The sequence below is a fragment of the Puntigrus tetrazona genome, chromosome 16 (genome assembly GCF_018831695.1).
Source record: "Puntigrus tetrazona isolate hp1 chromosome 16, ASM1883169v1, whole genome shotgun sequence".
Classification (NCBI taxonomy): domain Eukaryota; kingdom Metazoa; phylum Chordata; class Actinopteri; order Cypriniformes; family Cyprinidae; genus Puntigrus; species Puntigrus tetrazona.
In genome coordinates this window covers 11,902,544-11,974,632 of record NC_056714.1, presented here as the reverse complement: position 1 = coordinate 11,974,632, position 72,089 = coordinate 11,902,544, and the positions used below count along the sequence as shown (strand labels likewise).

General features: G+C 37.2%; 1 protein-coding gene across 3 annotated transcripts; it reads right to left on the bottom strand.

Moving 5' to 3' along the window:
* Window positions 1-15,285: 15,285 nt before the first annotated feature.
* hdac9b (histone deacetylase 9b) lies at window positions 15,286-62,527 on the bottom strand. Of its 3 annotated transcripts, XM_043261081.1 has the most exons (12): window positions 62,386-62,527; window positions 62,075-62,200; window positions 32,388-32,629; window positions 32,138-32,288; window positions 30,806-30,926; window positions 29,567-29,688; window positions 23,864-23,995; window positions 22,728-22,843; window positions 20,943-21,065; window positions 19,543-19,738; window positions 19,192-19,403; window positions 15,286-17,489 (listed from the first exon to the last, which is right to left on the bottom strand). In XM_043261081.1, the coding sequence occupies exons 1-12, from the start codon at window positions 62,453-62,455 to the stop codon at window positions 17,163-17,165; spliced, it is 1,938 nt and encodes a 645-aa protein (XP_043117016.1). In that variant the 5' UTR covers window positions 62,456-62,527; the 3' UTR covers window positions 15,286-17,162. The 3 variants fall into 3 exon arrangements, with proteins under 3 accessions (XP_043117016.1, XP_043117014.1, XP_043117015.1); XM_043261079.1 differs by lacking the exons at window positions 62,075-62,200; window positions 62,386-62,527 and adding an exon at window positions 40,998-41,597; XM_043261080.1 differs by lacking the exons at window positions 62,075-62,200; window positions 62,386-62,527 and adding an exon at window positions 40,998-41,597 and having other exon boundaries at window positions 30,806-30,917.
* Between the last annotated feature and the right edge of the window lie 9,562 nt (window positions 62,528-72,089).

Genomic DNA, 72,089 nt, shown 5'->3' with positions numbered 1-72,089 from the left:
AGCATGATATATTGCTAGAAAATTGTCATTATGCTTGAAAACAAATAAAGTGGAAAGTGAAACCTGGTAAACTCATCTCGTTTATTTGTTAATTAATTAAAACAACATTAAAGATGCGGTGTATACATACTGTATAATGGCCTCAATGCATTGCATTTTATGATGAATTTCTGAATTTAAATTGATTTTGATGTTTTTTGTATCATAAGGGGGCCAAAAAAAACCCAAATCAAAACATAAACCCATTTCGGTGTAGTATTTTCTCATTTCTTCTTACAAATAAATAAATAAAGCTGCATATTACATTTACATTTAGACACATTTATCAATGGGACTTACAATTGATGACAGTTGAAACAATCAAAATCAACAGAAAAACGAAAATGCGCAACTACTACAACTAACAACATCATGTGGTCCAACCAACATAATCAAAAAATCTCTTAAATTATCAGATAATTATAACTTTTTGTGACAAGTCAATATTTGTTCAGCTTGTAATTATTAGTTAATAATTTATAGTATTTAAAAAGACTTTAAAATACGTGTGATTTAATATATTATATATTATACAACAATATATGTAAAAAAATACATTCAAAATGTAATTTAATAGTAATAGTAGTAATATGTAATAGTTTTTTTATATGTCTGTATATATTCTTAATGGTCACACCACAGTGCAAATCGTTCAGCTTAAACTTTTGAAAATGGTATTTAAGTATTACATTTTCCCCCCAAAGTGAATGGAACATTTAATATAGCGTTTCTTGGCACAGGTGTTTTAAACTAGGAGTTTTCATTGTCATAGATACACTTATTTATCATTTACCCACATGCTACAATGATTCTTTGTTCACACACACACACACACACACACACACAGACAGAAAGACAGAGCACTGAAACAAGCTACCTCTTGGAGAAAAAATATTACTTTGTCAGAAGGCTGGCAACACTGGATACAAAAACAGCAAGTGCCTAAGCTGTGCCAAGATATTTATCCTTAAGGTAGCAACAAACCACCTGCCCAAGCAAAATATGAATTATTTAAATCTGGATTCACGATGACTCAGAGAAATCATCTAAGAAACAACACAGACTGGTCGTGCTCTCTGGTCAGCGTCATCAAACAGCACATCAAGCAGAGGCCCGAGTCATGGACCCTGACAGGACCCCTCTCTGGCTCTGAGTGACACCTGGGTGTGGTGGGGTCCCATAGGCCAATTTAGGTAATCATACAATTAAGCAGCTCCGTCACAGAACTTAAACAATGTAAGTCTAATCAGGCAGGAGCTCTGTTGTGATTGAACAGCGCTGGGGGGGGAGGGGGGTAATGAAAGGGGTTTGGGACCTGGAGCCGAAATAGAGACCCGGCCTCATCATGGAGATCCTTGCCCCTGGAAGAGCTTCCCTTCATCACGGGCACACCAGGAAATGCTAAGGACGGCGGGGTCACCGCCGATTGGCCTGCTATGTGCCGTTGCCATGGCTACCATCCCTGGGGCCAATGAAAACAGATGACAGGAACAATAATATGAGGTGTAATCACCAAGGTCAGTCGCCTCCACTGCAGTCCACCTCACCCTCCGGTCTGAACTAACCCATCCAATATTGCCATTTTTCCAGCATGTCGCAAGAAATTTGGAGGAGTTTTCTGTTGCTCACGGATTCAGTATGAGTTCATATTCCAAGACGGCTGCCCTAACTTTTACATTCATACCTCTTTGTTGCATAACTTTGCAATTTACAGCTTGCAAGCAAAGTCTGTAAACCTCAACTTGAATGCATGCAAACTGCAAATATTTAGTCTATATTTAAGATCTAACATTCAGTTTTAGGACACCTTCATGACATTAAAAGGCCTGCTTTAAAAGAAATGCATATGAACTAGTTCAATTAAATATATATAATATAAACGAAGAAAGTTAAATGCGTAAGTTTTAAACAATACAATGTTGAAATTTGCTTTAATTTTGTACTTAGTTAAATATATTTAAAGAAATCTAATTTGAAGTTATATATTTTTTTTTACATTTTGCTTGAGTTTTCTTTGTTTGTGTCAACAAATAATGCATCAAAATGCTACGTTTTCTTTGTTGTTGTTTCCAGGCCGCTGTGAGCAATGAAAATATATATTTGTCGTTATGTCGTTATATTAAGAGCAGAACAGATTTTGTACATTTCTGTAAAATTTCCAAAATTCAAAAGTTTAAATAAAATTTTTAAAAGTATCAGGATATCAGGAATTCTGGAGTTTCCTTAATTATGTCAATGAAATGCAAATTTTATCATGATCATTACTTACACACATGACTTTTTATTCTTTGGAACATAAAATAAATATTTTTTAAAAATGCCAAAAAAAACAACAATCAATGGGTAACAAAAATACCTTGTGAAAACATTCTCATACTTTGCTATCTCTTTCACAGATCAAAATGATTTAGATTCAAAGTGCTTTACCGATGTTTCATATTCAGAATCATATATTGCAGTAAAATCGCTAATATGATGTATATTCAAACATATAGTCTTCCTCCAACACCCCAGGTCACAGCGTTTAAAGATTTCAATAATAGACCCTCTCTGAAAGCACCCGGCATTAAAATTTATCACAATCATTTTACTTTTATTTTGTCGTGCTGCCAAAGTATTTTGAATTACCGTACGGTTTTTCTGAGCATTGTTTTTGTCTTGAAAAAATTATGTCAGTGCTGCGTGGCTGAATCTTTTATCACTTGCCAAAAAGAACGAGGGCAAATAATTGCATCCAGATGTGAGGCGTTCTCATTGATAGCAGCCTTCATTTCCTGCCTCTGCTTTTTCAGACAACCTATTACACCTCAGAGGGAACTGCTGTTAAAATATACCGTCATCTTGTAAATCAACACTAACTTTGGGCAAGTGTCATTTAGGAACATCTAAACACATCCCCAGGTCTGTTATGTTTCACAGCGAGTTTTGTGAGTTTCTGAGTGCGCTGTTTACTATCAGTCACGTGTGTTATCGATCTGTCATATCATCAGGATGTGTTAATCAGAGCTCATTAATTACAGCTGAGTAATTAGTTGGGTTTGCTGAACAGAGATCTGAAAGCTCATTGTGCCCCTTTGCCATCATTAACAGCTGATGAAATGGATGTATTTTTCCTTCGCATTCGTTATAATGCAAATACATGCTGAGTTTGTTTCTAAAATAAAATTAATTCATTATTTAACGCTCCTTTTTTTGGGAGTTTGCTCATGTGTTTTTATTTGTTTGCCATCCATTTTTAGGAGACGAATCCTCTGCTAATGCTTTTGTTAATAAAGAGAGTGGATTAATGGACTTTCTTTTGTTCATCGCAAATAGAATTTTTTTCTGTATATACTCTTAAAAATAAAGCTTCCAAAAAGGTGTTTTCGCTGTGTTGCCACAGAACAATGATTTTGAGGGTCCTCAAAAAAACATTTTCCCAGTGTGAACATTTTCATAAAATAAGAACCTTTTGTGCAATGGACAGTTTAAAAATGTACCTATATATTTCTGACCCATCATATCTGCATCAATAAGAGTCTTTCCTGAATGCTTTAACACCCATTGCAATCATTTTACATTCATTGAGTCATGCTGCTAAAGTATTTTAAATGACTATAAAGTTTTAAGCATAGTTTTTGTCACTAAATAATGACATCAGAGCTGCACGTTTTGAATGTGTATATCATAAAGGTTGCATATCGGAAGCTTTTAACCCAAAATGAAGCTTTTGAGTTTGGCACAAGCAGTACAATGATTCTATATTTGTGTCTCACAGGACAAAATACAGGTTTCGAATGGCATGTAGGAAGGAAATATTATATAACATCCTCTAATATAACTCAAACCCAGAGCTAACTGTCACTAAACTTGTGCTCAAAAGTATCAGTGGCATCTTATTTCCATTTTTTTTTTTGTTTTTTTTGCCAGTTTTTATTCTCAGAAAATAAACAGCCCAGGGGCAAAATTCCATCTCAGGCTGATGTCGGGATTGTTTGGAAGCAAAAGTAAACAATACAGTGGGGTTGCCTATTGACTCAGATGTCGTGTTTAGACTGTGATTAGTCTTCACGAAATGAGAATTCCTGACAGAGGTTCTGAGACGGCATGGCATGATAAAATAAACGGAGAACTGCGCCGTTTCAAGGCGAGCTCCACAGACCATAAACTTTAAAATCCATAACCCGGCCCCCGCGCTCATTGTCTAAACGGGTGGTCGCCCACCTCTCGTTCTAGGTTCCCCCTCATTTTCGACTTTTTAGAGTGTATACACACTCTCCATCTTTTCACCTCCTCTGCTTATTTCCTCCTCTTTCCTCACTCTCTTTCTCCCTTCGCACCTCGTCTCTCCCTCATCTTTCACCATCTATCTGGCCTGTATTTGTGTTGCAGCTTCCTGCTTCTCTCCCACCCACTGTGTGAAGGGGCCCGGGAGCTTACCTTCCCTGCGTGACACAACTTTTTGGCCGCGCACGGGGAGATGGTGGAGCATGCTTCGCTTCTAACTGTGTCACCATCCACCTGAGCAAACACTTTCTGGCGTTACAAGGGAGAGAGCAAGAGGAATGAAAGCGAGAGAGTGACCTGTCAGGGGACTGTCGGTGGAGGCCTGGCATTGGTGCAGCCTATATATCAAAACATTAGTCTTGTGTCGGGCCCAGCTGAGATCTCCTTCTGGACATGGTTCTGCCTAGACTTCTCTTTTTTTTCTTCTTTTCTTTGTATTTTCTTGTGAGGGGCTCCTTCCAACAGAAACACATACTTGTCATGCCTCACTGCTGTCCCTTGTTTGTATTTCTCATTACAAACAGCATTACGTTTGCAGGGCTCGAGGCTGGCCAACGCACACTAGTCAGATTGTCAGGCCCAACGGCACATTCGGTTGGATCCCAAGAATCCCGGTTAGCGCTGAAGGGAAAGATAAAAGACTTGGCATTAAATGTCTTGCACTTAAGAGCAACGTTGGAAGGCTACTTGAAACTATAGCTTCCTGAAGTACGAACTACTTGTGATTTAAAGTAGCTGTCAAGTAGCTGTTAACTAAAAAGTAGCTAACTGAACGTGTCGTCTATACGGCAGACGTGAACTAGAACTGACCAAACTATTTGTTGGAGCCAATAGGTGGCAACACTTTAAGTTGCGCTGTTACTTTCGAGATCTACATAGATGAAAACAACGGAAAAAGAAACTGCCTTTACCAAAAAAGTTTATTCAAGTGTGCTATTAGCATACTTCTTTTAACCTTAAAAAATAGGAAAGTTTACTACTTTCTTCTCAATATACTTAAAATGACATGTAAGTATACTTGACTTTAATTAGAAAAAGTAAATATATTTGAGCTACACAGCTCCTAGAATCAGTCATTTCATTGTTGTATGGTAGGGGGCGCTAGTACACATCTTCTTTACAGGATTTCCAAAAAACACAAGTGAAGAAGAAACAATAGATGCCTCCACGTGTAATCTAACGCAATCATAAGACAAAAAACGGCATCAAAACTATGTAACGTTATGAAATGAAATGTCATCAATGAAGAGATAATAATAACTGTCAAGTTCTGAGATGTTGCTACAGATATGCTTAAGTATACTTAAAATATACTTTTATATACTACAAAGTGGGACAATTTAGTCCCAAAGAGTACTGCAATTGTACACTTATGAGTATGCTACTAGCACACTGATATATGTATACTACATAAAGTATACTTAGAAATATACTTGAGCTTTACTTAAGTATGATTAAAATAAACTTGAAGTATACAAATGTTTGGTAAGGGTTATGAAGAAGATTGAAAATACACAGATATGCAAGGAGGTTTGCTTATTTCTTAATGAGAGAAGTTGTATTTATTAGTGGGAAACGTTTTATCACATAAACAGTTGGCAAAATTAGCAGGAAAGCTAAAGCATTACAAAAACTGACACAATGAAAAATGCACTTCTACATCCAGTCAGTCATTTTTCAACTCCACCTTCAAACTTTAATCGTTGACACAATAAATATATACAATGGAGAAGTATATAAATGTGTTAATGTATTAAAACGATGTTCTCTTCGTGCAACAAGAAATCTTCCACTGATATATCACCAAATTCCTTACAAGCCAGTGTTGTTGATGTTAGATATGCCTCTTCAAGGCGTTTGACCTTAGCAGAGGGGCTATAAAAAGTCTTTTGCTGACAGCCATCAAACATGCGATATATGATTGCTCTGTCAGTCTTTCTTGGCAGATACCAGCGTTTTATTAAAACCAGTACGTTGTCTTTCTCTTGATCCTTTTTTTCATCTTTTGCCAATTCTTGCTATAGAGGCTGTCACTTTGCCATACCTCAGAAGAACAGAGCCCGTCTGTCAAAACAGCTCATCTCTAGGAGCCGTGGAACATTATGTATTATGGAAAAGAACTCATTATAACTCAAAATAATGACAGTCAAAAATGTCTGTCAGAAAAACACAGTGTCAAATTTTTTTAAATCCATTTCTTTCTTCCATGGAACATAGACAGAGATGTTTATGTTAAAGCTGCTCTTTTCTTTACTGTGAATGGTAAACAGGAGCTGTTAAAATCCAAAAGTTACAAAAAGTACCATAAAAACATTGGTTCTTGTGTGTTAAAGGGATAGTTCAATTGTAATTTTGTCATTAATTGTTCACCCCGATGTTGTTCCGAGTCTGTTTTACCTTTCGTTCTTCTTTGTAACTAAAATTAAGATATTTTTGATGAAATCTGAGAGCTTTCTGACCTTGCATGATGATAAATTCAAGGCCCAGAAAGGTAGTAAGGACATCATTAAAATAGTCCATGTGACAGTGGTTCAACCATACAGTCATAAAGCTTAGGGAATACAATTTGTGTGCAAAGAAAACACAAATAAAAACTTTTTTCAACAATATTCAATCGTCATGGTATTCTCATGAACGTGTCAAAGATTGAAATTTGACGTTTTTATTTTTTTTGCACAAAAAGTACTCTCAAAGCTATGTACAATTGCAGTTTTACCACTGATTTCATATTAACTATTTTAAAAAACTTGACTGTGGTAGTTGTGTTGTGCTGTTTACGCAGGGTCAATATCGACAATATCTTAATTTCTGTGCTGAACATGAACGAAGGTCTTACAGGTTTGGCATGATAATGAATTAAGAATTAATTGTGAATAAAGAAATAACTTAAATTTTTGATGGTTTTCAGTGTATGGCAAAAAGCAGCATGAACGTTCTGCCCAACACAGAGAAAGAAAATCGAATCAGTCTGAAACGACATGTGGGTAAAACAGAAATTGAATTTTGGGATGAATTATTCCTTTAATCATGCTGCACCGACTATTTAAATAGTGCAAAGTTACAATTCCATTTCATTCTCAGGCTTTCGAATCTTGTCCCAGGGCAGAGGTTCATTCCTCATTCAAACAAAAATTACAGTGTCTCAAGCATTTACTACCCCCCCTTAAAAAAAAGAAAGAAAACACAGTGCCTTCCCTCAGCACTGAACAGGATCCCAAGCAATCTGTTATCAATTTGAGGCAGTGTATCTAGGGAAAAGCACATGATTCCGTCCAAGATATAAACGATAACAAACGTGCTTGAGGTCTTTTGAAGTTACGATGACAACATTCTCCGAACAACAGACATAAACGAATGGAAAAACGTCCAAGATTTCCAGGCCTTGGTTTTTTCCTCAGGTGAAAGTTTAAGCATGTGGGCGGAGGTGGAAATTGGGAGACTATTTTTAGTTTGTAGGCTGCCATTTCTGTGCATTTTCCGCAGAGATTGCATACAGTAAATGGAGAAAACATCTGCCACTCGGTAAATCAGTAAATCCTCCTTAAGGACTTCAACTAATCTTAACACCTACTTTATTTTCCTTGGCAAGGCTCTGTCGGTTTTTTTTTTTTGTTAAGCTGTGGACGTCAATAAATGTTACAATTTAAATAATTAATTTGGAGGCCTGTGGATAAAAAAAATCGTTCCCCGTCTACCGAAGTACCAGAACCAGCGACACAGGCATGTGTTGGCAGTGTCATGTGTGACACTTCAGGCATTCAGTCGGCATGCCTATGAGGCCTAAGCAAAATTCCAATCAGAAGAATGTCAGTGTCTCCATTCATATGAATGAGACCCACACTAGAGCTCTGATTATGCAGAGGGCAGCTGTGGAAGAAAGCACCTGTTTCCTCGCCAATTCCCAAAGTTCTTGGCATTAGGTAAAATTTTTCATGGCAGAGTACCTTCAGGCCATATGAGTTGGCGGTGCCAGCTGAGTTTCAAAATGTAAATAAGGGCTAGTGTTAACTGCAGTACACTGAGAACTGTGGCATCCGACGACCCAAATCAGTTGATCCCCGTTAATAAAGAGTGATTTCCCAGCATGTTACGACTGGCATGCCATCGCCATCCTCACCAGAGATTGTGTTCCTGTCAGGATGGCTGTGTTAGCTTCATATCACCCCAGCTGATGAACTACTTAGCATTCGTAGTGACAAAATGCACTACTGTTCAAAAGACTGTTCATAAAAAAAATTATGCTTTTATAGCAAGCATGCATTGAATTCATTAAAAGTGGCTTACAAAAAATGGATTTTCAAAGAAATGCCGTTCTTTATATTTTTCAGAGAATTCTGAAATAAAATGTAGTTTACACAAGAATGTTGTGTAACAGCTTAACAGTTGAGTGGTTTCTGAAGGATCACTAGACACAGAGAGACTTGAGAAAATTAAGTTCAAGATTCATATTCCATCAGAGGAATACATTTAAGAGTTGAACCCAAACATTTTAATTCTGTCATTAATTACTAACCCTGACGTCATTCCAAGACCTTTGTCCTTCACCATTTGACCTTCATCTTCGGAACACAAATGAAGGTATTCTTACTGAAATCTGAGAACCCTGCGCACACAGCATTGTAACAACCACATTTCAAGGCCTACTTTAGTAAGGACACTTTCTTTGTGCACAGAAAGTATTATTGTAACTTCATAAAAATAAAGGTTAAATCACACGGACTATTTAATGTCTTTACTACCTTTCTGGGTCTGCTGCTGTTTATGCAGGTTCAGAAAGCTTCATCAGATATATCTTAATTTGTGTTCTGAAGATAAACGATCTTAAGGGTTTGGAACAACACACAAGGGTGAGTAATTAAACCTCAGATTTGCTGTATTATAGCCTTGGTAAGCATAAAAGAATTCTTTAAAAAACATTTTAAAAAGTTACAAACCCCAAATGTTTTCTAACTTCATTTTCTAGGCTTAGAAGTAATACATATCCGGAATGGCAGCTGACAGAATGTTTCTAATCTGTTGTTTGGTGTGACGTTGTTGTATTTTGCGCTTGTGGAAGAAAACACCAGGAGACAGCCTTTTAAAACAGTTTTCAGCTCATTTAACCAAGGGTGTTTGGCAGATGGTGGGGGCAGCGGTGCTTAGTCAGCTCTGTTAATTCATGTAACAGATGTGAACACTCTTTACTCACAATGTTTATTTCTAAACGGGCTTGACTTTCACTTCCACAACAGAAGATTGATTGTAATTTGCTTTGCGTGGTCTTTGAATTCTTCTTCGTGATTGGAAACCAGTGGTGCTGTGAAGTGAAAGCTTCGACATCTGTGGAGGTAGGCCTCATTGTATAATAGAGGCCTGCAAATTCTAATAATCCAACTAGGTAAGCCTCAGAAAGTCTCTCATCTAAGATCTCTCATCTGTTGATTATGTAATCATATTAGCTTGGAGGAAAAGTCAAAACCATACAGGACAGAGTGGGGCTGGTTGTCACACAAGCAAGTTCTCTAAAGGGCGAAAATCTCCATAAATTTGCAATTTACACATTAGATTATTACTGAATGATTTGGCCTTCAGAATTGTTTTGTCGTTTAAAAGTATATATAATATAAACTTGCATTCAAAAAAAGTTCTCTTAAGAAATATTTACTTCATTTAAAGCGTCGTGAAGCAGATAAAGTAAATGCATCGCCTTTGTTTTTAAGTAGACCACTTTTTTTATAGAAAACGTGGCAAGAAAAAAATTACTAAATGATTCGTAATTACATCTACTAATCTACTGAAGAAAATGGTTCACTGGTATTAACATCAAGGTCAGGAACATAAGCTCACAGCCACAGCGTAAAAAGCATTTTATGCTTGGCTTTAAGCGAAAGCAACTTGGGCACCAGAAGTGTAAGAAAAAACAGTTTTCACCGGAAATATTTATGTAGAGTTTGGCTTTAATAGATTTATAGTGCACCCTTGATTTGATGTCCAGCTATTTCAGCAGTGCACTAAAACTTCTCTCTGCCAACTTTGCCCTACTGAATGACACAAACCTGCTACATTTAATATAAGCTTCACCCTGAGGCAGGCGAACGTGAACTTTACAGTGACTTTTATGATGCCCAAGACTCGCGTAGTGTATTCTAGAACAACGTATAATACTGGCCCCACTGGTTACTCCTACCAACTGTATGATGACGTTATTTACACACCTCGAGGGAGAATTATGGTAGTAGTGACAGTAATAGTGTTTTGGACCTGTGTTTCATGTTTAAAGAGTAAGGTTGCTGCACTGCATGCCTGAGTTATCTGCCTTATCTTCCAAATGTTCTCCTCAGAGAGTAGTCACTGACATATGGTGGATAATGAACACTTTTCTCTCTGCAGAAGATGAAGGGAGTCATATAGGAACATGTCATTCTCTTCCTGCTGTACAAAATTGCTGTGAAAAGGTCTGTGCCATTGCCAAATCGTTGCGCAAACGCAACCAAACCTGACAAGTCCATTCATCATATTCCAACCAATACACTTCCAAAACATTAGGGCCAGAAATGTTTTTTATGCTATGCTGTACCGTGTGTGTGTGTGTGTGTGTGTGTGTGTGTGTCTGGCAGCACTGTGAGATTTACATGAACAAGTTTGTCTTTAGTGTTTCTATAATGTATCATACTGGAGACACTAGCTGTGACCCTGAAAGGCTCAAAACTGCGACTAACTGTAAATATATACATTTGGCACAGTAATTTAAAAAGAAATTAGGAAAATGTGCGTAAATACGCTGCTTCATCATATCCTCACCCGAGTTTGCGTTAGTCTGCTTACATTGCGAGAGTCACAAGCTATCGATTCCTCCATTCACCAACAAATACAGGGCGAGCCCTCAGTCTCCGAATCGTGAAGAAATAAAATCGGTTCATTTAAATGAATCACCCTGCGTCCCAGTGTGCATGCTATCCGCACTTTCCGCCCTAAATAGTATTTTGAATATTACTAATATCACAGAGAACTTAGGATAAATAGCATGCACGTTGAGAAGCAGGCTATGTCTTGTGTTTGAATTAGATTCACGTCGACTCCTTTGCTGCTATTTCGAATCGCTGAATTGTGAATCATTTTTGAGTTAGCTTGATTTTAAATGAACTGGAAAACGCTTGTGAGAGTCATATTAGCCTTTTTATTGACTGGTTGTTCATATAGCACTGTGTAATTAAAGATACGTCCACAACATAGTTGCATTATATATATATATAAAAAAAAAAAAAATAATAATAATAAAAAAAACACTTTCAAACCTAAAGCAATCCTTCCATCGTCGTTAAAACATGCACTGAATAAACTTAAGTACTTTTCAACAACTACATCTTTATCACACAATTATATTTTATAAAATCAAGATAATGACACCTGACAGGCTTGTGCATGAGTATCATAGCCTATTCTATTTTAACATACGCCCAAAAACACCAACAAGACAAATCCCTCAAACAGAATTATAGCAGTATGATGATAATGGAAGGATTTCCATTTTTACTAGGCCGCGACGTCTGTAGCCTCTCTGCTCCATGATCACACGGGCTGCGAATGACACATATAGGATTGAGCTGGAAGCAGGATAAAACTCACGTCGCCAGCAGCAAGCAAAAATCACAGACTTAAGAGTCCTCCGGGTGCTGTTCCGCCTGGCGGTGCATTCAAGCAACACTTACAAACATGTCCTGCCCAACTAAATCCAGAGGTCCCCAGCCAAAGGTCTGCTTTATGAGCCCTGGAGCACACACAGTTGGACTGGGAAAGCAGGCACCAAAAAAAAACGCCTGGCCATGCATATCAAAGTCTCATTTTCTTTCTCCCCATTCTTCCTTTCTTTTCTTCTTTCTCTTCTAGACTCCCTCACAATGTAATGTAAAGGTTCTCTACGAAATGTTTTTGTATATAATAGCACAGCCTTCTCAAAACCATATCATGAAATTCAACTGTTACTGAAACATTCTTTAAATGTGAGTGAGTTAAACAAATGCTTCGCCAAAAAAATTTTATTTGCAAAAAGTTTACTCCGCATTTAATGGCACTTCAAGATGTAGACGAGTTTGTTTCTTCATCAGAACAAATCTGGATAAATTTACCATTACATCACTTGCTAAAACCAATGGATCCTCTTGTGAATGGGTGCCTAGAGTCAAGACTGCTGATAAAAACATCACAATAAACCAAAAGCAATAAATATGTCCATCAGTTAACAACATCTTGTTGAGGACAGAGCTGCAAGATTTAATTTTTTTAATTGAGGTAGCGTTTTTATAGATCATGGATTCAAGTTTTAGTCAGAAGGAGGGTTAAAAAAGATCATTTTGCTTTCCAAGACTTTCATCAATGGACTGCAGTCATTCTTATTCCTTGTGGATTTTTGCGATAGCTGTTTGGATAATCAATCTCACGGCGCCCATTCACTGAAGAGTATCTATTGGTGAGCAATTACCCACAATGTTTGAATAAACAATAAAGAATGTTTTCATAACCTTTCATACAAATTATTCTTAAAACAAAATTCTTAGCCAGGATATTGGTGTTTTTCGGAGAAAACCTTCCTCAGCTCTTCCCAGGGGAGCCCTTATCCCCGGCCACTGCTCTTCCTCACCCTCACCTATCAGCCTGACCAATCTGACTGTGAGATACAGCAGGTCCCGCACGCCGTCTGCTCTTTGAACGCCCCCTTCTACATTCGCTTACCTCATTAAACATGACAAGGAAGATCAATGCTGTTGGAGTCACGATAACGGGTTGGATGATGCTGGCCAGTGAGACAGACAAGGTCTCTGTGGGTCAAAGTTATGGCAGTGTTTCCTACTTTTCAATCAATTAGGGTGGGGACTGCAGTTCTCCCTAACGGCAAAGGGCGAGACGAGAGCTGGCTGTCCCAGTGTCTCACTCTCCCATTCTGGCTGCTAGCAATACACTGACGTCTACTGGATGAGGTCTTGACCATACAACGTGAAACGTTGCAAAACCACCAAATAGCTTTACATAATGGGTAATGATAACCCAGCACGAGCCACAACGTCCCATCAAGCAGTTACCACTCTTATATTTTGCTTTGCAGATATATTATATGTCTCGTGATGAATCCAATGACAGAATTTCTCCATTGATGTAATGCCCATGATCTGTCAGTTAAGCAAAGCATAGTTTATTGCCAGTCAATCACAGTCGGCCAACTTGGAAGCAGCCGAACAATTGAACGGCACACCATGTACATTTGGTTTGACAGGCTGCAAAAATAACACCAACACCGGGCCCTAGAGATCTGGGCATGGACGTGTCTCCAAAATAAATGATTCCACACCAGAGAGGAGCCTTCACAGTTCACACTCCTTTTTTATTTGATATAAATTTGGAACCCGGGTGGGCGTTTTATAACTTTTTCTTGCTGTTTCCTTTACTGGCTGCCAGGACGGTCTCAGCAGTCTTGTATCACACCTTGAGTTTGGTCAAAGCAAATGAAAAGGACGAGAAAAAAAAAGTAAATAACCCACACACACATACACACACATCTAGTTTCACTGGCATCAGTACACCAATCCACTGAAGAAGAAAAAAAAACACTTTTGTGGGCTGTGGACTTAGATACTAGGAAAACTAGACTTGACATTTTCCATTCATAACACTGGAAAATGTCCCAAAAATTGTCTATTTCATATCTTCTTACTGTAAATCATTGCTATATTTATTAGGTTAGATGATGCATTCATACTTGCAAGATAAGGTTGACACTTACTAGAGAGCTAAATAAATTAAGCTAGTTTAGCATTACATTTTATATTGACAGAGAAAAATAAAGAGTTGAAGCTAATGATAAAATACTTTCACCTAATATGTCTTAAAGGGATAGTTTATCTCAAAATTTTAATTCTGTCATTAATTACTCACCCTCGTGTCATCCCAAACCATTCCAAAGTGAAAATATTCTTGATGCAAAAATACAAAAATAACACAAAAAGTATTCTTGTAGCTTCAAGGTTAAACTATTATATGTTCTATTGGGCCTTAAACAGATGGCGATTAATGACAAAAGTTAAATTTTTGGGTGAACTATCCCTATCCCTATATGATATTCAAAGACAGTTTAACCAAAGTCAAATAATTATGCATCACAAAGATAAATCCAAACTACTTGATGAATGCAAATCCAAAAACAAACTAAACAAACTTCTTATCTTCAAAACATGTTGAGGATGGCGATCGGTTTGTCAGCCAATGACAGATGAGGGGTGTGTCAATGAACACTGTTTGAGAAGTGCTTTGTTTGCGAATCCATTTGTTTCACGCCAATGACTCAGAACTTATTCATATTTAATTAATTAATCTATTCAGAGAGCAATTATTAAATATTATATTCAGTATTAAAACTGATTACATTTTTGCTTGATGTTCTGTAATATATTTTGACGATCACTGAATATTCAAGATAATAGGACATGCAGCATAAGTTAAAAAAAACTTTACACTAATATACTATATACTACTAATTTAAAAAAACTTCCCTCAATTGAGTTACTTAATATCAGCTCACCTCTCTAAATTCAAACCGACTGAATAAAACAATCTCGATATGAACTGGTAATCGATGATTACAGGTGGCAGACTGTGTTTGGATTGCTGGTTCAGACCAGGAATTGTCCGAGCTCCAGCTAAGCCTACCCTGCATAATTGGTTAAACTTGGCCTGGTCGCTTTAACCCAGGTTATATATCACCGTCTTGAAGTTCACTTTATCTTAACAGCTTTAATGCAGACTTAAGGAACCTCTCATGTTCACTTCAAAGCCCCATTCCGAAAGCCTTCAAAGTCAGAGTCTAAAACCTCTGTATCGCCTTCAGAATCAGAAGCCGGACTGAGTGTGGGAAAATTTGTTAGAAAACAACTGCATTTATTTTACTCCGATTCTATTTATTGAGGAAATCCACTCCTTAAACGTAGCATGTGAAAAGACTGTCCAGAGAAGTACAGGATGGAAAAGAACTTTATTTAAAAAAGGTGATCTGTGACAGAAGGGAACGCGTACGGTTACAAACTAAATGTGACGTTTTATCGCTAGCGGACAGTTCTTATTAACATCCAGAACAGTGGAACAGACAACGGGAACGAAACAGGCCAGCTCAGGTTGACTCACAGGCTTTTTGGAGACAGCGTGATGGCTCACATCAATTGAACATGTTTTCCTCTTCGAGTTGTTTTTTGTTGTTTTTCAGAGGATCTCAGTCACAAAAACGAACAGCTTTACAATGCTTGAAATACAAAAGAAAAATACAGGAAAGATGAATCGCTAACAAAAAATGACAATAGTACGTTTCTTGAAACTATCCGAGCACTTCATGAAGAACGACGGCCAACGAATGGCAGCACAGCCTCAGGAGAGAATAGAACGATTGCCTTTTTTTTTTCTACCAAAGCAACATCAAGCCTGCATGTCGTGGTAAACACATCACGTGGGAATACAGAGGAAATGATTGGTTTTAAAAGGGGCTCCCCCCTCCGTCTCCTCACTCACTTTGTAATTTGCCTCAACAGTAAATCAGAGCTCACTGCTGGGCCCTCTGACTTCAGCGTGGACTTGTCCTCTCCCAGCATTCCTGCGCTCATGAATCATTCTGATTCCTGGCTTCCACCAGGCATTTCCTCTACAACTCTCTCCCTCTCGAAATTCAGCGCTGCTCACGATCCAGGGCAGCCTTCGATTTGGGCCACAGGAGAACAGGGAACACAGAATGTCATTCGAGAGCTTTCCAGATCCTGCTCCAACTGTTAGAGGAATATTCTGGGTTTCAATACAAGCTGAGCTCCATCGACAGCACTTAGCATAATATTGATTACTACGGCAATGCAGGAAATGAATGGGGTCGAACCATTAAAACACAGCACTCGCCACTTTAATAGTATGTGAACAATATGAATGTTAACATGATTTTAGTAAAAAAAAAAAAAAAAAATGCTTACTAATCTTTTCTTTGAAAGGTTATATTGGGTGTTACAACTTTGCTGTCTAAAATGAATGTCTAAAACCCAAAAGTAACCATAAAAATGATGACAACAATTTTACAGCTCAAATAACGGAAACGTTTAAAGGAAGAATTAATAATTTTTTTTTTTTTTTTTGCTAAATTATGATATTATATTTTCATAGAAATTGGGTCTAATCAACTTACATTTTACAGACAACTTTCAATAAAAAATGAATAACTTTTTGTTTATATAAAATCATATAATGATATATTATGAAAAATTGGGGCCCTATCAACTTTTGTGTTGCTAGCTGTTTTTTAATGTGTGTATTAATCAACATTATCCTACAAGTGCTGCTAACAGAGTTTAGCTAGTGTCCTAAAATATTCCTTTTATTCTGTTGTTGTGTTGATTTTCAAGGTTACTGACTCGTTTCCAGACAATTTGGGAGTCTCTCAGCAAACAGATCTGTTTTTCCATCATACAAACCGTAACATATCTTTATAATAACATTCATAAAAAGCAAAGAAAGATCTATACGAAATTCATAGTGCCATGGGAAATCACAGAAATATCCTACAAGAGCTTCGAGTTGCTGTTTCTCAAAGGGTGGGTAGAAAGTAGAAAGGATTTCTTAAATTATTATTTCAACAAACAATCAAAAACTGCTCCTTAGCATTTAAAAGAGCAAGTTGGCTAAATTCTCGTCTTATTCAATTATGTACAAAACATACAACGTACAATACAGAGATCACTTCACAAGTTCACGAATGAGACCAGTTCTGAAGCTCCCAAAGCAATGGCCCTGTGTCGTGTAAGCATGTCGCGTGTGTGTTAGCCTGTGCCTTCGTGTGCGAGTGTGAAGACGTATCTGTCGTTTCATATCATGGCCTGGATCACCATTCTGCCTTTGACGTGGTGAATGTAGGAGCTCTGCTTGTCGGCCAGGCTCTGAGTGACCATTGTCTCATCGTCACTGGCGTTGGGCTCCTCTTTCACCCGGATGACTCCGCGGTGAGTGTCCCGTCGTGGCTCGGTGGGCGAAGCGGAGGCGTTGCTGTCTGGGCTGTGCTTCCTGATGACTCCACCAGAGGGCGAGCTGTCCTCCTGCATGGCCTGGTCCTGAAAATCCTCTCCTTCTTCCTCTTCTGACTCCTGCAGGTGAACGTTTGGCTGACGAAGCTGCTCGATCGATTTGGAAAGCATCTATGGGAGAGAGAAACGCGTCAATGAGCCGCTTATTGTCCCTGTGCCAATTCAGGCAACGCAAACGCCGCCATTTACCAGAGTTGGAACTCATTCACAAAACGGAATAACAGCCAAACAGTGAGCTTCATATAAATACATCCCACATCAAGTAAATATAGTCGCTGTGTCCTGGAATTAGTAAAAGACTTTTTATATCTCCCACTAAAGCCTGTGAGCGTATGTAAAATTACTCAGGTGCCCTATTTAGCGCAGGTAAAACATTCAGTTATTAAACCAGAAAGCTAATCCTTAATTTCACAGTATTCATGACCTCATTTCCCTCAGATATCATTTATTACTGCTAGCTACAACAGATTAGGGTTAGAGACCGTCCAAAGAGAGATTATTTACTTGTTATTAATTAGTTAGAATAATTAGGAGTCGCTTCCAGTCAATTCACATGATTTTTGTGGTGCAAACTGAATTCAGCTCTGGAACAAATCGCAGGGTCAGTTAAATAATGCTCATTTGTAGCATCTGTTCAGTTATTTATATATATATATTTATATATTCATTTATATATGTGTACACACACACATATATTATGTAAACAAAACCTTTTATTTGGATGTGATTAATCACGATTAATCATTTGACAACACAAATTAAAATAATTAGAATAATTATTATGATAAGCGTGTTTGAATTTCTAAAGAAAACTTGTGGGAGGGCATAAAGTTAGAAATGCCAGTGCGATGCAAATGGGCTATTATCATAATGAAGAAAATTCTCACAAATTTATTCTTAAATAATTTTGAATAACCTACTACTATTTCTTTGAAGAAACTATTTTAGCTTCATTGTTTTTTAATAAAAAGTTTATTTTTTGTGTACACTCATATGTGTTCCAGGTGTAGGGTAAATATACTTTAAGATTTTACTTGATGGTTTACATTATATATATTTATATGTATTTACATGTAACTTTTATTTTGGATATGGTTAATCATCCCAGCACTAATTTTAACATGATTTGTTACAGTTGCTTTACATGAAAAACAAATGAGTTAACAACTTACAAACTACAGTAATTTGTGACCCAGACTAGATTGTTTTTTTTTTTCATACATGGCCCTGGTGACTGAGGCAATAACAATAAACAGCCAAAAACAAGTGCTCTCTGGGCACTTTTGATCTTCATGTCTGAAAATTGCACTTGTAACCTTGAATTTCCCATAGCACTCTCAGCAATAATAAGGCAGATCAATCTGTGAGCTCCCGCTAACAATGGAGTCTTTCACAGCTCGAGCCTCCCGTGTCGCTAACCTTGCATGCACGGCAGAATAATTGCACTTAAACGGATGGCCAGGTCACGGCTGCTGGTGCACAGAAACACAAATATTTCCACAGGGGAACAAAAGTATGTATTCTATCCACTTTGGTGCCCATTTGAACTTGTCCCTGTGCAATTTTGTGGTGTTAGCATGCAACTGATGCCTTAAGCTATGCTAATTCAAGAGCCGCTTCTGAACCCAGAACAGGTTTTTTTTCCCTCACATAATGGAGATGGGCTGTCCAACTTTCGTTCCCATGTGAACTAAATGGTATTTCAAGGAAAATAGGCTTTAGGATGACAACATAATCACTCAGCTTCATCCTCGTCTTCCCATGATAGCACTAAAGTCATTGTTGCAATGACAGGTTGATTAAATGATTGTACCTTGTTGATGTGGACCTGTTGCTGGTACTGTTTCTGCTTCTCCAGGAAGTTCTGGTGTTGCTGCTGAATCACGAGTTGAGCTAGTGTGCTCTGGGGCAGCGGAGCCGATTGGGTTCGGTTTAAGGGCCGGTGACGAGGCAGTTTGTGTCGGGTGCTGCTTGGAGAGCTTTCCATCATGGCCAGTGGAGAAGGAGGATGTACAGGACTCTGACCTGTGCAACAAAATGTATGGATCTGGTAAATACAAATCTGACGGAATACAGTTTTCACCTTCTCATTTCATTTAAAGGAATGGTGCACCCAAAAGTTTAATTTGTCACTATTTGCATACAGATGTTCTGATGTTCTCACCAGTGGAGAGGATCTTTTGGTGGCGGAGTTGCTCTTTCTGGAGGAGGTGCTGGAGGAGAGCTTGGTGGCTGCTGCTCACTTTGGTCTCCATTGCAACAGACAGGGGCACTGGACCCAGAAGTTGGGTGGGCAAACCTTGAATGACCGCTGATACACCACCACCCTCAACATGCTTCTCCTGCAGTCCTAAAGCAGCCTGAGAGGTGATAGAGAGGACATTTTCTATTAATTTCAAGTGGTACAGTCGCACAAGTATTTAATTAACTGATTGAAACCTCAGTATGTGCTCTGATAAATAAGAGACTATGTGGAATGGTCTTGGATTGTTCAGATCAAATGATTACTTATAGCCAAATATATGAACACAAATGTAATCATGTTTATATCTTCTAGGTAGGGAGCAAAAAACAATTTAACTGCAAATTAAATATTATTTGGGGCTACTCTTGATTATTCTGATTTGGCTGGACTTTAAAGAGCAGTAATGGATGAGGTGACTGGGGAGGGCCGGAGTGCAACCGACACCAGACACTTAAACACAATATTTATCTAAGGCCTATAAAATCCCCCAAGGTCAAAGGCCAGCACCCTGAGGCTACACATATCATCCAGTCAGCCAGTGATGGTTAGTCTGTCAGCAGTCAAAGCAATATGAAGCTGTGCCAAGGCCATAAACTACATTTCCCTTCATTTATCAGTGTAAACATCCACATCGAATTCATTATAATTAAATCAGTCTTGGTGACTCTAAATTGGAATTCATAAATAAATGAAAAACATTAAAAAGACAGAAATGAAAAATGATATTTTTTTTTTACAATGACATCCTATAATGATTATACCTTATAGGTAAGTGACAGCTTAAACCAAGAGTGACAACAAAAGTGACAACAAATATTTAAGTATAAAATTGCATAAAAATGTATACAAAATCATACATTTAAAATACATATAAAATACATTTAAATATTACATATAGAATATAAATGAATATATACATATGTCTGTGTGAGTGTGTGAGTCTGTGTGTGTTTGTGTATATATATATATATATATATATATATATATATATATATATATATATATATATATACACATATGTACACATATATATGTATATATTCATTAATATATTCAGAAATCATACGTTTAGCTTAAGACCTCTTTCAAAAACATTAAAATATCTTTATAATCACACAAGCAGAAGAAATATCATAAAACACTACTATATTATTAATATATTTATTCATTCTTCTGCACTACTCATTGCAGTCTGTTTCAGTGTTACAGAATAAGGAAACATTTGTTTCATGTGGTTAATGCCAAAAATCCAGATTTGGTGTGAACAGGCTTTAACAGAGGAAGTTATGAAAGACGATGCACGTCATTATTTGACTTACACTGATGGGAGAAGAGGCAGCCGAGAGACCCAGGGAGATATTGGGCAGCGATGGAGACGTATAGAGATTTAACATAGACACTGAGCTTTCAGGCCCTAATAACCTCGGCTGTGACGGCCACCGCTGTGATGGAAAAAGAGAGGGAAGAAGTGAGGGAGGGAGAGAGAAAAAGAGATATTTTGAAATCCCACTATGGACCATTGGAAAGAGCAACAGCAACAGAACAATAAACTTTAATGAACTATAACGAATGACGGTTTTGTTCCTGCCACAGCGGAGCTCAGCTGGAGGACGTAAAACCAAGGCCACAGAGAAGCCCACAAATGCAGAATGGCATCCCATTTGCTATCGTTTCTCAAACTGAACTGTATCAGAGTAAAAATGCTGATCCGTTTTCGACTGTACTTCCTCCACCCAGTGGTGCGGCCCATCAGCATGTGGCAGAGGGGCGGTACTGTTTACCCTCCAATCCCTCCTGCCTATTCACTGACCTGTATGTGGATATCCGGCCTTATTTGACCCAGGGGACCAGTTCCCTCTGAAAGAAGATACCCAATGTAACGGATCACAAACACGGCTGGCTTTCGAAACTGGCGCGGTGTCTGCGGGTTGCACCGGTACGAACCGTGAGACGTCAAGCTTATGTCAATACAATAGCGACCGGGCGTGTTTGTGTTGTTAACGTGTCTTTGGCTACCAGCGGCTGGTGGATCAATTAAGCTCAACCACCCACCACCTCGACCCTGGATCGCAGCGCAATAAGCATTCCTTGTCGGCTATTGCATTGGAGGTCCATGGGAGTGTAAACAGTGGTGTTGAAGAATAACACAGCTGCTAAGCTGAGGCTTCACAGAGACATGTCACATTTGCCCAGAATACACCTCTTTGTGAGCTAAGTCCACAGGGACCCGGAGGAACCAAGCCGTGAAGCCACCAGGAAGTGAGTCAGAGGGAGCTAATGAACATTGGCATAAAGGGACAAGCCCTCCATGTTCCTATAGGAATATTCTGGGTTCAATACAAGTTACGCTCAGTTGACAGTAGGGATGCATCCCTTGCGAAAATTAACCATGGATTTGTAATAGCAAAATGTAGTGACCAGTTTTTTTGGCATATTCATTACCAATTGTATGACTACAGTTTTAATAAAAATAACATGGTTAAACTATGGTTATTATAGCAAAACCATGGTTAATTTGTGGGTAACTACTGTAACAATGTTTCTTTGGTTCTATAGTTTATAGTAGTAAAAGCATGGTTAACGATTTTGTGATTATATATGCATTCGATTATGACATTTTTATTAAAATTCATTTTATGTAATATAAAGTCAATTTAGCTTAAGATGTACTGAATCTGGAACCTGCACACTATTTTGAAAGTTGACAGTAAAGAATAGCCATAACGTTATTTTGAGCTATATCGGATCTACTCTTTCTTGCCCTGAGCTTTACGAGAGCTTCATCCACATAGCTATGCCAGTAAAGGTTAGCGGTACAGAGCAGACGTTTGTGGGAGGAAGTGAACTGACTCTTTATTGTCCGTGCTGGGAACCGTTTTCATTGGACTGAGACGGACAAGCAGGACACAGACTTGTGTTTTCATAGCTGCAGGAGGACAGGCTGGGCCTGTGTCGAGGAAATTTATGGGTGCGGCCTGGTGGCCATCAACTTTTCTTTAAGTCGTACAGGTTTTAATCTTTCAAGAAAAGCTTTGATGAAACTGCTGGGAGAAAGCTTAACTGTTAATAGACTCGCTGTAATAAAACTTGTTTAATGTAAGTACCTCAGTACGTGTGGTGACCGGTAGAGAGGAGGGTCCGTTTTCAGCCCCCAAGGCACTGCAGGCCCCGTTGGGTGAACTGGGCCCCGATCCTGGTGCGCTGCTGCTGGCTGTGGATTCTGGGGAAGAGTAAATTAAACAGACGTAAATTGAAGAATAGACATTATTGATAATATATTATATAAACCTTAGATCTAAAAATCATTTGGATCTGAATATGGTTTTGGAAAAAAAAGAATATAAAATTCAGAAAACATTTTAATATTATTGAACAATTTTATTAAAGCCTAGTCCTGGCTTAAGGTAAGCCCCATTTGTGAAACCGGGCCTATATATTGTTAACAACAACAACAAAAATAGCTCAGCTAATAATACCATGTTACTTCCAGCTTAACTTTTTTTAACTAAACAATATTGTTTTTTCAAATTTAATCCTTTTGTTTCAATATTTTTTTCTTTGTTGTGATAACAGCGCAGCTGTACCAGCAATATCAAAATTAATTTTAATTCAGAAATGTATTTTATATGTATTTAAAAAAATATGTTAAAAATAAGAAAGAATACATTTTTATATTATGTTATTATATATGTTAAATATGTATATGTATATATAAATATATATATATATATATATATATATATATATATATATATATATACTGTATATATATATAAAAAAAAAATATATATATATATATATATATATATATATATATATATAAACAAAAGAAAATCTACATCTTCTATATCTACATATTTTATGACATAATCAGCAAGAGGATGATGTCATATATATCATATTTAAGCCTACATAAGATTTACTGGATGACAATCTTGCACCTTGTTTCCAAAACCAGCCACCAACTGCTGCCAATGATACATTATAAATAAGCACAAGTGACTGAAACACCATGGAAAAATCATTCAACCGGCCAAGGCTCAAAACCGCACTAGATGGTCTTCTGGATGACACCTGCCAAAGCAGCTGTTACATAACAACATCAGCACACTGAGCTGCACAGACAGAGGACGGCTGCTGTGATTACTGAAGAGAAACAGCCGCCCGGTAGGAGGTCTTATTGTTTATGCCCCAGGTGTGTCATTTAATTTTAAGATGCATTATGGGATGGCTATCCTACCCAGAAGCTCCAGGGCTCTCTTTTTGAAGGGTGTCATGATGCTCCCTTCCTTCCTCCTGAGAAGAGGGCTGCTTCTCCTCTCTGCAACCTTCTGCTTTAACCTGGATCGCACCTTCAGGTTGGGCTCTGAGACTGGAGAGAAAAAACACAATAACACATGTTAATCAGATATTCCCAAGCGTTGTTACGGAAATGTTTTGATGCACTCGTAGCTATGCATGTCAGAAAGCAGGAGAGGGGAATCCACATTGTTGTGCAGTTACATTCCTGTAATGTGATGTTACAGGACTGTGATTAGATCTGTGGGCATTTACAGGTTGTTTTCAAAGATCTGAGTTTGCCAATCGTCTGGAGTAAATTAGCCTGAGCAACAAAGGCTTTAAGTAAAAAAAAAAAAAAAGAAAGAAAGATTCAGGCTGACCATACACTATATGAAAAAATGATGTTCAGAAAAATAAGAAAGAATACATTTTTATATTATGTTATATTTTATTCTAAAAAAACACATGCATGCATATATTTGAGAAAGATTTATTTGTAATAAATTATTCAAATACATGTAAATATTATATACAAAATGTCACAGATTTCAAATAAATGTCACAGATTTCAAATAAATGTTGTTCTTTTACTCAAAGAAACCTGAAAAAAGTCATCTTCCACAAAAATAATAAGCTGCAAATTCCTTTTCAACATTAATAATAATAACAAAAGTGTTACATTATGTAATAACATCAACTTATTAAAATGTAAATAATGTATAAAAATATATAAAATATATAAAAAATTGAGAACCATTTAAACTGTAATAGTATATCAAAATACTCCTGTTTTTTCTGCTCATTTTTAATAGATAAAAAATACATAACAATTAATAAAAATAAATTATAGCATTAATTTGAATGATTATTAAATCATAAACTCCTTCATACTAGAATAATATTAACTCCTCATATAATTAAATCTACAAATATCAACTAGATATTTATAGATATGTATAGGCACTTGAGACTTGGGTGTTTAGCTGTAGAGTTGTATATATATATATATATATATATATAGAGAGAGAGAGAGTTAGTCTCTGTATGGTAGTGTGTGTATATATATATATATATATATATATATATATATATATATATATATATATATATATATATATATATATATATATATATATATATAGTTAGTCTCTGTATGGTAGTAAATAAATGACAAGATAAATCTGGTGGTAACAGTTTGGTGAGTGAATGCAGCTCACCACACCCTGTCTATGCAAAAACATATTCATGCAAAATGAGCAAAACAACAAAACAAGAAAATGTCACGAGAGAGTAGAATTTAGAATAAATGTATATCAAAAAAAAAATATATATATATATATATATATATCAAATAAACCCTACAGAGTATTTTGTCATCATTTAAATACTGCTGAATTATGGAGACATGTCTGTTTATATGACTGTAATGTACAGGCAAGTGTTTCTAAACAACTCTCTGATGGGAAGTGAGTAAGCCAGCCACCCACATCCAGTGCCTCCCTTTGGGAAACACCCACATTACAACTAGCAGCCAAAAATACCAAAATTCGGTCTCGTTATTATGAGCACTGTTTTATTTTTTCCCCTCAGTTCCCCATTGTGCTATAGTAACACTACCATCTAGCGTGTGCAAGTTATAATCTAGATCAGTGGTTCTCTACTGGTTTTGCTTCACATACACTGGCAGATAGATAGATAGATAGATAGATAGATAGATAGATAGATAGATAGATAGATAGATAGATAGATAGATAGATAGATAGATAGATAGATAGATAGATAGATAGATAGATAGATGATTTTGCTTATTTCAGAAGAGTATTGCTGCTAAAACCCCTGAAATGGGCAGCCGAAGGAGGAAGAGAGATTAAAAAAACTATACTAAAAAGACGGCTGACCGAACGGACATGATCATATAAGATGAGTTAGTATGAGCAGTAGGAGTCATGGAAGACACAGCTGTAAGCAGTAATCTCAGAGGAGAGAGCTGGGCTGCTATTTCAGGCCTCTTCAGAAGCAGAGGCAGGACTGTCTGCTCCCATCCAGCAGCGCACTAATGGGATGTAAATCCCGCTAGCGGAGTGGGCTGAGAGCGAACTGCAGGGAGCCCTCTCCAATCCGCCTCGCACCCCACACCGTCCTGATTGCCTTCTATTTTTATTCGGCTCTACAGCCTGTCACCACGGGAACGCTACCCTATCGCTGTGGAGGTGGAAGAGCGATTGTTGGTGGGTTTAGTAGGAGGCTGTGATCGTGATGCCACGGGAGAACACATCACTCCGGTCCACAAAAACAGCGGAGCGACAGGCCCGACACCTGCTTGATTTTCCCTCGCGCCGACACACGGCCTGGAACCAGAGGCCAAGTCAAACAGGAATATGTATGAGGCAAGGACTTAACAGGCCCATAAATCAATCATATTATTACATTTGAAAGCAGAGCTGGAGGGCACACGCTGCTGAGGTTTATTTATTGTGTTGTCTCAACCCAAAGACAAAGTTCCCTTTAGAGCGTCTGACGAGTGCAAAGAGTTTATAAGTGACCGAAAAAGATCATTTCTTCTAGATGAAGATGTGCTAACCATGGTCGATAATTACCTCTCAGCAAATAAATAAAGCAATATAAAGCAGATTAAGCAGGCTAAATAAATAAAACACGGCTGCGAACGGAAGGAAACTGAAATGCAAGTGACACAAGGACAAATATATACTTTATCTTTTACATATGAGTGGCAAGAAATATTTATGACTAGCATATTTTTGCAGTTCACGCGAATTCCACTGTATTTACAGTATATTGTTAATAAGATTATATGCATTTCTTTAATTATCAGGATATACACTGACAAATATTTACACTCTTATTTCAATATACGTACAGTATATATTTAAAAAATATTTTAAAAAACTACAGGTCGGCCTTTATGTTTACATCATTCATATCATTTATATTTTAGCAATATATTTAAAATATAAACAAGCATGTGTGTATATATATATATGTATAGACACATATATGTGTCTATACATATATACACACACACACACATATATATATATATATATATATATATATATATATATATATATATATATACATATATATACATATTTATTTTGCAGAATAGCAAATAGTCAATTTTTCTAAAGGCAACGTGTGTTTGCACACACCTGATGCTGCCTGCCGCCTCTCTGATACTTTTTCTCTCATTAGTAAAAATACAAACACCTGTTTACCCAGGAGACGAAGACTAGGTGACGCAACAACGCTGCCCTTGCAAACCATATTACTTAAACGTTGCATCTCAGTTCATTTTTCCTGTTTTCCCTTCCCCCATCCCTCCACATCCAGTGGGGGGAAAATGGCGTGACATAATAAAGCAAGCCCGGGTCTGGCGGCCCAAAAATATCCACCATTTAAAACACACAAACTCAAATCCCTCTCATCTCGGCTGCACCTGCTCCACATGTTTGGTATGTGGGTCAAGACTAAGACGGTTTTTCCTTCTCTTCAATAAGCTGGACTATTCCTGCCCGCAGCAGTGTCACGTGCCGCCACACGGATCTTTTCTGGTCCAGAACTCGGCACACAAGAAGGTACATGGCGAGTAAACAAACACGTGACGCTCTGGAGATAAACAAGCCAAAGCCACATCGAGTTCTGCAGACGTTTCAGCTCTAAGGACCCAAGGCAAATGAAGGATCAGCTCTTTTAAAAAGTGTCAGTTCCTGTAGCACTCACTAAACTTGTCTTGTTTTGGTTAGTTCTCTCCACGGCGCTAACCTAACCTCTTGACATGTGCCAGTCAAGCATCTCAGATGAAATCCAGGTCGTGGAACAACCAGCATCTTTGTGCGGTTCCTGTTGCGTGCCTACTTTAATCGAGACGGACAGGAAGAGGGGGAGGGGACCTTGCATGGGTGTGACCCCATATAGAGTTTGGAATCCAACTAGAAGGAAATTGGTTTTAAAAGGTTTAGCCAATGGATGAGATTAACACACTTAAAGATGAGTAGTCCCAAACGCTTATTTGGCTTTCTGGTGCATACTGATGCACCAAATAAACTTAAATGGTTTATTCCAAATGTATGTGTTTGATTAAGTTCTACATTGAAAAGATCATTTCATTATTATTTCTTACAGAGAATAATACTGTTCACAGTATATATATATATATATATATATATATATATATATATATATATATATATGTGTGTGTGTGTGTGTGTGTGTCAACTAAAATTGTCCACTGAATTCATGTGGTGGAACTAAATTAAAAGACAAAAAGGGGGGAAAGGAAGAGATACCATAAAATGTATCAAAATCTCCTAAGATATTTTCAAGCATCAAGATTTACATATTATTTAGATATTTGTATCTTTTTTCACAATGCAAGTAAAATATCATATGCTGCTATTTCTCAAAAATGCTGTTATGTCTATGAATTAATATTTTTTTTAAAGTCACATGTATTCAAAAATACTCAAATTTAGTCTATTGATTATTAATTATTAGCTGCGCCACATGACATAAAATGCAAACATTTCTTTAAAAGGTTTTCAAAACCATATGAATCCAAAAAAACACAAAGACAAATTTCTAAAAATTAGAAATAAATGTTTTCAACAAGATTTCCTTCATTATGGCCACACCATATGTCATTGATCTTAATACTTTGTGATAGGGACCAAAGCAGTTCTTATTTGTAAATTTTCCTAACATCAACAGCTCATGCCCCTCTCTCTCTCTCTCTCTCTCTCTCTCTCTCTCTTTATTTATTTTTTAATTTTTTTGCTTGGGACAGCCATTGCTTTCTCAGCAGGCTGTCTGAATTCCAGAACCTTCCGCTCCTTTTACTTCTCAGGATATTGGCTGGTTTCAGTGGAGCGGAGCATAAATTGATGCTGAAACTGGGAGGTTACTGTTCAAAAGCTAAGACAATAAACACGTCTCTTTCATGTGTCCATAAAGTGCTTATTTGAACAGAACAACCTACATAATTACCTTAGATTAGTTTACATTTGGCAGACACAGTCCGCATAATTTAGGATTAAACTTCACTTGCCTGATCCCTAAATTATGTAAATACACAACATGCCAACCCATATGGTAAAGCATTTGAGCAGGTATAATTGTTTACCGTCGTAATTCAAAGGGACACAAAGGGGAAGGAATGTAATGTCATTTCCGTGACTTAACAGCACAGTTATGAACAGTTTCGGCCTTTGCAAGAACTCATGACTGGCTGGCCAAGTGGGAGTCATAACTCACATTAATACTGACTTCCTACGAGACTCCTTCCAGCACTGAGTCAACAAACCTGTGGTGTTTTCTGCGAAAAAGTCAAGGATTTTGGAAATAATTAAAGCCTCTTATATAGCTGAAAATTATATACCTTTGGCGCTTTAGGAAACCTGTGGTTCTGTAGCGCGCTCAGAGGAAAAGAAACCCTACCGTGGACATCCCTGAAATAATGCAAATCTGCGCCTATGCGTTGACTCTCAAAGGATCTCGCAATTCTGGGAAAAAGGCTTTTGACTCATAACCCCGCCTCCCATGTTTCGTAAAGCAATAAAAAGCACATTACGGTGATATTAAGGAACGATACTGTGAGTAACGTCTTTATGTGGCTGTTTTGAGAAGCCGACTTTTAGAAACCTACCTGTCTTTCTCAGAGGAAAGTCGTCCCGGGAGTCTTGTGGAGAGAGTAGGGAGATCTTGCAGGAGGAGGACGCTCCTCCCAAAGGAGGTGAACTTTGCTCCAGAGAGGTGTGATGGGAGGCCCTGAACAGAAAGGAGATGCAAACTGAACTCCTGAACTTACCTCACAGTCATAAATACAGCTGACAGCTCTTCTGTGCTCTAGTACTGTCCACCTTAGTATCACATTACCGATTATTAGTTCAAATCACCTACATTTTACTACCCTGGAAAGTCTGAAATCTTCCTCCAGGCTTGCTTTATTTATTTGTACATATTTTACAGCATTTAAGTGCACAAACACTCGCAGGTTTGGAGCAAATAAGATTTTATAAAAAAGAGAAATTAATACTTTTAGTCAGCAAGGGCGCATTATATTCAGAAAGTGGCAGTAAAGATATTGTTACAAAGATATGAAAATAAATGCTGTTCTTTTAAACATAATATTCATGAAATAATCATGAAAATAATGTATATTAAGCAACACGACTGACAATGATAAGAAATAATAAGAAATGTTTCTTGAGCATCAAATAAGCATAATAGCACAATTTTTAAGCATATTAGTAAAAAAAATTGCTTTGCCATCACATTAATAAGATATATATTTAAAAGCATATGCAAATGAAAAACTGGTATTTTTATTAGCAATAATATTAAAATAATACTGTTTTTACTGTATTTTTGATCAAATAAATGCAGCCTTAATGAGCATAAGAGTTTTTTTTAAGTATTTATTAAGATAATATATGTGCATGTAGAATGTGTGTTTGTTTATATATATATATATATATATATATATATATATATATATATATATAAATGCATGTACATATAAAACATGCATGTACATATAAAACATGCATGTACATATAAAAATCATATTATATTTAAATATATTCATATATGATATAATTGATATAAATATATATTTTAAAAATACATCTAAATATTTTCAGAATCTAATTTTTATGTGTGTGTATATATATAATGAATATAGACAGTACACACATATATTATAAGTTATAAGTTATTATAATAATATAGTTATTATTCTAAGTTTTTATTTTACATGCAATTAATAATTTGGCAGCCATTTATTTACATTTAAATTAATTTCTAATTCATGAGAAACAAAAAATCAAGCTGTTTTAAAACGGCAGACGTTTTAAAGTATTTGAGGTATGTAAAGATTACTTACGTGTACCACAGTTTGGAGCTCTGGGGGAGCCCGTTGATTATACCGTCTTTGGTGGATTTACTCAACAGAAACTCTTGGAGTTTCTGCTTGACCTCAGTGCTGGCCACCGCACCTGTCAGACCAGGAGACGCACAAACAAAAATTATGAGCATCTTGGGGTTGATTCAAATTATATTTAGATGATACAATAAAACTAAGACATTCCTGAGCGAGCCTGACTATCCTTCTGTGGTTAGCGTGATACAGTCAGAGTAAACAGAAAAACTGTTTCCAGAGTTTGGCTTCATTTCAAGGTCAGAGAAATGACTGTATCACTGCCACTCCCAGACACAGCAGGTTCGGCCTCAAACAATAGCATCTCTCCTACACATTCACCCACACGCTCCTCTCAAAAGCTCCAGTCATTGGCTAAACATTTTTGAGAGCCTTTAAACAAATGAAGGAATATCCCCCTCTTCTGGACAGCGGCAGTGGAGCACTCGTGAAGGCTGTTTAAACGACAAATTGAAGTTCTAATTTATTGATTTACGAGTAATCTGTATGACTTGTCAAAGGTGTTTAGAAAATTCATATTTCTAATTAAAAATCAAATGACATAAATAAGTAATTATGTCTGCTTACTGAAAAGGAAACTATAAAAACTACATTTATTCTAATATTTCATTTTTAATGCGGATATCATTTTACTTATCTTAACTATATGTAATAATTAAGCACAAATTCCTACATTTTTTTTAATCTGTAATAATATATTTACTTCTTCCTTCTCTCTCTCTCTCTCTATAATATACACTAATACACTAATTTGTTTATAGAAAATATTTAAGCATATTGCTGTATATATAGAAAATGATAAAATTGTTTAAAAAAATATTAATTATTACTATTTATTATATTCATTTGAATGATTTCCTTTTTATGGATTTTAATAAAATTAAAAGATAAAAATTAAGAGTATTCACTGATATTTTTCAGAGTTACCCAACAAATTTTTATTAAAATGAATATATATATATATATATATATATATATATATATATATATATATATATATATACTAACTTAATTATCTATTGTACTTTATACAGTTTGCCAGATCAGATCTAGCTGACTAGGCTACACCACACTTTTTGTTTGTGTGTTTTTTGGTGTTCTTCTAAATGTTGTTTTTTGTAACGTTCATCCTTTGTTGTTTTACACTTTTTTTAAGTGCAAAGAGGCAGACGTCATATAAATGTGTCATTTGACTGATGACATTTGGATGGTATTAGGTACAGACAGGTTGTGGGGTGTTTGAGTGTTGTGTGGGTGAGCGTGATGATGAGCTCTTACTCTCTCTGCTCTTCTCTCTGTTGCGGAGGACCAGGACTTGTTGTTCACGCCGGTGTCTCTCCAGTTCTCTCTCCTGACTCTGGAGCTCTAGTTTCCTCTCTTTCTCCAGTTGCTCCTGTTGTTGCTTCATAGCAAGTAGCTCCTGCTGCAACTGAGAGACATACGTGTATTATTCATCTGGTTGGACTGTATGACTGTGCTTCTTTCTGTGTTGCGTCAGCTCAGTATATCAACAGAGTTGTGTTGGTACCTTCAAATGCTCCTGTATCTGAGCCTGATGTTGGCGAACCAGGTTCTCGTGCTGCTTCTGGAACTCACTAATGAGTAACTGTTTCTGAATCTGCTGCTGTTTCTGAATGAGGAGCAGCTCTTGTTGAAGCTGTCTTTCCCACACAGTGGGATCTGAAGCAGAGCTCTGCATCCTAATGTCTGTACGGAGGTCCAATGGGGAACCTGGATCAAGAGCCAGTGGAACCTCTGGCTTAATGTCCACTAAGAAAAAACAAGTGAGAACAAAAGGATTTAGTACAAAGGTCTATGTATATCAATATCAATATATATATATATATATATATATATATATATATATATATATATATATATATATATATATATATATATATATATATATATATATATATATAATTCAGCAATATTTGAATTATCAGGTACATGCATAACAACTTCATTTGTCATATTACCGAATATCTCTTGTCATGAAGTTGAAATTGTTCGTTTTTGAAAACTTGTGTCTATCAAATCAAAGTCAAGTGGTGCAACCAACAAAGTCATGTGGTAAAAGCAACTTGCATAAAAAACAGGATATTATGTCACATACACAGGACCCTGGAGACCCTCATGATAAGGTCAATATCAGAAAATTGGGCAAATGTTTATTGACAAGCTAAGATCATGTTTAAAACTCCACGTTTTCACTACTTCAAAATATAATGGCATTCATTAATTCATGAATAATTCTAAATTAAAAAAAAGGAAAAAACCTTTAACCTAAGTTATTCACTCACTTGTAATATGCAAAATAATTGTTATTTTATTTAATTGTTTTACTTTACAGTTACACCACATGACATCTGATTGCTCATAATTGTTCATCAGACATAAAAAATGCAATGCAAGAGTTTCTAACAATGTTGTTTTTGTGTCATTATCACTAGAGTTTTGTGTTGTTTTTATTGATTTGAAATACTTCATGGTTACTGCTGTAGTTATAGCTTGCTGTGAGCAGGTCTTAAGCTGGATCTTCCAACAAGCTAGAAAAAATTGCCCTCAATTCCCTCCACAGCTGAACACCTCCTCCATCAAATGTTTTTAAATATGGCCCCGTATGAGCTCCTCTGATATAGTAGGCAGAGCTACAGTAAAAACAACTCAGTTGTATGTCTACACGAGAATCCCAGCCAGCATTCTGAAGGTTATTACTAGCCATGGTTTGGTCCGGTGTGTTCTACTGACCTCTCTGGTCAGTATAAAGACTGCAGTGCTGCAGTTTGTCTTTTAAAAAGTTTTGATGTTTGTGTTCCTGCCTCTTATTCCCCAACCATCCTCCCTCCTTAGAGCCATCATCACACCTTCACCATTATGGAAAATTGCTGCTGTAGTCTTCAAGCTGTGCCTCATTACAAGTAATACACCGGGTACAAAAAGCAGAGGGCATCCCCAAGGCCCCAAGGACTATATATATCCGTGAGACAGTGAAGATCAATAGCAAGCCTGGAGGACAGTCCCTCGGAAAGCAGATAAGAGGAGACACTCATCATAAGAGACTGTGACTCTTCTGCATGACGAAAAGCAATTACGAAGACACAGGGTTTAGAAAGTGTATATGTACAGAAAGATCTACGAGTGTGGAGAAGAAAGACAAAGACCTTTACAGAACAGCTGGTCAGGAAATACTTATGGTCCAGTGAATTTCGGATTGAGGGAAAGCACACAGTGGTTGTTACACAATTGGGGATGATGTAACGTCAGGAAGTCCCAAACCGAAATCAAGTCACTTTAAAGTTAACTGAGTAAGTAAGTGTCTGGAAACATGATTAAGTCAAATGGTTTTTCATCTTAAGATGATGGATTAGTAGGCACATTTTTAATGAGTGCTTTAGTACATAGCTTTAATGGCTGGTAAACAGAATCAATAATTGAGAATATTGATTACTTCATGGTTTCAGGTACAGTAATGTAATTTCTTAGAAAGGTTTTTGTTGCTCCATTATCGCTCTATTTCTTATGTTGAGTATGAATTTTTTTTTTTTTACATTTTTCTTCCAAGCTGAAAGTCAATGGGGTCTGAAGTTGCTGTTTCGGATCCTACTATTTATTTAGATAGATAGATAGATAGATAGATAGATAGATAGATAGATAGATAGATAGATAGATAGATAGATAGATAGATAGATAGATAGATAGTCTTGCACAGGATGCAAGAGACTAGATTCATTAGCTATGTAACTTTAATCCTCAGAAAGCTTGTTATTGGCATAATGCACCACCACCTGTTCCATGCGCTCACACACACACACACTCACAGAGAGACACGCACACAGAGGCAAAGCCTTTAAACCATGAATTCTATCCATGAACCAGTGTCTCTTAAGCCTACAATACTCCACAATGAGTTGCCATAGCAAGGCACTTACTGTGACACACGCAGCAATTCACACATTAATGGTAAAGCATTTGTGCGCTTGTTTGGCTGAACATAATGTTCTCCGCCATCATCAAAAATGTCTGCATGCGCAACCGCTGATTATAAATAGCAACATAAAAGCAAGTGGTGCAATCTTAGACTATGACAAAACCCACACCCAATCCACCACCCAAACTGGCTGCCATGGCAACGCTGGCGACATCATAATGACTCCTCTTCCTGCAGATATTGAGCTGCGCTGTGTGGTGTCTCCTCCCCGAGAGCACCCATGGATATTATATCATCCCTTATATAAGACAGAAACATACACACACACAAGCTCTCCCTCTCTCTGCCGACACCGATACACAGCAGCTATGCCTGTCAGCTCCACTTGAGGCCCAACTTCTGGGTGTTTAGCAAAAATTCACCTTGGTTTGTTGTCGTGACGGCACTTCTAGGAAGAGAGCCGACTTTGAAGCGACAGAAGCGGCTCTCTCCAGCGAGCCAAACAGATGACCCTAAGCATCCCGGAATGATGGGGGGAATATTAATTCTGACTTGAGAGAGCTCTTTACAAAGAGCAGCCTGTGTTCTTACAGCACTCATGGAGTCAGCCAATGAGCTTCAACAATGAGTCACAGGCATTGGGCTCGCTGCCCTAATGGAGCTAAAAATAGCCTCAGAAACACCTGCTGGCTTGGAGCGCTCGCCACGGTGATATCTCATTTATCTTATGTTTCCCTGCTTGCCCTCCCCACTACCGTCATTAAAAAGATACACTTTGATCCGACCATCCAGCCGAGCTCTCGGCAAAGAAACCTCAGGTCAACCTACTCACGCCTCCCAACTCAACTGGTAGCAGGCGGTTGGAAGATTAAGAATGACCAGGTTAGACCAAAATGGCCTTCTGGATAACACAACTTAACCTTGTTCCAGACAGCGTGACATCATCGTGACACACTGTTGGGATGAGAAGCACAGACGTCACCAAAGGTCAAAAGGCTTCTTCCTAATGTTAATGATTGCTTTTCAATTCCTTTTCAGAGTTCTTAACACTTCCATTAGCAAGAACTTTAAATAAATATTCGGGGGAAACTTCCAAAATGATGAGATAAATTCATTAATGCTTTTTTAGATTTGGCATTTAATACAATCCAATAATTGTCTTTAAATATGCATTGAAAAAACGCACAAAACAACCAGTCACAGTCTGTGTTTGATTCGGTGCAAAGAATCAGCTCATCTAAATCGTTCATTCGTGAATCAGACTACACTGGTTGTGCTGAATTTATTTGATTTACTAAAGGTTCCACGTCCACAGAATTATTTGTTCAGGACTTTTAGAATGCGGTCTGCATATGGAGGTAAGAGTTCAATGATCATGTCACATCCTCTCTACGGATATCTGATTTATGTTTTAATCTTCATATGATTAATTCAGTCAGCATAGATGTATCCTTTGCTGCTTATGATATCCCACAATCAAAAATTGTGGAAAAATGTGAAAAATGTATATTGTTGTAATTAATACAATATAATTCACTACAAAGAACCAACTAATAAGAATCATTAATTTTCAAAGCAGACTACATTGGTTGCCCTGATTCACCAGTTTTTGCTTCACTAGTCAGGAGTTATTCGATGATGAATCGGACTGCATTGCTTGCTCTAAATGTTTTTGATTCACTAAAAAGAACTAACTCATAAGAGACATTATTTATCGAATCAGACTACATAGGTTGTCCTGAAAGTTTTTGATTTACTATTCAGTGTTGCCAAGTCTGCAGTTTTCCCGTAGAATTGGGCTACTTCAACTATCTCGATCCATCTTAATGCTATTGGGCTATTTTGGGGCTAGTTCTGAGTAGAATTTGGATGGGTTTTGTTTTGAAAACCTGGCAACCCTGACAACAATTCACTTCATTTGGAAAAATGACTGCACTGTTCACAAAGTTTTATAATATAGTATTCATTAGTGGTGTTGCACTTTGCACGCATGAAACTTGTGTGCCTGTGTTTTAGCACCGTATTCACGTATTCATTTACCAATAGCACCAAACGTCAACCAAATCCATCATTCAATAAGGCCGATATTGCTTCAGTCCACTTAGCTTTGATAAATATAGTCGACTGAATGAATCAACAGGTAGGATGCTGTAGAACCACAATGACATTCAAGCATTTCGTCAGTCTCACCACTCTATTTTAATTACGTTAACAAGCCACTTGTTGAGACTACAGTGGGACGTGGGCCATTTTTGCATCACCTGACATCAGCACTAAATCAATGTTATGAGACAAAAAACACTCGCACTTCGTGTTTTGGCCTCGAGCCTTTGCAAGAACATTATGTGTAATGAAGACAAGAAGAGCTGTTGATGTATTAACGCCAGTTGAGCTGAAAAGAGAATCGCAAACAGCAGTAACTGGGCTAAATATAACTGCTTTTCTGAGCACACTCTTAATATAGGGAATGTGTGAAAGACTGTCAAACGTGTGGAGCCATCTGGTAATTTTAACTCGGGCAAAAATAAGAGCACCCTGTCAAATTTACATAAGCTATTGCACTGCCCACCCCCACCCGTAACCCCCCACCACCACTACAAACATTTCAAGCACCTTATAGCTTTCAAGAACTGTGTTTAGTTGTGGTTTTACTTACAATTTCTCGACTGAACGGTATGACATGAGATGAGAATGGCGGTGCAGATGTGGCACTGAATCAGTAAACACAAGTTCGAAGACCCAAAGCACCCGGTTTTATTTTTAGCAGGAAGGGATGACAAGCATCCTGCCCCGCGTCCAAACGCTTCCATTTCCCCACAGGGATATGGTGACTCATCTGCTGTACTACATTTCCCACAATCCCTTGAGCGATGCATTTCTCATAGACTGATGTTTCTCATTACTGTTGATTACTGAGATGATCAAAGCCTTGAGTTTGTAGTGCTGCATACAGCCATAAAAGCAAACCTCCCACACACCATTAAGTGAAAAAGGTACTAAATTAGACTCTTAATTAAGCGTCTATGCATACATGACAGTCTATATTGGGAGAAATGTCTCACACAATGATGTGCTACCTTTTAATTTGAAATGAAAATTTTCTTCAGTATAAATAGGCTTGATAGAGTCAGCGCGAAGTGGAATAGTTAAATTAAATTATACAGATCATGACTTTTTTAATATTATGTATAAAAAAGAGCATAAATATTCTCATATTTTAGTATGCTTCAGATGCTGCATATGTTAACCTTTCCTGCAGTGAGGCTGCCGGTACATCGTTTATATACGGAGTACAGATAACAAGCTGCAAAATAATCAGGTGCCCTATAAATTAGCCTCCGGCACAGTTAAATTGAATTCTATTTTTTAACTTCTGTTGTCAATAGCAGTTTTTTTTTTGTATTTGGATGAGATACGGTGTGTTTCTTAGCAAAAACAGTGATGCTTTTTTGGCTGCATACGCTGCGGTGACTGAGTGCTCATTACGGCTGATGTTATTCTGGGCTGCAGGCGTGTCTAAAGCAGGAAACGCTGCTGTATTTTTAAGTAGAAGCTTATTCCTCACAGCAAAAACAGGACAGGGGGAATCCAGATCATCCCTTTCAGCAAAAAAATATGTTTTCGGGTTTATTTTTGGAAGCATTATTAAATACAGGGGGGAAAATGCCCTAAAAAATTGCAAGTAAAGCAAACATATTGGACTTAATGTTCCTGAAATATATATGCACACACACATGAAATAATTTAAATGCTTAAAATTTAAATACAATATGCATACATGAATGCTGAATCTCTTTCATAATGATTTAGTAAACCTATCCGAATTATTTATTGGTATAATCTAAATCTTGAAAATGCACGTAAAAACTGTTTTTTTCCATTCAACGAAAAGTGTAATCACAGCCCTGACATTAAACATTCCACTCGTTATGATGAATAATACATTCATATTATCAGCCCAACAAAAGGTTCAATTTTCAGTTTTATAGTTCTCCATAGACCGCATGATCACATTATTTGCTCATCACTGTCATTAGCATAATCCAAAACTCATTAAAAAGCCTGGAGCCACATTGTGAAAGGCTACAGATAAAAACAACAAGATGACGCATGAACAATCATTTCTTTTATTCAGAAATATATTAAAAACTGCACTAATCAATTAATTGCCCCTAATTATCACCTACATTAAGGGACTGCTTGCTTGGTGAGCATAAAATTGCAAGTGCATTAGACTAGATCTCTTTACGAGTTCCTTACACTTGAGACACTTTATATTTGGTTTTCGCTGAAGCACACACGTCAAATAAACCAGAACAAATCCTAGTACTACAAGACATTTCACGCCAAACAGATGAAGACTTTCATCCATTCATTCAAAATATTTTGTTCATTCAACAGAATATTTAGCCTTCTAACATTTGCCTTTCTCTGAATTGTCAGAATGATTATTACAGTTGTACGAAGACTAGCTTCAATGCTTTAAAATTGACAGCGAGAGCAAATTAGCATTACAATAAACATCTTCCGACAGCAGCATCGCTCCCATAGATTTCTGCCTCGACTCTGATCACGCATTTTCAAGCGTTGCTTTGAACCAAAGAGCTGATTCCTTGAGCTTGTTTAGTGTTACAGATTAAATCCCTAAGTCGGCACTCTTAAGGAACACTTAACTTGACCTGTTTGCCTCAGCCACCACAACAAATTTACCGTGGTTCGTTTTTTTGATCGCACAATGAGAAGATCGCAGTCGAACTACTCCAGATACTGAAAATTTGCAGCAGTGCTGTTTGCATTGAAGCGGAAAGACAAAAACAAGAAACGGACATTTTTAAGAAGCAGACCCCTTGACATCAACAACAACAGATGTAGAACCTCGCTGCATATCACATGACTGTGACAAACTCTCCGTTAATAACTGTTCCACTGTACGGTTATATTAAGAGTTTGTGGAGATGGTATGATAGCAAAGCACCATGGCGGCTAATCTTAGCACTCTAATGCTATAAGCTGAAAATAACATACTAAGAATAGCTGACCCACAGAGCGAGCAACAGGCCTGCTTGCCTCGCTCGGGTGGCTGTTGTTTAACCGCATACTTCTTTATAATGCCGTGCATGCCTGTACGGGGCTTTCACTGGACAGATGAGAATTAATTGAATGGCTTGGTATCAGGCGGAGGAGTTTAGGGCGAGGAACGGGGCGCCCTACTGCCCTGGTTGATCGGACTTAGTCCCCTAACAGGTTGCTCCGCTGAGCCTTATCGAAGACGACAGCTCAGTCTTTCTCTTGTCTTTGTGCACTGTACTCGTACAAATGAGGGTTAGAACTATATTTAGATCGACAGGATTGCGCGCGCTGATTTGCGAGTTGAAAAAATGCAGCGTACTTTCAGTTATGTTGCAACGATGCTGAAATCTAAGCAGACCATCTCCTACGGTTCAGCGGTGATAAGTGCAAAGAGAGAAAAAATTTAGAGATGAAGCAATGTCCTCCACCCTTCTTTCAGGAACTGAAATAACTCAATCTGTCTTGTTATATATATATATATATATATATATATATATATATATATATATTTATATGCACTTCCTTCCCCCACATTTACCCCAACTTTCATATCATAGATTTCCCAGAACAACACGTTTTGTAACGATCAGAGTTTGCGCAAGCTGGCAGCGACCACAAGTCAGAAACAACAGCAAAGAGCAAAAATGAGTCACGCTCAAAATTTAGACAATAAAGCTAACACATCCTCGCTCAGTGATGTCAGACCCAAGCTCTCGGCAAACAGTGTCAGGTCAAAAATAGAACGGGTTGATTGTCTTTGGCGAACACGAAATGTAACGCGGCGTATTTCTCAGGAAGTTTCCTCTCTCCTGAATTAAAGGCTAAAGTCGCATAACATCCTGTACGCGTTCTGTTTTCATCCCCATTATAACCTACGCTTTCTGACGTCTGACAGGATAATTACACGTACCTTGAGCCGCCCCTTTGTTAGTTTAGTGGTTTAAGGTTAAACCCGCTAATAGTCATCCACAGAACGATGCTCTCCCGAAAGTTTCTCCTCAGAGACAGCGTAATAACAACGCGAACGCAACCTAACAGCGCTTCGAATCTTGCAGCCCTGAAGGATAAAACTCACAAGTTCAAGCCCCTTCTTATCACAAGACGAAAGACTGACAGAGATCTTACAAAAAGAGTCACCTGAGTTGTTGACGTTGTGCATGTCAGCGTCGTGAGGGGTCAGAGGCAGCCGGTGTTTCCCGATGCCGTCTGCGGAGAAACAGGAGTCGGCCTCGTAAATGGTCTGGAGCATTAGTACTTCAGTTAGCAGCACATCGTCTGCCAGCCCTGCTCTTCCTGTATTGCTGTCAGCTTGTCCCCTCCTCTTCTCTCGGTCTCTCTCTCTGTGTGTGTCTCTCTCTCTCTCTCTCGCTCTCTCTCTCTCTCTAGAGACCAGGAACATTCGCCCCTGCCTCCTCCTCCTCGTCCTCCTCCTCCTCCTCCTCCTCTTAAGCGACACCCGAAGAGTGACAGAGCTCTCCCTCACTAACACTAAAAAGCTTCACTCCTCCTCTGCTCTGCTCATCTCTCCGATTCTTCTCCAGTCGACACCTAAGTGGCTCCGAGAATCAGCAGGAGAGTCTCTCACACTCTCTACACTCTGCCTTCCTCTTGTCCCGACAAAACTGCTTGTTATTTTCTCCCCGATGTGTCAGATTCACTGTTTTCGGTCCTCCCTCCCTCTCGAACAGGTTTTTTTTGTCCTCCACGGTGGCTCGGAGTTGTATTCAGCTCCTGTTTCTGTCTCTCTCTCTCTCTCTCTCTCTCTCTCTCTGTTTCTGCTTTTCCATCAAGTTGCTTGCTGCAGAGAGGAGGAGGCTGATTTGCATGTGAATCAACAAGAGCATGGCCCACAGGTGACAGAAATAGAACAATGGCCGGCTCGGGCTATAAATAGGTCAGGCGCGGTGCGGGGATTGGAGCAGCATTGATGCGTTTAAAAATACCACACCAAACACAGCTGTGGCCCTCATCTACAGCCAGAAGGCATGTCTCTGTGTCTATCGCTCTTTCGGTTTAGTATGCTGTCTATCTTTATCTCTTCTTTCATTTTCTTTCTCACTCCATCTCTCTTCCATTATCATGCCTCTGGCCTCCATAAAAAGACACACTACCAGTTTTTCTGGAGATATAAATATTACCTTCCTGCATTTTGCTTGACACGTTGCTGCTCTGAGCTCCGCCGCTGACACTCTCGCAGGGTTTATGTGCTCAGCATGCGGAGTGAAATGAAACATTTTGCATTTATATCTTGCATTTAAAACGCAATGAATGGCATTATGTTGATTCAAATATGAATGCAGGTTGGATAAGGCAGTGCATACGCACAATGTTACAAAATGGCAAAAAAATAATATGCATTGGAATTAGATTATTAAAAATTTTATTGCCTTAACTTAACCTTAAACTTATAGGTTATTCTGTCCTGGACCCCTTGCCACCTATTTCTGAAAATTAAAATTTAAGGGTATATTTTCATGCATAAAATATGTGAAAATGTATTTATACAATAAAAAAAAAAAAAAAAAAAAAATATATATATATATATATATATATATATATATATATATAAATTCATATAAAATAATAGCATTTTTAAATAAATAATTTAATTGTACTTCTTTTATATTCCTTTATATTAAAAACAAAGTAATACAGTAGTATTTTTCTTTAGTATTTTCCAGTATATTTCTTTAATTTCTTTATTTTTAGCATGATAGGTTTTACAGCCATTAAAAATATATTTTGCACAATCCTTCTCTCAAATTTTTATATTCAATATTAAAATTAAATCGTGTAAATAATTTAATTTAATCATTTAATTGCATATTCTTTTATACTGCTTTCATATTAAAAACATAGTAATACAGTAGTATTTTTTTATTATGTCCAATATATTTCTTTAATTTCCTTATTTTTAGCATGATAGTATTACGGTCATTAAAAATATATTTTGTACAATCCTTCTCTCAGATTTTTAACACTCCTGCCAAAGCAGAACCTATGAAGCCCTTCAACACGGTAAGGAAAAAATAATAATTGGATTTTAATGCTTTTACTTTCTCTGGCAAAATTGTTGCTCCCCCAAGAAACCCTGCATTCTCTCACAAGATATTGTGATGGAAATAATATGAGGTGGGAGAAAAAAAATTACATTTCAATGCATTTAAGAAGTTTCAACTGAACACAATGTTACTTGGGGAAATGCAAGACTTTTGAATGAGAATGAAAAAGTTCTGCAAAACAAACTCGAAAGCATTGAAATATAATTTTTCCACCCATCTCATATATTTTCCATCACCGCGTCCCCTCAGGGCCTCGAAGAAACCTTTTGACTTCCACAGAGAACTTTTATTTTTAACAGTGTACTGCATGTCATATTTCATTGCTAAAATGTTCTATAGAAATTCAGCTTTGCCGAGTACAGTTCTCAGGAGAACACATTCTTGTAAGCACTAACGCGGTCCAAGCTGAACTTGTTTAGTTTGCGTTTGTGTGTGTGGTCATTTGTAGACCAGGCAGGTTGTATATCGAGGTCAGTGTTGCTCTTCAGGAGGGATTTCCCAGCTGGCCAAGTGTGTTTAAGATGAATTAGTAGCTCACAGCACTCAGGGGGAGCCATCTGTGTGATGGTCAAACTTTATTTAAAACTCTCACTTTAGTCTCTTGTGTTGTCACACTGCACTAAACACTGATCCATGTTTTCTTCATGAATTTTTTGGGTAACAACAATTAAGCTTTTAAAATGGGGTGACTGACTGCACTACCTCAAGTATAATGGCTTTGTAGGATGAGCTTAAGGGGAGTTTAAAACAAACATGCTTGTTGAGGGTTACTAATAGTAGTAAACGGCAAGAGCTTAAGTGCTAGTAACTAAGTAACCATGGAATAAGCCTGCATACATAGAGCATACATATAGCCTATACTGTACAGAAGTCTGTCGTCTTTATATCTTAATATCTAAGAGCACTACTAAATTAACCTAAGATGAAATTTTTGACATGCTAAGTCTAGATAAGATAAAAAGTTAATATTCCAAAAAGTCAATACTAAGCATAATAAGTAAAAAAAAATGCTTTAGTAAACTTTAAATCATAATAAATCATGATTATGAGATAAAGAGTCAAATGTATAATTTAAGTCAAACTCTCTCGCTCTGATCAATCATAATTATGAGATAATAATACACAACATTTTAAATCATAATAAATCATGATTGTAAAATAAAAAGTCAACTGTGGTGTATTAGATTATAAAAAGATAAAATGTCAAAATTACGAGAACATGAACTATAAGAAGACATTATTATGCCATAGAAGTCTACTCCATTTAAGGTTTTTTTTATGAAAATGATAAATCATAAATTCATCTTTTATCGACTAATTAAGGTTAATGCATGTACTTTTTCTTATGTGGTGAAAATGTGATAACCTACAACTGGTTTCCATCTTTAAAAAAAGTCATTCAGGTTTGCAACTACATAACGTGATGTGAAGGCTGAGAAAATGTAAATTTTGAGTCTCCATTTTCACGGTATTCCAGAGTTCTCAAGAGATCCAGATCACCTCAAAAACCCCATCTCCACTGCATCTAAAAATACTCTTTGTCATTTACGCAAAAATAACCTACACTCTAATATCTGTAGGTTGCTTCCCGTGCTGGTTTTTGAAGAACTAGGCAAGGTATGTATTTTCGTGTCCGAAAAGAGCAAGTAGCCCTGATAGATGGACAGAAAAAAGCGAAGTGGCAGGGGGCCCATAATAGCTCATCCACGTCAGCACTGGCCTTTATTCGTTCTAGTCTTATTAAAGCATTTAAGTGTAGCGTCAAAGTGTAAGCTGGAGTTACACACGTACACACATACATATATTTGCCTGGCCAAAGACAACGCTGTCACCTCGGCGACATGAGCTGGATCAGACAAAAAAGCTCCTGAGCGTTTTCTGAATTTTAATGTGAGCTAAATGGAGAGCTCTCGACAAAACAGGGTAATAGACAGAGAAAGAGAACAAGAGAGCACATCAAAAGGGGAGGTCAACACAATGGGCTTTGTGTCGCATCACAGAAAGGCGTACATCGTGCTCTGCATTTACACAGTTACGCAGGCAAAAGGTGATGGAGTTGATATATATTTCAGCCTTTTGCATCAGAAATACCTTTGAGTACTCCAAGCAGCGCACATACGCACCAAGACTCAATTGCATTATGTCCATACATTTCCGTCCGAGCGCATTATAGAATGTTTTTTTCAAGGGCACCAAATGTGTTTACTCTAAAAGCTCGGCGCTCTTTCTTTGGTTCCTTGCTCTCGCCTCGTTCCATATAAAGGCAGCGCTGCATTAGCTGTCCTCCGGGTGAGCAAATATTGCTCTTTAGTTAATTAGATCAGACTGCAGCGTGTTTTTCTTCCATACTGGATGATGACCACTTTGTGTGGGAGAGGAGGTGTGAGTTCCAGAGTGTCTGCTCACTTGTTTTTCTTTGCTTCAAAGATCTGTCTCTTTTTGTCTCTCATGTCTGTCTGTCTCTTTCTCTTTGCAACTCTTAGATCCAATAAATGGATTAGGTGCACTGTCTGACCAAGAAATTATGCTTTTTTTTCCATTCATGGCTTGGGCGGGCGTGCGTCTAGCTCCCTGGAGTAGCTGTACCTTTGGACATAAAATTGCTGAAAAATATCTAAAGAAATCGGCTACACTTGGAAAAACAGCTCTTTAAAGAATCTCTTTAAATGAGAAAATGGTTCGTGAGGAGAATAAACAATGTAGCCTATTCACTTCTCACTGCAGTAGTAGTAGTAGTAAGAGTTTGTGAATAATAATTCATTTAAAAACAACGTTAATTTCCTAACAAGGTGCTGCTCAAAATACTATTCTGAAAATCAGTCGATTTCGAATGTGCTTATACAACTTTACAACGAACGAGAGCGTGTAACTAATAAAATTACGTAATGAGGTAATGAATAACTTACATTTTAGACAGTATTCGAATTCGCAGTGTTTTTTCATCTAGTTTTGCTCCATCAATTATCAATTAATCCTTCAGTGGCTAAATCTGTGTTTTGAAGCAAAGTCTTTTATTCTATAGTCTTTGTTTGAACGAACCGTGGGTAAATGATGCAACGACTAAAAAAGTGGTTTGTTGCCACCTACTGGCGTAACGATACGACACGCAGAAAGAGCCACTAAAAATAAACAGCTAATAAAGGCCAGGCCGAAAATGAATAAATGTTAACGTTTTCTGTAATTGATCTAATTTTATTAGAATATAGGCTAGTTCTAAGTTCACGCCACAGCTAAAATATATATTAATGATAACAACACAGAGAAATCGCTTGCTCAACACAGATTGCTCAACAGATCTTAATTGGTCACGAAAATTCCCCGCAAACTTCACAAAGGATTTCAAGCAAGCTGCTTGGTTTTTAATGGGATTTCTGTGTGAGATTTTTGTAAAGTACACCGTTATCGACAATAGACTTTTTTTATCACAAAAGCACAGACAAGCTAAATAATACCAGCGCTATTATACGGCTAATCAAATTAAAGCACTAACTGTTATGAATGTTGCTTAATGTTATACTACAGTTGTAATTAGATATAGAAATGGGTTTTTATTTTCGGCATGGCGGGTGGGATGTCTTGACACACGGAGGTCCAATTTGTGTGAAGATGGTATGATTATAGAAACCACTTTTAGTTTACGATAATAACCCAGATTATCATTTAGATAGCTAGGGGGAAAAAAGTGTATGCATGTGTGGGTGTGACTGTGAGTCACTACAAAATAACAGGCAATATATTCCATGTAGAAATATGTTTGTTTACCTATATGTGCTGTTTATGCATGGCTACGTATTTGCTCCCCTCAGAGTTTCATCATAATTGTTTGCGGCGTTAACAGCGGGATGTACTCGTTTCAGGTTGCCTGTGGCAGGGGAGCCCGGTGCTGTAAGTGTACCTGGAAACAGACGTGAAATCTCGGTCTTCCCATGGGTCCCGGCTCATCTGGGGCAACGCGCCTCGCAGACAGACTGGCAACATTTCAGGTTCACGCTCACACGCTTGCATCAGCTCTCCTTCCCTCCTCCCACCTTCTACTGAGGTTTTCCCTCTTCTACTCGCCACCTTTCTGTCCTTCACAAAGACCTGTTCGATCTCCCCCCCGCTTGAATTCGTCACCTCGGTACACCGCCATCTCCATACAGCCACTTGATCGGCCACGCAGAAGCCCGCAGGCATCAGCGCTGTTTATTGGAGGTCCAAACCCAATTAGTATCTCCATCTGGCTGTATTCTAGGGGCATGTTTCCGCTCCATCTGATGATTTAGGTGCTGTGGCTTTATTAGGTTACTCAGTCTAGCCTCCGCTGGTATTTACTGCAGGACATTTAGGTTGAAGGTGAGAGCACTTTGCGGCGTGGATCAGATAATGTGCAGAAAGTGCTTCTTCTGTTTACTTCATAAATTTCAACGGGAGTGTCTAATTATACAGCAAAGAAGATAACCCTTTTGACACACACAGGTCACTGCGGGGGACCAATGCAACTATTTCTAGTTATGCCATTCCAAAACTGATTTTCTTTCTGCAAGATGCACAAGAAGACATTTAAGGGACGTTTTTGGGATATTTTGAAGAACGCTTTCCATGCAATGAAATAGGTCTGTCGTGATTCCCCAATTTAATTTGAGCACTGGATTTAAATAGTATTTTGGCCTTGTCAATAATACATCGTTATCGTTTTCCAAGGCTACAAGATATTAAAGCCATTAAAAATCATAATAAAATATAATGCTATTGTGAATTCACAAATTGTAATTATTATGGTCAATTATGGTTACCTGCGTGTAATAGGCTGCGTTCGGAATAAATGATGCACCACACAAACTGCTGAGGCCATTCTCATTAAAATGTGTTGTGGTTTGAGGTATTGTCATTTTAAAGGCTTTTGTTCGCTTGGGTCTGCATAAAATTAATTATAGGCTAATAATCCAATTACTAATCAACCAAATACTCCATTACCAAAATAAACAGTTACAGCCCTTCAATGAAACAATTTTGGACCCCGCTGACTTGCCTTATATGGACAAATTTGGACAAAGTCATAGGTTGGAACGATTTTAAAGGAAACTATCTGCGTATTTGAGTTGTGCCTTAGTTTAAGCGAATTTAGCCTTGAATGCGTAGTTACTAATTTTTTTTAACCTACAGTAGTGATGAAAGATAATTAGGCTTTTCAGAAATAGCATTTAAACTCCGCTTGCCCCCATGGACATGACATTCAGGTTTTAAATATTATTATTTGTTCATTATTATTCAGGTAACAAGGCTGTTTCTCCATTGCAAGTTGCTGTCTACTTTTGGAAATATCATATAAATTATTAGATATTAGATGGATTTTGGAGGGTCGTGTTTGCACTAGTCTGATCAACTGCCATTGAGATGAATGGGGATGTGTTCTCTTGCTTTTACAGACCTCCTTGGAGAAAACACATATTGCATCATTTGTGTTTTGCATAAATTACGTGAAAAAAAAAATTGTGCCATTTGAATAATTTATTACCAGGGAGTTTGAAGAATATTCTGTGTAAATTGTTTCAAATCACCGCTAAGGATTCTTTTTCCCCCAGATGAACGCTGGCATTTGCAGCCGTGGTGACATTAGAAATCTCTCCTCGGCCCATTTCTATTGGTATTCTCCGAGCGTTGCCTGTTTCTGAAGAGGCTTTGCTGTCTGTCCTTTCAGAGCTGTATTGATAAAGTTCTATAAATAGACATGTTGCTGTGCATGTCACTGGGAGGGAAGGGACAGTTCACTGAAATCCCCCTGATCAATCAGAACATGACTGCTGAAGCGTATTGATTTACCTCGGAATAACAGTCTAGATAGGATTTAGCACAGCCTCTCTCTGACCTTTAACCTGCTGCAGCCTACATTCGCAAGCCACCTCACCTCATCGCATTGGGAAAAACCGACAACCGACAACCTTATAAACCATGCGGTCATCATTGCCACAAATGGCATAAATTAAATATTGAAATGAGAATGACCTTGATTTTTATTTTATTTTAAATTGATGCTTCATTAAGTCGCAGTCCTTAGGTTTTGCCTCTATGTTTGAAACTGGGTATTGCAGTTCCTTGCAGAATTAAATCCAATGTGTGGGTCGTGCTCCGGCGCGGATGAATCTAATGTTTTGAGGTGAATGTGTGAGTGAGTCCTGTACTCAGTAATCACACATTATAAACTGCGTCTTGAAATATTTGGCCCAAATAAGAATCTTCACCGGATATTGTCATCTGAACGAGTAAGTAACAGCTCTGCCGCACCTTGATCCAACGAACTTTTTTAAGTATATAAAAGGAATATAATTGAATTTCATGCACATGTGTTTCATGTAATCCTTTTTTGATTACAAACTGCTAGCAAAATTATTTTGGGGCGTTTAATTAGTCCAAGTGCCGCTATAATTAAAAAATGCGCCTCGTGCAGGATCCTCAGCCTGTACTTGGCGGGACAGCTTCTTTATGCTTACAGACGTGACGTATCAACGCAGTGCCACGCTCGAAGCTACAAGCTAATTTTATTTCATTACATTTTATTTAGAAAATTACACTTAATTAATAGTATCACAATGTGGGCTGATACTGAGGAAAACTGGCTATTTCTTTACATTATTGTCCTGGACATTATTGTCTGCAGTACTTTTCTGCTCGTCAAGCAGTTTTGATTATATTGTGTATTTGATTTACGTGAAATTTAGAGATGTGATCAAACGAATAGTCAGTGAATTCAACACCGTACATTTTAACAATATAATAGAGTAACACACCAACTAAGAGCAAACCAGTGAACTGTGTGCCTCACGATTAGAGATCAGAGATCATAACACAATAAAACTCTGTGGCTCCTTGCTGAGTTAATCTGAGGTTTCATCTCACAATAATCTCAACATCTCAATCCATCTCTCTGAAAACACACCCGATGTCCCCACAATCGCAAATATACACAGTATGACACACACACAAGAAGACACACACACACACACAACCTTCTTTATTTCGCTCCCGCTGACAATCCAGTGTTTAATCCATTACCTATTTAGGTAAATTACTATTCTGGGGATATTATCTGCTTCACAACTGAATCACTCAGTCTATAAAAAAATGTTAATAATCATTCTTTTGCTTGGCTTGAGTCTCCATTCGTAACACAATATTTAATTGAAGTTTTCTTAATGAAATCACTGGACAGAAGCATAAACAATGGAGACGTCAAAAGAAGTTCACGTCTAAAGTGTGCTTAGAAACTTACCATATACAGTAGCAAAGAGTCAAATAAAAGTAACTGATCTGAGGGAATTTCTTACATAATAGCTTTAGTTTTACTTGAGTCAGTAAATCAGTTCTTGCCTCGGCATTTAGGGAAATGCTTTCAGGAAAGCTCAGTTCAGCATCAATAAAAACTGAACCCATCTCATTCTGTGTATATGTGTAAAAGGTTGGAGGGGGGTAACAGGAAATTATATATTGCAACAAAGGAAACGGCAGATTTCCTTGACTGCTATTGTCCTGGATGTTACCACCTACGCCATTGTGGCTTTCCAGGGTGAATCAGGTTTCCTAGAAAAATGTCCCAGAGAGAAGTCTACGGCACAATGAACAAAACAGAGGACGAATTCTTCCTGTTATTATTTGCAGAGAAGAATAAATGACATTCTCAAAAGAGGGTGATTCATGTTTGCTTGACAGCATAATGAAAACTGAGCTTTTTCAGAACGAAAGACTGAGATTTTCAGATTTTTAAAAGAACAAATTCAGACTGTGAAGTTCTCTTTGAAGGCAATTAATCTGGCATATACAAATGCATTCAAACTTTTAATCCATTTCAACTGATACGGTGCTCATTTTTAATGCATACTGTTATTGTTCTAAAACAATGTGCAATTGTGTGTATTGTATTAACATTGTATTGTATTTCATTAATAATTTTTTTCATAAAAAAGAAGTAGCAACAACAACAATTATATTGTATAATAATATTGTACCATTCATTGTATTTTATTATTATTATTTAGAAATAACATAAGACTAAAATCTTACTACTAATAATAATATTACTATATATATATATATATATATATATATATATATATATATATATATATATATAGTATAATGCACAGTTTAATTAAATAATATATACAAAATTAGGTAGATAAATTTGATTTAATTCATTGCTTTATTTATAGCATTACCATTACTATTACTACAATATTAGCTTCTGTTATGTATAATATCCTAATATAATTATAGTAATTTGAATATTAATTATTATGTTGTTATTGTTGTTGTTGTTATTATTATTAAAGTGTACTTTTGTACAATAATATTTTACTACTCAATTATTGAAAATGTAATGTTAGAATATTAATACTATTTTCTAACCATATTGTTATGAACCCAGTATGGTTCATACTTTTGGCTGGTTGTATGTATTTCTTTTATTTTGCAGGATGTGACGTCATGATTAGCTGAAGTGTTACACCTGGGTTTGAGCTTCTGCCGGCAGATTTAAACGGCTCCCTTCAGTTGCGAGCGGCTCGTCATCCTACTCTGTTTTGTTTTGTTTCGTCTTGTCCTATCCTAATTATTCCTTATTTACATAAATGTTTCTTTTTTTTGACCGTTATCCAACGTGTTGACTCCTTCTTTGTCGCGGCTAGCGAGCAGGTCGTGACAATATTAATAATATAATTAATATCAATATTAGTTTCATCACAATTTCAAAAGGTTTTTTTTGTCATATTATATAAGGCAAATGCATAATTTTTTAATGATCTCTGACCTGAAGTATAAAAACTGGCGAGCAGCGTGAATCTCGTCGCGGTTCTGAATGCAGTGTTTGGAATATTGTCCGTGTATCTAAAAAATAATCAGTATGAACAACTTCTTAAAATGACTCCTCGGGGAGCATTTCTCTCTGTCTGAATCTCTTCAAACTCTTTTGCCCTTCTCTCTTTTTCTCTTCTCGTTATCCCTGTGATGTTGTGTGGGAGTAGCGGGTCTTCATTATTAATTGTCAGAGGAGCTCCCAGAAGCCTGTTACGAGGAGTGGGATACAGATCAGAGGGCACATCAGGTCAACCCACTCATTTGGCCAGAAGCTCACAGTGCCGTAACCTCCCACGGAATGTTTCTAGAGAGCACATGTTTACCCCATCCATCCTTTGCATCGTTTATCTTTCTTGAGCCCTTCTTCCTGTCCCTTTCCCAAAAGACTCAAATGAAGAATATAGATGCATATAGTTTAACAGCACAATAAAATCCAATCGCGACATAAGACAAATACACCTAACGTTACCTAACATTAGGTAAATATACTTAAAAATCCTTATTAAACTCGGTCAATATTATAAGCTAAACATAGTCTAGTTATGTAAAAAGAAAAGATATTGTTTATAATCCCAGTTCATCCAAAAATGAAATTTTGCTGCAAATGTTACCACCCACAGGCCATCCAATATATAACAAATTACCATAACCATAACACATTTAGCATGTCAGCAACGGATCCTCTGCAGTGAATGGGTGCCGTTAGAACACGAGTTCAAAGTGTTGATAAAAACATCACAAAAACATTCTTCACAACAAATTCACATGTTTTTGACTTCAGACTGTCACTTCTAGCTAAAATTCTCCATCCGCAATATTGCTTTGACCCATTGAAAAAGTAATCTCATCTGATCCAGGTGAGAAATATGCAGGGATCAAATGATGTTTATATGTAAAAACAAATGTCCAAAACACTTTTGAATGGATATGTCTGTGGATTTTGAAATGAAAAGACAACGCTGGATTTCTTAAATTTGTTATGAATAGTTTTTTTTGGCAAGAAGTGACAGCTTGCAGTTCTTAACATTGCAATAATTAATTTGTTTCTTGCAAATGATTATTTAGTTTTTCATTAACTGATTAACTGATGGGCTGGTCTCTGGAGTTGTGATGTTTATTACTGTGATGTCTTAATCAGCTGTTTAGACTCTAATTTTGACGGCACCCATTCACTGCAGTGGATCCATTGGTGAGAAAGTGACTTAATGCCATGTCATTGGTTTTTACATTTTACTATACAATGAAAAGACATGAATACATGTTCAAATACTTTTGGGGCCATTGTATTGGATTTGGTGGGGTTTTTATTAAATATTAAATCTTATTTTTGTAGTTTGTCCTACTGTATAAAGTTACCAAAAGGAAGTGAATGTTTATGTATAGACACTCAGTGATTCACATGCACATCCACCACATGCTGTGTTTAGGAGTGGTTTCAGAGAGCCTAACCGCTCCTTTCATCCCAGATCTAGTTCCGCCCTGGCCTTTCCAACTCAACCACTGCGATGTCAGCCACTCTAACAAGCTGTAAACCTCTCTATCTTTGTCCTCTCTCTCTTGCACTTTTAGACAATATTGGTCAGAAAAGCAACAGTCTCTCCTCTGAGGTAACTATAAGTTTCCACTGCAAACAGAATTTACAGCTGCACAAGTAAACATGACATCAGAGCCACTAGCTGCATCCCTGGCCAGAGCAGCAGGACTGTGGCAAGGCTTAAAATAGCATTCAGGGATCAGAAAGAGAAACTCCACCGCCTTTATCAGCCTTATAATCAAGCTGCAGATGACAAAAAGGAAAAAACAGATGAGAGAGAGAAATGGAAAGACTGTATTCTACCTGTTTCATGCAAAGTACAGCAAGCTCATATGGAGAGAATGACATAAACAATGGGTCAGACTGACTAAACGGGGAAAATTTGCGCTAGAGCTCAATTAAAGCGGAGATGGGAGGGGAAATTCTGCAGGGGGTTTACTGATACTTCGCACATTAAAGAACACAGATGCAGCCAGATCATTTCCATAATGACCAGCGCAATCTACTAAGAGCGGTTTATTGAACAAGAGTGAAATACAAAGATTAATTAAACAGACTTGACTTAGCATTAACAGACTAGACTTACAGTCCGCGGGTTACAACATCAATACATGACCGGGGGGAATGGTAACAAATGGGCTACTTATAGCAAAACACTGAGAGCCACACGACAAGAACCAACCAATGAGAAACAAGACACATGACCAGGACAACCAATCAGGACATGACACATACACAAAGGAGAGAAACATGAGGGCAAGGGAAGCATGTCACTGGTGTCCGAAATCACATATTTCCATACTGTATAGTATTCGAAAAAATACCTGGGGAGAAAAATACCCAGATGGACTAATGCTTCTGCCCGTATGATAATGATTCTGCAGTATGCATATGATGGACACTTTACCACTATACCATGAGTATACCATGAGTCTTATTCGAAAAGGAAGTGGAAACCAGAGATGTGGCTTTTTTGAAGTGTAAATAACGTTACGTCACACAACATCAACATATAGTGGATGTATTACGTCCGAATTCCATTCGTACTACCTTCCTTCATACTATATAGAACGTAACGTTTTAACGGTCGGGGAGTACTTTCAGATTCAAATGTAGCTGTTCAAAAAGACACTGTTCCCAAAATCACAGAATGTCTGGCACTAGGTACTACTTTTGAAGAAATTACTTCTTTACTTTACTGTTAAATTTTTCATTAAATAAATAAGAAATAACTTCTGTTCTGTATATGAATGAAGTACAGATATAATACATCCACTGTCATGTATTTTTCAAATAACACTTTACTGCTATTCAAAACCCCTCTTCCATTACCTCATGGGATACTAATATGTCCAGCAGAAAACATACTTAAGAATAACCCTTATAGGTCACCAGTTCTTTTACCTACTGTTTTATACAGTCCAGGCTCACTGGAAATACATGCCTGTGTCGAGATTTCTGCAAAATAGTTTTATGTTGCATGTTTTGCGACACTTTTAAAGCAAAATGTTTCGTCATTAGAGCTAAAAGCAAGTTCCGTTTTACTAAAAGGTTGTGCTTGAAAAAACACCACCTATGCAACCATGCAATTTTAGCTTGCTTCTATGTCTTTGAGCTTTTTTATCCAGAGTTTTGCTCTGTATTGCAAGTGCAGTCCTGTATATGAGCTACTGAGCAAGTTTACAACCTCAGAAAAGCTATACATATAGAGATGTTTATGTGATGTAAACGTCAAAATTCAGTAGTTTTACAAGTCATGTTCTATGGTAAAAGTGTTCTGAGATCATATCAAATTTGAATAAATTTCTTTTTTGTTGCTCTTTTACAGTTGCTAGTGTTTATTTTAGCAGAAAATAGCATGTATATGTTGCATGTAACGGCATTGTATGTATTTTTTGGGAGTTTTTACACAATGGAGGTATAGAATTACATTTGATGACACTGTATTTCAATAGTTCACTTTAGATTTTCCAGTAACAGTACATTTGCAGCTACATGGCGACTAGCAGTCATTGGAGTATTAGCAGACTGTGTGCTTAATTTCTTCTTAACACTTTATTTTGATGGGTCCACAAAATATCGACTATGAAAAACTTTGCAAGTATATGTGAACTTATTCTACTAGCCCTAAACTTACCCTAACAGTCTACCCTGAGAGTCAGTAGACATGTAGTTGCTAACTAATGAGAATTAGTTGAAGTGTTGTTACGAACGTAGTACTAGTTAGTAGAATGTTTAAAGTGGACTATCAAAATAAAGTGAAACCCCAAATAATTTAATGAATACTATGAATTCAGACATTCTACTTTTCACAACTGTTGGTTATTTCTGAAGACCTAGTTGAAAACTATTTTCATTGTATTAACAAAAACAGACAAAGTAACAACGATTTATTGATTTAATGTGTCTGTTAATTATTTACAACATGCATCAAGGACAGTCATTCTCGTCTCATTCACTGTCATTTTTTTCAGTAATAATTCCACATAAATAAATGTGATTTAAACCACATTTCAAATCACCATTTACAGTGGAACTGACATTTTAAACATTTTAACACAAAATGCTGACTCCCTCATCTTGCTTAAACAAAAAACAGACAAATTAACTTAATGTCTAAAATGTAAGTTACTCAATAATTTCTTGTTTAGCAATTTCACACTTGTGGTCATGCTGTTTGTCTGAATATCAGCGTCACTGTTATTTGGCTGTACATCACTCTTTCTCATGTTGCTTAAATATGTTCTGTTTGGCAGTGATTGTGTCACATTGTACAACGGATGAACAAAATCGCTCGTCGCTGGAATTCTAATGCATCGAAGTTAGGACGTGAACAATACAGCCGATGCACAGAAGCTTCCTGCCAATCACGCACATCTGGGGTATATCGCTGCCCTGCTTTAGACACCAAAACAGGGGCACCACTTAGTGTGACTAAAGCATGTGGAAACCTAAAGCAACTTCACATTTCTCATTTCACGCCTTTCTATCCTCCGCTGTCCCATAACTCACCAGGACGGCTCAAGGGAGGGGCAGAGCAGGTGCACTACACATGAAAGGCCAGAACAAAGGGCTGTCCAATCACAGAGCGTGGTGACCTGGGCCCCGAGGATGATGGGACCTGGTCAATGTCACCCCCAAATGTCTGTTACCACTATCAGGGTCAAAGCAGGTATGTGTGGTAATGGGAATCGCAGATCTCACGCTGAGATGGAATGCACCTGTCTAACTGAAAGCCGCATGCATTCCATCTGTGTTGTTTTTAAGCAGTTTTTGCAATGTTAACATCCTGCTAGGCCTGCACTCTAAGAAATAAAGGTACAAAAGCTGTCCCCGGGGTGGTACATTTTCAAAAGGCACAGCCATTTTGGAACCTAAAAGCTACATATTAGCAGCGTTGTGGGTAAAGCATGACAAGTAACACATTTTGCGTAATCAGATTACTTTATTCAAGTAACTAGTAAAGTAACGCATTCCATTTTATTTACCAATGTCTTTGCTGCTGACCTTTGAAGATCCAGTTTAACCATACCAATAAGCACAATTGACTTTTACGAATGTTTTTTTAATTGCTGAAGAGTTTTGAACCTTCCTCTTCTGTATTCTACAGAGATAAATTTACTTTTCCTTCAGCCTAAGGTTTACTCATTACACTTTTTGGTGTCAAAGGCCTTTTACATTTGATATAAAACAAACTTCTTATATTAAAAACAAACATTTAAGCCCCGTTCAAAATTTAAAAAGTAACGCAAAAGTAACATAATTACTTTCCACAAAAAAGTAACTAAGTAGCGTAATTAGTTACTTTTTCAGGGAGTAACGCAATATTGTAGTGCATTACTTTTAAAAGTAACTTTTCCCAACACCTCATATTAGCACTTAAAGAGTGCATATTAGAACTTAACAGGAACAAAAGCACCTTCCCAGTGAAAGCTTTTGTACCTTTATTTCTGAGAGTTTATTACAAAGCGTTTATTTTTGTGAAATTATACTGCAGTTAATTACAAAAATAAAAAGTCGTTTTTGGAGAGAGGTTCAGATTATTAGCTGGAGATGAGAGAAGGCGTAGTAAATTAGGCCTACCCTAAAATAACTCAACCTTCAATGTCGGAGGCACTTTATGACCCTCTAGAGAGTGAAAGAATTAGTTCTCTTTCCTTCAGACTTCTCTTGCCCTCAGCTTAACAGACAGTCCTGTAATAATTAATTACATTCATTATTACTCAATGTGTCAGTCCTCACTGTAAGCAGAGGTATTCTCAAACAGCCGTGGTTTTTCAAATAAGCTGTCCACTTTTACTACCAATTTCCGTGAATCACAGGAAACCTTAGAGGGAACATATGAATAAATTACATAGTTTGTTCAGTACTCGAATTCTGAATACTATATAGTATAATGCTATAAAAGGTTTAAATTAATTGTACGATTCGTATTTGTATTTCTTTTTTTCTTTTCAGATTAAAATCTCTCAGTATGGGGATATATAGTCATTCTTTTTCTTTAACTCTCTTTTCATTTAGACAACATTTTATATGAAATTTTAAACATTTTTGTTTTTCTCATTTCATAGCTACGCTTTTAATAACAAAGGCACCATAATGCCATTGAAAAATTACTAAAAGTGTAATAAATTTTAAAGATGATAGAACGCTATATTTTAACTGAGAAAATAAGCACAAAATAATTTTATACGTATTATATGTATATGTAATTAATTTCTACTATACACATTAATATTTTAAATTAATGCTAATTTTATAAATAAAAATGAACCAAAAAAATAGTAAATAAATAAACTAACAGATAAATGGCATATTAAAAAGTTTCAAAGACACGTTTAATGCGACCCTCAAAAAGGAAAAAAGTAAATCTGTTATATTTAAATTTGCAAATCGGCTCCTGTGACATAAGTATAAGACACATCCATAAAGGTTGAAGTAAGCAGACAAATAGCTGTGTGACTGTCGTCTGGGCTCGTCTCCATTCTGCCAGCACGCAGCAGCAGTGGAGAGATGAGCATGACATGTGTGAAGGGCCACTGCTGCTGAGAGATGAAGCAAACCACAGATGCATTTGCACAGAATTATCACACATTTTTGCACACGTTTTCCATCTCAAACACATACAGACACAAAAATCTGTCCGTTTCTTTGCATCTTTTCGCATCAACGAGCCTTATAAATAGCAGCCTTGATAGAGACGAAAGATGCAGCCTTTTTTTAATCTCGCACCAGCAGGTGGCAAAACTCAATGGCCACAGTTTAATTCGCCAATCCAGCCGTTCCACATGCAGCTCTGTAGATTGAGATTGCACCGACCATCAACAAGTTTCTAAGGGCTTCTTTTAATCCCAACGGAGCATTTTACCAATGCCAAAAGACTCTCCGAAAATCTATTCTGTGTATTGCGCGTTCAGGGATGTGTGCTGGTGAATGCAGGTAAGTTGTTTACCTCCCGCTATGGAAATATAGACAGCTCTGTTACTTTAAAATCTGATGCTGTTGCTTAGAGACCGTGTTCTGCGTCAAGCCTGAAATGGCTCCCGATATAGAGCACAATAGCTCTCGTTCTGCTCAGCTCCACCCCTGTCTGCACTCTTATTGATTGATCTCCAAATGGATTCAATCTAAGATTAGATCACTGGTACGTATGTAAGCTCATCATTATATGCGCCCTATGATTCATGATCCATACCGGACCGCGAGTGAGAAATCGACTCACGCTGGCCTCATTGACAGGGTTCATTATATCCCATCTCGGTTTGACAAGGAACTATTTACTCAGAGGTACACGTTTCAGTATATAAAGCACCGATGAGGCGAATATGTGTTTCCTATGATCTGGCTTAATCAGCCATTTAGAAAGAGCAGGCCCGCGAAACGTGTCTTTCTTTCGTTTCTGAGAAACCGACAAATTACAAAAGAAGCTTTTCAGTGTTTGGAGTCAAACAGGAAGCTCGTGAAAGGACATCTCATGAATGTACTATCCTATTTGTGCAAGGATGTGTGAAGCTTTCAGCGTTTCCTCTTTCAGGCGCATTACACTTCCCCATCCAAGTTTCTCTCTCACAATAACAGCTAACAAATCCCTGCCCACACTCCAGTACTTCACAATGAAGAATCAAGAGGATACACAAATTGGGAGAAAAAAAGAGCATTGTTGTATATGCATACTTCAGTTCAAATGTCTGGAGTTGATACGGTTTTTGATAAAGAAGTTGATAAAGAAGTGCCTAGACTGTATTTTGTTTGGTTTGAAATGCATTCAAATTAATATTGGGAAATTATTGCAACACACAAAAGCTCTTATTGCGACAGTTATTACTTAACCTATTATTACTACACAATATTACTATTACACTACTATTATGAACCCTGATCCCATTTTAATATTACACTGTAATTTATTCCATTTCAGCAGCCATTAATCCAGTCCTTAGTGTCACATCACTATTGCTCAATATTTTTGTGCAAACTGTGATTCCCCCCTCCTTTATATTTTTTGATGAATAAGAAGGTTCAACGGAAAAGCATTTATTCTAAATTAAAATCTTTTGTAACACAGGCTTTTTTTTACCGTCATTTACAATCAATATTTGTTAAAAAAGAAAAGCACTTATTCAAATTGGAAATCTTTTGTGACATTTCTTTGCTGCCACTTCTAATTAGTTTAATCCACACTTGCTGAATAAAAGTTTTGCTTTCTTTAAAATGTATTAATTAATTAATAAACTAATAAACTAAACATAAAACAGTCTCATCCACTGGTCAAATATTTAAATTGAATTTTAAGTTATCATTCTCATTACTGACTCTAAGGGTTTCACTTGTAACATCAACACAGTAATAATTATAAAATTAGCTGTAAATGATGCACAAGGTGTCATAATACTATAAATGCTTTGTTAATTATCTACATATGCAGACACATATGTAGACACTCTGAGACACAAACCTTATACTATTTCAAAATATACCAAATGTTATTTAAAGGAACACGCCACTTTATTTAGGCTCATTTTCCATCTCCCCCAGAGTCAAACTGTTGAGTTTTACTGCTATCGAATCCATTTAGCCGATGTCTGGGTCTGGCGAAAGAACAGGGTTGGGTATCGTTTTGGGTTTTTTTCTAAACAGGTGCCACATCGATACTTTTAAAACGGTGCCGGTGCCTAAACTGTGCCTGAACCGATACTTATAAAATAAAAAAAAGCAATAAATAAATAAATAACAATTTCCCCAAAAAAGGATGGATTGGCCATTAGCACTATAAACGCATTATGTCGGTTTCATTCATATATTTATCACTGTTATTCAAGCCATCTATTTAATCTGTGTATATTTTTACAGTAGCCTATCGAACATTTTCTGTCTCATTCTGTGACAAAAAGCTACGTCAGATCACAAAAGGAAGCATTTGACTGGTATTGTGGAGTAAAAAGTTTATAATGATCTCTTTTGTTGGACAGCAGGTTTAAAAATGTGACTACAAGGAAACAAGGCTTTTTACAAGGCTTTTTAATTGAAGCATGTTTAGCTTAGCTAGTTAACTGAAGGCTATCTGCTGCCGTCAGAGCAAGTAATTACTGCATTCACGTGCTCCTCGGATGTCCTAAGTTGTGTTTTTAAGTCAGAATGTATTATACAATGCTTTTTTTAGGAAAGTTGCATTTATACATTTATAACCTTATAAAGTTTTACTACAAATGCCAGCATTCAATCTGCCAAAACACACAAACAAACAAAAACATGGCTAATATAATTTTACCATAGGAATAAAAATACCATGATTAGTTTTTCTTATGACAAAACATGACCCATGATAATGCAAAAACATGTTCAGTGTTAAGATTTTTCAATAAAGAGCTATATTATTGTACTCATTTTGACGTTTAGGAAAGATAATACAGTAACACATTGTCCTAATGCAATGCTTAATTTTTTAAAACTAATGTTTACTATGTGCAAATAAATTATGATGAGGTTGTTTTGCAGTGACAGTGCAGTTTTTTTTTTTTTTTTTTTAATTTAAAGATTTTTGTAAGCTTTTTGTTTTGCTTTTCAGATAAGTTTAATATGTTGTAGGCTCATTTATCAGTAATAAATAATTGCAAATAAATAATATTACTGATAATAAATATTGGGCTTGTTTTTAAATCTGTAGTAGCTTATTTGTCTTTCAAGAGTCGGCAACAAAGACACTCGCGATACAAAGATTTGTGGGGTTTGTCATTCAGGTAAGGCAATCAAACGAGGCACAGAAATCCACGTTCTGATTCGGTCAGGGACATACGGTTACTTAAGTACAGGTGCCATACCGGGTTTCTGTACCCAACCCTAGCTGTGGTACAGCAGCAAAGTTCCTTGATTATTAGCTTTTCATTTTCCATCAGTCTTAGTGCACTAAAAAAGCGTCAAGCTTTAAGTAGGAAAAATATAACAGCTCTGGTCATTTTAAAGTGAGATGCTGATGGTCTAGTCAGATTCAGTGATCTGTGCTAAGCTGCAGCTAGAAGTGCTATTGCCAGAACCGGAGATTGGCTGAATCATAGTGCTCTTTTGAGTTAATCAAATCTTAGATACAGCAGTAATTATTTATTTTTGCATTTTTATGTATTTTAAATGAAGCGTTTCTGTCACTGATTCATTGATCTTTTTTCCCTGAGCCTTGGTCATTTTTTTTTTACACACCCAGGTAGAACGCATTGTCTAGTTTTGCAGAGTAAGTGATTTGTCTGTCTTAATGTTTTAGAAGTTTCATAACTGACAAAAAAAATTCAGAGACATACCGTAGCCCCAGACTGAACGGCCTGGCCTGGTTGAAGTTTTAAAGGGAAAGGGGTGATGACTTCTTCCCAATCCTGATGGCCCATAGATTCTGTGTACCATGTAGTTGTCATAGCCTTCACCTAAACCTGTTATTACAGTAAAATTCATGCAGAACATAAAAAAAATAGCTTCAGTGTTAGTTCTACAGTAATATACTGTAAACATGTGAGACATGACCTAGCATGTATCTTTCATTTTAGGATAATGCTAAGATTTTCATGTATTCATAATGCTCCCATTCTTCCCATTTAGCAGTATCTGGTGCACTTACCGCTCTTGATCTTCATGATAAAAACACTTCTCTGTTGCAATATGAATCTGAGCACACACAACTTATTCATACACACTGAGGATTCCTGTCAGACTGTCACCGGTAGAGGAAGTGGTGTCTGAGGGCTATCTGAAGTTTTAAGGTCTCTTAAAATTATCTGAGGATATGAAAAAGTCACGCACTTATAATTCCCCTTTCCCCGTCTCAGCGGTTTGAAAGGATTGAAAAAGCAGTGATGTGAGTCACTGGATGCCTCTCACTTACTGTCACACATTACAGCACATTCAGAGTCCCACGTTACTGTCAGAAAACTCACGGTTTCAACACTATAACATATTTCGGTAACACCTCCTAAGACACCTGTGTAATGAAAAGCATACTACAGTTAGTTCCAGGCCTTGAACTTGATTGGCTGCAAATAGTGCTTTGTCAGAGTTTTCGGTTCTGTGAGTATTTTTCCCATAAGGATTTTAAAAAGTTAAACCAACCAGCTACATGATGAATCACTTCATTTTAAACTTTGATCTCCCTTAAAGAGATCTCTGATTGGTGGAGATTTTTGTGGAATCATGGGTAATGTAGTTTTTTGTTTTTTTTTTTTACAAGCAATTCCACTGTAAATGTTTAAATATTCTGTCTTTAGAGGTTCCTTAAAATGAAGTTAATATAAGTTAGATTTGCATAAGTTTGATTTAATAATTTGTTATATACTCTATGTGCTAGTGATAGTGGCGCAGTGGTGAACATTGCATACATTGATCTTTTGACATAATGGTTCACTGTAATAAAAAACATTCTGGAAGTTTCACAACTCAAAACTTTCTAGTTCGTCTAAAAACAGTTTCTATTGAAGCCATTCTGTCAAAATGACAGATTTTGTAATGTGCCACTTTGTGCCATAATAGTGTGGCTAAACACCGCCTCCGCAGATGAAGATCAACGCCTGTTTAGCCCCGCCCACTGATTAGTGCACTTAGTCAGTGAATGACAAGAGCGGTAACGCAGGCCTATGGAGAAATCAAACTATAAACTTTATTTGATGAAGTTCCAGACCGTGGTCTTTTGTTCAATTAATTTTACCAATTTTACCACAATTTTCCCGAAAGATGGAAACTAAAAGTCAATGATGTGCCTATCGGTCTGATGTCACACCACTCAAGTTTTCATTATGTGATCACTATTGCTTTTTCTGGTATAAAAATATTTGTTATATATTGATTATTTATGAGTTTTTCATTTAAAACACAGGATGAAGGATGCAGGCTGTCAAACAACTGCCATTCATATCAGTGAGTGTTTACTTCCACGTTTACAATCTGTTCAAATAGAGCCTTCTGATGAGGGGGTCAAAACACGACACAAAATAGCCTATTAATTCTATTATGTTGGGGTTTTTTTCATGTAGAAATCTTGATAACTTCATAAGTGGACCTTAGAGTCAGGAACAATTCGGGACTCCTCTAAACCATTAAACCAATAGGTAGCAATAAATAATAAGTTACTGAATCATTTACATTTACGATTTTCTTAATACATTGATGCTACTGTTTCTCGTAGATGTGCAATTGATGATTCAGCTTTTCAGTTTTCATTGATGGCAGGGTTGCCAGGTCTGCAAAACACAACCAGCCCAATTCCCAATCAAAATTAGCCCCAAACTAACAATGTTTTTTCTATGGGTTTGCCTTCTTTACATCTCCACCTTTATTGAAATGTGGGAGGTCACTGAAAAAACTACCTGCGGAAATAGCATAAAGCACATGCTGTTGGTGGTCTGAATGTTAACAAGCCTATAGTGCCTTCACAGAAACAATTATTATTTTTCATTTGTTTCGCATCTGTAAAGCACAGTTTGAACCAGTGTGTGAATGCCAGCATTGTTACGAAGTGAAAAAGTACATTGTTGCTACTCCGAAAGCTTTCAGTTCTCACTTAAAGTCATAGTAAGGAATACCCAAGAATGAAAAATCTGAGATTTATTCCCCCCTCAATGTCCAAATCCTTTTTTTTTTCTTCCGCGCTACGCAAAATATGTTCCAAAGAATCTTCACGCAGCTTTACATAAAACAATAATTCCCGCAATACTTCCCTGTCGACATTAACCACTCGTGTGGATATAAATAGCACTTGCGCTGTCAGTTCAGACTTTCTGACACATAATTGTAAGAAAGAGTCATTAAGAGTTGCCATTATGTATCCGAAGAAATTTGTAGACCTGCTGGAATATGTCGTTCTTACATTTCCAACTCACACAAATCTGTGGTGAGAATGATCCTGGGTTCACAAGGACTTTAGTTGGCAGTATGGCGATGACACTGCCCCCTCAAGCCATCTGACTGGAGAATCATACACCTACTGGGCTTCATCAGGCAAAAGCTGCTCGGTGTCGGGAACGCTGCACATTGTACAGAGAATGCTACATTCAATGAGAGCCAACAGAACCAGAGACCTTCTGACTATGTATATATTAACGGCATTAAAATACTCTACCCGGGGGATTTTTTTAGCCATGTCTCACCTGATTTAGTCAACCTTCCAGTGAGCTGTCCTTGTGATTTTTTTTTAGTCACCAGTAATTTCTTGACTTTCATCACACATGCTGTCAGAACTGCAGAAACATGATTAATTATCATCCAAACACTTGAGTAAAAGTGAGACTATGTTGATCTGGGGACAGAAAGTGTGAGATTTGTGTGCGTCTGTGTAATCTACTACTTTCCCGTTTCATCACCACAAGTTTAATTGCTTGTCAATATATGTAAGGTTTTTAATGTAATATTCCTTCATCCAACATAGCTAGCTCTCTTTTATTAAACCTTTATTTGGAGATATGACTGGTTATATTATAAGTGTTATAATATAGTTATTACAGGACAAGCTGCAAGCAAAAAGTAGCTAAATACATTGCAGTTATTTAATGGTTAATTTTAATTAGAGCCATATTTTTCTTTGTCTAAAAAGGTTCTCAATTACAGTATCAAACTTAAAATGTATGTGATTTATTTATTTTATACATTAAATATATATATTTTACAAAAGCCAAGTTAAATCTGTGAAACAAATTATTAATCTGTTATTAATCACTCAAATTAATCAGACTTTGCAAGACGGAAAATTTACCGTTTTTAATTTGCGATATTCAATTCTAATAACCAGAACTCTTGTGGTTTGGTGTGGATGCTAATTTCCGCTCACGCTTTATTTAATGTTAACTATTAACTATGACTTCTGCCTCAATGAACTCTTTATTTGCTTCTTAGAATATGGTCAGAAAGAAAAAATGCTTTGAAAGTACTAATAAACAGACAATTTCCCTGTTGAAAACTGTCATTATTATTATTATTTTTGCTTAACATAAAACCGTAAATATGAGCCATATAAGGTGCTTGCGCAAATTACCCACAGGGTTGTTTTTGTTGGACAAATTAAGATATTTTGGATGCTCGCTGTCTTTCAAAGCAAGGCTTTCACCAAGGTTCAGAAACTTGATTTACGTTTTACGACTTACTAAACTATCCTTATACAAAATGAAAACATTAGCTAACGTGACAAAGGACATTTACACTTATTACACTTCTAAACACTATCTACTTACAAATGAGGACACATTTTCAGCTGGGAAGTTTATGCCATTTCTTGGGGAATTAAAATTTTGGGTGTTTTTAAAACTAGGAGCTGCACAGTTTTGCGACATCTTGGAAAAATGATTTATGATTCACTGTGAGTGATCCCATCCCAAGATGGCGGAAAGGTTGTTGCGTCTGGAGTGCATGGGCTAATTGTGGTTTCTATTCATGCGTATCTATGAGAGATAACGGAAAATAGCCATCTAATTTAAATGGTGCTAAATTAGAAGAGGCACTATTTTTAGTTTCTCCCCTTTTACTCACTCATGATAAGCAAGTCAATGTATTCAAATACACAACAGATTCATGCTTAGATCATCACAGTGTCCTGAGTTTATTGCATGCAATGACCTCAAAATAACAGCTTATGGTTGAGTTATTTTCGTGCAGGAGCGTTTTGTAAAATTATAGAGCGGCGTTTTTTGAGCTCGCTTCTTTATTTGCACTGTTCTCTGTTCTTCTTTCCAGAACATGTTTTACCTTCTTACCGCTTCGAACTGAATTTCTGGCCTTGTGTATCTCGTACAGGTGTCCGTTTAATGTCTGCGTTAAGCTTATTCCGGTGCCTAACCTCAAGCGTTGGTCTCCGGCCAGGAGCACTGCGTTGCATCGCATGTCAACTTAAGCTGAGAGTTTCCCTCCGCTACCTCTGTAAATTCATCACCTTGCGCATAAACAAAAATTCGTCCCCCAGGGTGCACATTTTCCATCTCCATACCATCTCCTCTCCCCGCGTTTGTCTGAGGTTGAAGAGATGCAGTAGGGAGTTTCTCTGATGGATGACGTAGTTTATTGTGCTGCAGTATGAGGGGGAGGGAGCCGGTTTGTGCAGGTGTACGGCTGCCACAGTGGTGTTTATCCTGGCTCTGTATTGTGTCTGGGAACGAGGGCTCTGATGGAGACTAAACGTCCCCTGCGGACTCGAAAACATACTAGAACATGAGGCAAAGGCTGGCCGTCTTTTAGATTGTTTCTTGAAAGAATGTGCATTGAATGTCTTCCGCCCCATATTCTGAAAATTACAAATCTGCCTTTCATGCGGTGCGCAACACAGCTCTAAGTGAATGAAAACATCCTGCAGAGTTTTAAATCTGAAAGTGCACCTTGTATGAAGTTGACTCGTTGAAAGGTCGTTTTTAATTATTAGCATATACCGCCCGTCCCCTTGTTGGTCTTTTCGCGTCGGTTTGAATGAAAATGCAAATTTATTCTCCGCCCATTAGATGCTAGCGCTGTGCAAAAAGCGTTACAGGCACGATGAAATGAAAATGAGACCGATCGACCAATCGGCTCAAAGGAGGACACTTTAAGTTCTCCAACGAAGCAGGTGAAGTGTTGTATCGTTTGATTTTGCTGAAGGCCTACATGCAATTTAATATAAAAGGGCCATCGTGCCACACTGCTGATGTAAGAAGACGCCCTCAGACAAGAATCTTGTAAGTGTCATGTAATTTTGACAGAATATGTAAAATACATTTGATATGATGTTGGTTTTATGTATAAAAGGTGTTACTGATATAAAATGCTGCATTAAATTCTGTGTAAATTTATGTATGTTGACAAATAATACATTTCAATAATTGACTGATGACACTCAAATAAAATAACAGAAACCCACTCGAAGAGACACTTGTGAATTAGTCTAATTCTATGAGATATACACTGAAATATATTATGAAATATATTATGATTACAGTACATACACATATTATTCCACTCAAATGCCCTACAATAACTACTTTATCATTATAGTCTGACTGATTCAAGTATTTTAATAATATATGCTTATCTGCCATTTAAATAAAACTAAATTAAATCCAATCTATTTGTTGATCTACGGTATCTATCTCTCTCTCTGCATGAATCACAATCCCCTGTTATTATTCTAAATTACAAAAAAGTGATTTGATTTTTTGTTTTGTTTTTTACAATTTATCCAAACCTCTGTTGAAAACAAAAGAATACTGAAAAATCTTGGTTACCAAACAGTTCAAGGTGGCCATTTGTAAAATCCTAACTATGGAATATTATAAAAATCCATCCTTTTAATTTCATGTTTTGGTATTTTGTTATTTAGTACTGTGACATTCATTCATTTTGATTTGTGAGTCCAAATAATTTTTGGCCACTGTTTATTGGCTGAACTAACTGTTTATTATGTCTTCTTAAGATTTAGTGGCAAATTCATTTTGCACAGAACTTCATATCAAGCACCTGCTGTTTTTTGCCTCCAATTTGAGGAAGAGGAAGACTGCCACCTACTGTTCAAATCACAACAACTGAAAAACTTCTGGTCCGTTTCAGAGCCTACGGCCGGTTTGTCTTTAAAGACCTGAATGATCAGTTATGGCTCATAACACCAAGGTCTTTGGCACTCCTTCACCGTCTGTCACTGATGTCTGTTGGGAACACAGTAGGACAGGGACGCTTTCATCCCTCCTGAGGGTGAGGGGTGGGGGTCGGGGCGGGTTGCGATTAGCCCCGATTATGTACAGATTTGTCATCGTCATAAATCCACAGCTGTCTTGGGCTTCACATTTTTACATGTCACTTCAAACGCGTTCCTCTCTGTCTCCGCCTGCTTTACAGCTTCTGTCCAACTGCTGACGGCTGCGGAAGAGGGTCACCCTTCTCCAGAGCTTCTCCAGCGGGATGTCACGTTTCACGTCATGCTGCCTGAATGCTTGTTAGGAGCAAATTGGTAGCCCAGTGGTCCTCCGTACAAGGTGTTGTTTGAACCCTGTGTCCTTTCTGTCTTGGTGTTTATATCCTTTCTTCTTCTCTCACCTTCTCCTTTCTTCCACGTCCAGCAGCTGGAGGACCAGTGAGAGTGTGTATGTGTGTGCGTGTGCGTGTTTGTGATCTCCTCTAACCAGCTGTTTGCTATTCCTCATGCTGACGGCCTGGGAGTCTCCCAGAAGCCAAGCTGGGCCCTTGACCCAGAGTCCCCATCTTTTCTCAGATCTGTCTTAAACTGCTCTGCTGAGGCAATATTAGTTTGCTCACCATAAATGAATGTACACAGCTTTCTTTCTTGCACAAATATTGAATATGCAATATTTTTATACGCACTGTCTTTGTTTTCCACATTTTAAAGCGACAGTAAAGTTCTCAAAACTATAAAGTAACAAATGTAAGAGTAAGAGTTACGTACAATATGGGAATTAGGTTTTTTTTTGTTGTTTGCTTCTTCATAGAGGCCATCTTTTGACTAAATTAAATCTACAGTATGCACTCTTCATGAAGTGCATCCTGGGATACATCTTAAACTGTATTAAGATTTCAGTTTTGCATTATGTTTTGATTTTTAAAATTATTATATATATATATATATATATATATATATATATATATATATATATATATATATATATATATATATATATACCTACAAACACACATTTTTAGATTTTTTAAGATGAAGCTTAAACAAAAAAAATCCAACCAATATTCAGTAAAAACCAAAGTAAAAATCAAGTAAAATCATACAATTTGTTGTTTGACAATATGTTCTTAACCACATGGAAGACTCATTGTGTGATTATTTTGTTATTTTTAGCCGTTTTTAATTTAATTTGTTTCATTTTTTTAATTTAATTATTGATGAATAAACCCTGAAAACCCAGTCAAATAAATATATGAATAAACTAAATAAAAAGAAATGGCATTGTCGCTACTAAAAATTACTAAATATATTTATAGTATATGCATGTATTTAAATGTGTCCACACTTTTGACTTGTAGCGTATATAATGTCACATACAGAATAATTAACATCAATTTGAATGGAAATGTGAGAATACGGCTTCTTTGCTACACAATATACCTACAATAAGTGGTTGTGTGTAGAAATGTTGAAAATACAAAAATGTTGCAAAGCTCACAATTGTAGTTCCAACTATAATGAGCCAACTTAAATGCCATGGCAATATAAAAAAAAAAGGTAATGCAAAAGAGCTTGTGCACACAAGTCGAAGTGAGACCCTTTTGTTTCAGACAGACAAAGCCACTGATGATGCTTATTGCACATGTTCATCTCCACAATGAAGCATAAACCTGGCAGGAAGTACAAGGTTCAGAGGTCAGCAGGTCTCATCGGACAGGAGTGAATACAGAGTCAGGGCTTGACCCGCTCTGTGTCCTCCGGCCTGCCTCCACCCTCTTTTTGCTAGCCGTCTACTAATTCAATTTGTGGGAACCTCCAGCCCTTCTGAAGGCAAATTCCAGCTGGTGTTAGCGAGGTCTTATGGGGCTTATGGAGCCCAATCCATAGGGATTATCTTGCTCCGAATGGGCCGGTCCCCAAATCTATGACACCATTAGCTGTAAAACTAAATAAAACCCTGTTTTACAAAACGTACTTTCTTTTATACATATTACTCCTCGCAACCCGAGGGAAAAAAAATCAATTTTAGCTGTCACTGTACTCTATATATATCGAAATATCCATCACATTAGTCAGCTGCGGTCTCAGCTGCTCTGACAGACCATTAACTTGTCATTCATGAATAGACACTGGCTTAAAATAATTTTGAAGTAGAAAGAAAGTCGGTTTTTTTAGAGAGGCGCATACCTTAAAGCTATATAAACAGTAGGTGATTTGCATAATTTAAACAGTAAAACAATCATGAAAAGTTCATGAATTCATTGAAACGCCAAACCTTGCCCAAATCTCAGAATGATATGAACAAGAGCACAAGCGATGATGAGTTTTGGAAAATGAGTCCTGGTAGTGGGAGACAAAGAGGAATGGGCGGGTTGAGGTCAAAGGTCATTTGTTCCTGATGAAATAGAAAGCACTACAGTTGTCCGTGTTCTTCAGCATGGACTGACCGTGAGGGAAGTTGGCCTACAGGCTCAAGGTTTCGCTACTCGCACACGTAATGCAGTACATAGCAGCAGTACTTCACATGAGAAAACTCTCATTATTCTACGTTCAGTAAATATGAAGTACATGTCGTACACCCTCAAACTCCTAACCGTTGAATTGATTTATGGCCAAGCAGTCTATATTTGCAGAACCAAGAGACGACTGTCTAGGGAAGTCTTTTTTCAGAAGACTAAGAAACTGCTGTAACAAATAAGGATACTACCAACGCTGTAATGCAGTTTGGCTGAGGAAGCTGAATGAATTCATTCATTCACAGTAACTGACATTATATTCCAATGTTCCTCGGACCTTTCTCTTCTACTGTTTGTCATTTGCTTTGAAATAGCTTTGCAGTAGTTTAGTGAAAGTAAACGTGAACGTTTATTGCTGGATTTCACTGTATCCCTTTTATGTCATATACTAACAGACTTTGACTAGCAAAAGGGCTCCCAAAAGGGCTCCTGTTTTTATAACAGTGTTTTGAATTGATCTTATGTGTTCCAGTCGATAGGTTTGTGTATCATCTGAGGCCAGTTTGAGTCTGACAAGAGTGTTGGACCAAACTGTATGACTGGATGTTTCAAGTTTGTACAAGTCGGTATGCGGTATTGTTTTGAATACTTAATCGTTTCGTGAAATCGGTTTTGAGATCGTTTTGAATGCTGAATAGTTTCATGAATAGTGTTAATGAATACTCAATGTGAGAAAGTTGTAAATACTTTGTCAACCAGCAGAGGGCGGTGTTGCATCTTCCGAGAGGAGACAAACAACAGGAAACGTCTGAAACGGACTTCCAGCTCAACTTCTATATCATTCAATATCCATGATGCCACATTCATAATCACACAGACGCTTTGTAAGATTTACAATTGTTATATAAAGATTTTTCCGAGGCACTAGAAGCTTTTCTTGTGTTTCGTCTAAATGAGTGGAATCGCAGGTTCAGATGGATGCAAGGTGAACAAACTGATTTATATTATTAGTAGTACTCGTTATTTTACAGAGGGAAGGTATTTATGCTGCTGTACAGGTTTAGAATCAGTACAGCATTAAAAAATGAATGCTTTTATTCAGCAAGCACACATCAATCAAAAGTGACAGTAAAGACATTTCCAATCTAATGTGAGACTTTTATTTCAAACAAAATACATTTTATTCGAACTGTATATTTAAAGAATGGTGAAAAAATGCATTATGGTTTCCACAAA

What these genes read in the sequence shown, in the direction of transcription:
- hdac9b (XM_043261079.1), bottom strand. Translation starts at nt 41,259, where the DNA reads ATGTTCCTGGTCTCTAGAGAGAGAGAGAGAGCGAGAGAGAGAGAGAGA. An exon ending in CTGCCTCTTCTCCCATCAGT is followed by an intron (nt 19,739 to 20,942) that starts GTAAGTCAAATA and finishes ATCACCTCTCAG; the next exon opens with GCTGCTTTAGGACTGCAGGA. An exon ending in CCAAAAGATCCTCTCCACTG is followed by an intron (nt 19,404 to 19,542) that starts GTGAGAACATCA and finishes TTTGTTGCACAG; the next exon opens with GTCAGAGTCCTGTACATCCT.